General features: G+C 42.5%; 2 protein-coding genes across 2 annotated transcripts; both read left to right on the plus strand.

Moving 5' to 3' along the window:
* Positions 1–22610: 22610 nt before the first annotated feature.
* mylipa (myosin regulatory light chain interacting protein a) lies at positions 22611–41830 on the plus strand. The gene is made up of 7 exons (XM_008301070.1): positions 22611–22833; positions 24980–25170; positions 33812–33997; positions 35753–35950; positions 36080–36244; positions 37593–38016; positions 40129–41830. The coding sequence occupies exons 1-7, from the start codon at positions 22747–22749 to the stop codon at positions 40321–40323; spliced, it is 1446 nt and encodes a 481-aa protein (XP_008299292.1). The 5' UTR covers positions 22611–22746; the 3' UTR covers positions 40324–41830.
* A 10433-nt stretch (positions 41831–52263) lies between these two features.
* On the plus strand, positions 52264–59947 carry gmpr (guanosine monophosphate reductase). The gene is made up of 9 exons (XM_008301110.1): positions 52264–52525; positions 55295–55414; positions 55616–55699; positions 55787–55960; positions 56041–56122; positions 58220–58326; positions 58578–58620; positions 58707–58866; positions 59151–59947. Exons 1-9 carry the CDS (start codon positions 52439–52441, stop codon positions 59332–59334), a joined length of 1041 nt encoding a protein of 346 aa, XP_008299332.1. The 5' UTR covers positions 52264–52438; the 3' UTR covers positions 59335–59947.
* The last annotated feature ends 7763 nt before the right edge of the window (positions 59948–67710 follow it).

Below are 67710 nucleotides of genomic sequence, written 5' to 3' on the forward strand. Positions count from 1 at the left end.
AAAATGTATATGTTAATGATATGTTTGTTTTTAAGATTTATGGCATTACCACTGTTACACTTCACAAAAAGCAAGTTTTTCCAAGTTCTCCTTACTTCTAGTCATGGTTGTACTGTTTTCATAGAGGTAAAAATAGTACAAATATAACAAAACACTCAGAAACTGTTTGGGGTTCAGAGGGTTAAACTATGATATATTGAGCTAAATAACAGATGTGCAACAGAGCAAAGAAATATTCTAAGCAGCATTTCTACCTGGTGTACATGTCTGATTAAAACCTTATTGTGACAAGAGGTCAAAACACCATTTCTAAAAGCAGACGTGGACCTACACAATATGTCAATCCTACATGTAGAGAAAGACACTGCAATAAGTTAGCAGTGAAACAAAGAACTTATTGATATTATAATACCCACATTATTTTTACACAAAGAAGTCAAACAGTTGCTTTCCGAGGGATTAACTAACAGCAGAGAATCACCCTTTCCTTCCTGTTAGGTCATCCACCACATCAAGCTGCGGCAGCCTTAGTTCACTTCACTCCCCCTCAAGATGTGCAGAGTTTAGATCAAAAGATTTCATATAGAAAGCTTTGTCTCTACTCAACAAGCTTTATAAATCAAATACTCTGATTACTAATCAGTCAGTCAGTCCCAACTCCAAATATGAGAATTCACCCTTATTCCCTGATGAGGGCAGCAAAGCCCAGTTAAAAATGTTCTCTTCAGCGTCACAGCTTTGCTTTCTTTATCGCTCTCCCTTTCATGTGTAGTTGAGGTTGTTTTCATAGCTGTGCCCGGATCAATTATTATTTTTTTAGTTGATAGAAGTCAGTAATAACGGGCTGAGGAGTCCACTGGTTTGGTGCTGGAAAGCAGAAAACAAACTCTTCACATACTTGAGAATAGTGAAACCATCATCTGTGGTTAATGTGTGTCAATGCAGCCTTAATAATAATTTTAAAATAAACTAAATACATCCTAAAGGGACACCTCAATTGGTAGGATATCTGATGCATTTAATATTTTTGCGTGCACGCCAGTAGAATGTTCCATCCTACGGACTATTTATTCACACTCATCACTCAAATGAACCACATAAAGAGAAGCAATAAGTGTTGAAATAACCTTACGCCATTAAATAACATTAATTGGGTGACAGCAAATTTTGGTGACAGCTAATTTACAGTGTGGCGACTTGCACCATTTTAAATCCACATTAAATACTCCTCTCACAACTGGACACGCATATTTAAGCGTACGCTGGTTTGGCTAAAAATAGAGTTTCTCATTTAAAGAATTAATCATTTACCACTGGCATGTTGGTTTAGTCATGAATAAGAGATTAAACATGAAACAAGGGACAAGTTTGCTCCAATGAGCCGACGGATAACCGAGCTAAATAAAGCATACCACACGCTCTGCATCTCTGAGAGAGGGGGGTGAAATCTACAGTACCGTCTGAAATACATACTGCTACTTGTCTGTTTCACTGACCTAGAAATATCCTCCTGACTCAGTGAACTCAGATCTGAAGTGAAGCTTACTCCATATGTGTCAGAAGGGACTTGTGTTTGCTGTTCATCCTGGGGAATGTGGGGCGGGTGCCTACTCAAATGCATTACTCAGGTTTTGAAGAGGAACACATTCCAGAGTGATCGTGAGGATGAGAGGTCCAGTACATGGGACAGCTGCCTTATACTGCATACTAAGCAAGTAGAGACAGGAGAGGTTTTGGACTACTGCTGCTTGCTAGTAGTCACATGTAGTTCTGAACTGCTGTCTTAGATTTTCATCTTAAAGTGTGTGAATGGCAAACGAAAGGATTTTGGGGTTTGTTTTCTCTTTTGCATGTAATAAACGAAAGAGACGCAAATTCCAGTGACGCATTAAAGACATGTCGGTTGGTTCTGCATCTTCAAACTGAATTTTAATTTACCTTTACAGTAACATATCAGATGCATGAAATACATATGCTGGTTCTACAAGACAGCTAAAGTAATTTCTGAAGAATACAGAGCTTGGTACAACCTTCTAGTGGCCCGAAAGAGTCAAAATTATGTTAGGAATGAATGTGTGTATGAGCAGCTCAGTACAGCATGACGACCTTTGAAACGTCTCATAACTGTGTGATATAAATGTTTGATGGGGATACAAATATCAGAACTGATTTGGCTGCTTTGATGCTGCCAGTCATGAAATACTTTAACAAGTTAAAGGGCATTTGGTAATTACGCCTAATCACTTGAAATTAAACATGAAAAAAAAAACCAAACACATCCATTCTTTCGCTAACCGTTGGCGTGAAGAATGCAACCATTCCCCACCCACTATTAGCGAGATGCAAATTAATGTATTCTTTGATGTGAAAGTCGATAAAACTAGAGAGCTCTGTAAATCTGTGATCAAAGTCGTGCTGAATTTGTCCTTGCCAGGTGGAAACAGTGCTGATTAAATTAAATGCAAATTGAATTGGCAAATTGGTGCAAATGGTTCTCTTCCATCTTTTTATTTATTTATTTATTTTCAGCAAAAATGTTTTCACTACACATTGAAGTGGAAAAATGGACTTCCAGTGACTTACTGAAGGTATTTACAGTGTGAATTCACAATGAGTTGTGTTTGTGTGCTCGCCCTGTGATGGACTGACCTATAGAGATGTTTTCTGCCTTCGTACCCACAACATTTAAGGACAGACCACCTGCGTCGGTGACTGAGATGGATCACAGGAAGGAACCGTGCTTTTCGTGATCGATGTGTTTCCCATCTTTAAACAGAATGCGCTGAAGTGTTGGTTCATTATCTAACATTCTGTACAAGACTTTGTGTCTTAGCAGATTGATACGAGAACAAGCAAGTAGAATGTCCACCTCTGTGTGATGTCACTCAAATATTAAATGATTCAAAATTGGAACAATTTAGAATTGCATCACTTTTCAGTTGTTATTTGCTTTGTGGGTTATTTGCTGTTAAATTAAACCAGTTTAGATTTTCTATGTATTAAAAATAAAGTTCCTACAGTAGAAACTCAATGCAACAAAAGTCAGTGCCCTTTTCATTACCGAGATTCAGTAGTTTGTTTGACTGCTTACAATGACAGACTCAGTCCTCCTCAGCATGGAGGATAGCAGGTTTCTAGAGATGTTCTGACAGTCCTATGTTTTCCAGCTGCTCTTTGCTGGAGGGGCTGTTCTGGTTTACATTTCCCTTTGAATCATTCCAGAGGTGTTAAAGTGATCTCAAGTCAGGCGACACGTGTGGCCGGGTCATAGTTTTTACTCTTCTTTGGGAAATCTTGTGACTTTGACAGTGTAATTTGGATTGTTATCGAGCTGGTATATCAATCCTCTGCTTAGGTTCTGCAGACTGGGAGTCATCTTGTCAGCCAGTATTTTTGGTCTATCCACAGGCATTAATGGTGTCATCTATAAACGTCATCTCTCCAACACCTTTTGCACCCATGCAGCCCAATATCATCACACTCCCTGTGCTTCGTTGTCAGGACTATGCATTAACGGTGGGAGTCCTGGCCAGAATCACACAGAACATGCTTGACTCATCTGAGCTTGATCACAAATGATCAAAGAATGTGCTCCCAGTATTTAGCAAAGTATATTCTTGCAGTTTTTTTTCCCCTTGGATGCCTCCATAGCAGTTGACATTACGCAGTGTCCTTCAGACTATCTGAGCTGTCACAGAAACTTTGATTTTCCTTGATAACCCCTGTGCCAAGTCTGAAGCACTTACCTGATTTCTGTTTGTCAGAGCTAGATAGTGCAAAGTGCGCTGTCCGTGAAGTCATTTAAGGAGGACGACCCCTGCGGCTCTGATTAGTGGAACTATGATTCATTCCGTTTTTCCGGGTTATTGCTGCAATGCAAAGTTTTTTAGTTGGCACCGATCTTCTTGACATTTTGTTGTTCATAGGTAACTTTATAAGCACGTTCATGCAATGACGCTTTTCTAACTTTTGTGGTCACAAGTATAATCACTTTCACTTCAGTTTTCTACTGTCTGCCTGTATTTTCAATAGTCTTTCTAAAGAATTTCTTTTTTTTATGGTTCATATAAGAAAATATTCTTAGAGATAAAGACTTTATGAGAGGTGATGCAGTTTTGAATCCTGTGACATTTAAGTGATATTCAACAGTAGTCTTCTCACTGCTGCTATATATATTTTATTATGTACACAGCAGCAAAAAAAAAAACTCTGTGCACTTTACCTAGTGTCTTTGTTACACACTCGTGATCTTTTATCAGTTACTCCATGGTCTATTTACACATCAGATCTGTATTATTTCCTTGGAATCTTGGGGGCTATCGTAGGAAGCAGGGGTCATGGCAAGTAAAACAGCTCACCAGTCCACTGCAAGGCTTCTAAAAATCTAAACATTATCAGTTACACAGCTATCAGTCTGAAAATACAGCAGTTAATTATCGAATGCATTCAGATTCTTTCATTCTTTAATTGCCAGTGATTCCCATTTTAATTTGTAGCTGGCCCACGCCAAACAATAGTGGCCCTTAGTGGGAGATGTGCTTTGGGATTTTAACACAATGTGAAAAGATTGATATGTGGCCTTATGCTTTGTTTGAAGTCCACACTGCATATCACTGCGTATCCCTGTAGGCAGCAGTTTTGGCAGCTGTCATAGTCACGAGGCTTTGTGCCAGTTTGGACCTGAACCAGCACAAAACGTCAGACAGGCACAGCACAGCTACCGTTTCATCTTCTAACCACAAGGTGACCAAGTTGTTACACACATACATCATCAATACATCCGTCGGGAAACGTGGAATATAAACAATGAACATATGTGCTGTTTAATTATCAAACAATGTCTTTCTCCAGGAGCATATTTCATGTATATCATCAGACATGTCCCTCCTCACAGAGATGTGGTAATACTGTGAGCAGCATGGACTCCATGAGCGATTTTAATTCCTCGTTCAAAATGATAATGGAGAAGCAAGACGACATCATGTCTGTTAAGGGCACAGGCGCAACCCAACTACTCTCAATTTTGAGACATTCCCACCTTGTGCTTAGCCCTACCAACAAAACTTTGCTTATTGAGGCAAGTGATTTAAACTTTAGATAGCTCAGACTGACAAATTTGCATTGTTGACTGATTCCAAACTATCGACACGGTGCTGACTTTTAGAAAAAGGGATGAATCAAAGTTTCCAAAATGGAAAAAACCTGTCACGTTAAAGGTCCAGTGTGGGATTTAGTAGCATGTATTGGTGAGATTGCAGATTGCAACCAACTGAAAACCCCTCATCTGATCATGCCAATAGATCACCCTCAATCCAACCCCTTGACTGAACCTTTAAGCTCTGCTGTACCATCCAAATGTGTACATCACTCCTGTGCTGGAGTATGAAGAGCTTTATAGAAGAAATTTACAAATCTGTTTCCATGAATTCACTATACTGTCATTTACGATGACTGTTTTTGATGATTTACTTTATGGTTTCTAAAACATAAATTAGTTTTTGTAAGGTGTACCAAAAGTACAATAATCCTTACTAGTCAAACATTTCAAAAAATATGTTTTACACAAGTGTATAGGCCATCTACTGCCTCTATCACCCATTTTCTAATTCCTGCTCCATTTCTCCCTGATGCTCATCCAGTCATGAATATTTCTCCCCCTCTTTCACCCTCTCTCTCTGTGTCCTAAGGCAAGGAGATGTAGAAAGCACTGAATAAGCTTTAATGTGTATCCAGACACAGCTTGTCAGCTTTGAACTATACTTGTCTGGCCATCTTTTCCATGCCTATCAGCCAGCGCTAGAGAACTCTTATCCTAAATTGATTCTGCGCAGCAACGATCTATGAAGAAGGCCCTCTACAACAAAGCAGGGACTGACAGAGGACTCGAGAAGTACTTAGGGCATGTGAAAAGAGGCTAGAGAGGGGTGGGAGATAAAATGGGTGCGATATGACAGTGATGTCTTGTTTAGCTGCAGGGCACGGGTTCACCTCATAGATTTTCCAATGTGTCTTTGCACCTAACCCAGTGTCGAGGCAGTGCTTATGCTGATGCGTGCCTGTCTCCTGATCTTGTAGCTGAAAAGGGAAGTGATGACTCTGCTTTGGTTGAAACCTGTGACTGAAAGCTCTCAGGTTTAATCCTGACTTCTGCTAATGTGATTTGACAAGGTCCTTGGGCAAAGCACTGACCTGTTACCTGCTAAAACACCGAACTAGCAGTGTCAGGTAAACTGCTAAAAATGTCAAATTCAAAACTTTTACAATTTGCAAGAGTGTGCTTTAACAACACAATAATATCAGATTAGTTTATGTTATTTTTCTATTTAAAAATGCTTACATTTATCCTTTTATTTTCTTCTACAGTCTTTATAGTCCGTAAATATACGCCTGTATGAACCGTATGTACAGTAAGCAGGCTGTCCTTGAAATAGCAGTGTGAACGGGGATTGTTTCAAACACACACATACAGAGAGCTTACATGTTTGGATTCTGCAACACTGCTGTCCCAAGATTTTAGACATTAGCTGTTTTAACGTCGTAATAATCCACACTTGGCTTCAGCTATCCCAGCATTAGCTAATGTGTTTCTCTGGATTTCTGCTAATCAATAAGTCTCTTTTTAAAAGCAGCTTACGGGGATTTCTGTCTGGAGAGAGATGGAGATGATAGCAGCACAAAACACCCACGAACACAGAGAATAAAGCATCATCTGAACTATTCAAGTAAAAAGAAATAGTTTTGCTTGCAGAAACCATACACTGTTAGTTGGTGGGCTGGCTGCATGATTGGCTAATATTTGACATCACATTATGTCATGATTACTTGCTGGGTTCAAGGCAAAATGTCACATATTTCTATGATAAATACACAACATATCACATGTTTATTCACTGCAATCTCTTGCTCAAGCAATGAATGTAGGTATACAGATCACATGCACATAAAAGAAGCTACGGTGGACATGCATGCATTTATCAGAGACTTGGCTGCTCCCCAGATGTTGTTATATAAGTCAATAGTGATACGTAAAGTGCCAGTAGGTTACTGATAGCACTTTATCTATCCAGGCTATGTGCACATGGCCGTTACACACACACACACACACACACACACACGTGTAAGAATAGCCGAGTAAGAGAAGACTTTGCATTTGATCATCATGTTAATACGATATTTTATTTTATTTTTTTATCCCCCATGCAAAGAGCTAGGGATGTCCAAATCAAGGTTGTTTTGCTCCCAATCCTATCACAGTCATTTAATATGTAGTATCTGCAGATTCCCTAAACCATTTTCCTACAAATGACTCACTTTAAGTTTTGTAGATAAGCTATAGTACCTAGTTGTATTTATGGACGCTTAGCAAGGGACTTGCATGAGACTTGCTGACATCAGGCCAGCACACAAGTGTTAAAATAAGCTGAGACCAAGTAGAACAATTATTGTGTGCGTCAGTAGAACAAGTAAAAGCTGTTCTGGCTGCTGTGAGTCACATTTCTATGTGAGAACAGACACAAACAATGGATCGAGTGGCGATTCAAGGCAATACCGATAAGGTCAAAAGTGCCATGATGATTAACTCCACCACCACCAACCGATTGAGGATTAAGTTCGAAACATTCCTACCAGAACCCTGTAAAAATAAGAGCTACTGCTACACGGTGGATATTTATTAAATTTGAACAAAACATCAGAATACACGTTGGTACAGCGGAACAGGTGTAGCACAGAACGCATCAGATCTTAAAATTCCCATCTTGCTCACAGACATGACAGCTCTGCGGGGTAAAGAAGTAATTAACAGGGAAAATGATTAGCGTGATTGAAGCCAGAGAGAGGCAGAGCACGTCAGAGATAGGAGGAAGAAAACTTCCGACAATGACTTTGTGACACAGACTTTGCGCACACGCTCACGAGGGACTGATTTCCCTCAGAGCCTTCGGGCCTGGACCATAGCTGCCTTTAGAGATAAACCAGCCTTCTATCATTTAGAGATTTACTTTCTTATAAGTTCCATGAAAGCCGTCGCGTGGGATTTTTTGAAGTCAGCATGCCTAAAGTGTGCCTTACTTCACTTGCATGTTTGAATCTATCTTTGTAGTTCACAGAGTTCACCCTTTCCTCCTGTAACAACCAATTTGCTGTTTTTCCTAAAAGTTTTCTGCAAGATTTTCAATCACCATGCACATAGGTTTGAAATGTTTTAGATATGTAGAAAAATATGCATGGAAAAACATGAAATATGGATTGATTTGCCTACCTCCTGCATTTCTCAGCCTTGAGCTACGCTGCTTAGCTGACAGTATCCAACCTGGTACAGTGACAGCCCATTTATTCTGGTGGCATGAAGGTATTTTTCAGATAGTGAATACAGCAGACATTTTAGACTGCACACCTGGGCGAGAGAACATATCCTAATAGACTGTATCAGCAAGAAAGTGTTTGTGCTGATTGTGTGATAGTGTGTGATAGTGTGTGTGTGTGTGTGTGTGTGTGTTGCGAGTGATATTTCAGCCAAATGCATCAATCTCTGCACTGAAAATGGAAATATCAAAGTTGCAATCGTAATAGGTGGAAATGTAGCAACCAAACTGTGCTACATAGAAACATGTTTATATTTTTATATATAGAGAAATATATATAAGTTGCTTTGGGCACACCTGCATTATTTTAGGCATTAGATGCAACGTGTTGTGCATGAGTCACTATGCACAAGGTTTTAGCCTTGTGAATTGTAACAAGTCTCTTCACGACATGTCAACAAAATCAACAAGCACATAAAATATACAGTTTCTTCACTAAAACACAAGGCACTTTGGCCTTGTGAATGCTCTCCCTGCAGTGAGATTTACTGGGGATCCACATTCACAGCAAGATGTGAGTGGTGGGTACCTGCTGCTGAAGCGTTTGATCCGTTCAATCCAGACAGACTTTGACCTCCTTTTGGTGTGTCTGTCCACAGAACCACTTGTCTGTCTGTCAGCATTTCTTAAGGGGCTGAAAGAAGAGCAGCCACACAAACATTCAACAAGGCAAGAAATTTGGGGGACTTGAAAGGTAAGCAATAGGCTAAGAAAAAAAAAAAAAACAGACAAAAAAAGCACAAACTGTCTTCTAAATGCGCGTTGGCCTTTACAGGATAACTTGTCCTACTTCACTTAAACTGATCAAGACACAACACGTGGGTCATCTCTGGATAAAGAGAGTGGGACTTTTTGTGTCAGCAAACTATAACTGCGTAACATGACAAGATCAGCCATGACATTTGATCAGTTAATTAATCAACACAATTAAGAAATTCATTGTGCAACATTAAGTTTTTGTAAGAGTTTGTAGGCAGTTTTTGTAAACAGCTTAGAAAACTGTAACAATGACATATTTGCCAGATCTTCCTTTCTACGTAACGGTTGCTAGCGTAAAATAAATATATTACATGAAATAGGCCAATTTATAATTGACAAATGGAACCTACATATGTGTATTTAGGATTACACCAGTATTTTGTTGTTGCATCATAAAGTGAAACACTACAAACCATTTGTATGATAATGTAAGACTGTATTATTGAGGATACAAAGAAAGGTGATAAATGAAAGGAAAAATCACCAGAGTGCGTTAAGTTGAGCCACTATGTTCCACCAGAATAGCATCAATGCACCTTGGCAATGATTCTGAGTGTCTAGAACACTACAGGAGGGATGGAACAACATTTTTCTTAAAGATATTCCTTCATTTAGTCCTACATGCCACTTCTATCAGGAGAGAAATGTTTCATCAGACAACAAAAGTCACTGAGAACAGCTTTGTACTGATTTGCAGTAATTTCACACTCCGCTACAGACCTAAACTAAAATGCCCCCCCATGCAACAGAGCCAGTGGATCCCTGCAATGTAATGGTTAAAGGTTCAGGTTTTACCTTTGAGTTGTCACCTGTCTGTACACGGTTCAAATTTTGGTTTAAACCTACTTTTCCGGTCCTAGCCGGTTTTGTGAAGATCACACCTTTGTCTGTCTTGAGAAAGACAGCCCGTGAAATGAGACAGAACATGTCGGCCTCAGGTTATTTGGCCCCATCTGGTCTCTTTCCCCCCTCTTCACTTGAGGATATCCACATGTTCCATCACTCTAGCCCTCCTCTGCCATTTGATCCTTGATGTCCTAATGAGAAAGACAAGGCATTACACAACTCTGACTAAAAATAATATCCACCCCCTCCCGCACAAGTAACAGTCATGTTTCTCCTTACGTAATCAGGCGAAATATATTGTATGTTTTTAATGCTTGTAAAGAGAAGAATTATCCCAAAATGTTCATAAAATTGTGCACGGTGAATAGACACTGAACAGTTTATTAGCTCTTTCTTCTTACTATAAGAATACATGTCTTCACTGCATTGAATTTTATTGTCATTGAAAGTGTTCAACATGTGTGTCAGAATCTTCCTTGTGCAGCACATAATAGTCCCGTACTTTGAACTAAGCAATGTTTATAGCAAGCAAAATAAGTACAGTGGGGAATACAAGGTGTGTCAGAAAAGTTTCAGGACTGGCGTCATAAAAGATAAAATTCAACTACTGTATTTTTTAAAGCACTTTCCCAGCCTTCTCCACCACGCCAATCCTGGAAGGATTCTTCCGGGATCCTCCGCAGCTCCGTCGTCACAGCCATCTTGATGTCGTCCACGTCTTCAAAACGGGTCCCCTTGATGACACCCTTGAGCTTGCAGAAGAGGAAAAAAATCCCATGGAGCCAGGTGGGGTGAGTAGGGAGGTTGCTCCAGCACGGCGATGTTCTTCTCAGCCAGGAACTGTCACATGCTCAGGGCGTTGTGAGCAGGCGTGTTGTCATGGTGAAGCAGCCATGACTTGTCCTGCAACAACTCTTGGGAAGAAAACGCCGCAGGATCTCTTTGTAGACGTGCTGGTTGATCGTCTGAAGGGGAAAACTCATAGTTTGTGTTTGAAATATATCTTTTTTGCCACCAGTCCTGGAACTTCTCTGACACACCTCGTATGTGAATGTCATGTATCTAAAGAAGCACACAAACATGGGCACCAAGGGGAAAGTAAAGGCATATGCATGTACTGTAGATGTGATACGTGTTCTGTGTTTGAGAACCTACAGACTCATATGAGCATATTGTTTGGAGCAGGGAGGGTTAAGCTGAACACTGCGGTTCAGAAACACCCTGACCTTGTGATTCTCTCACATGTAACCTGCTACAGGCTTACACATGACCAGTAAGACCTGAGGCCATAAAGGCACCCACAAAACTCTCCTACAAAGACAGAACGGTGTGTGTGCCTGCAGATCTGTATACTTTCTGAAGTGACTCTTCAAACGCCTCCTCTTTCACCTTGTCAGTAGTTCAACAATTTACAGCACTTGATGATGTGCCTGAGTGTGCTTTATGTGAGGAAAAGATACTATAGTGAGAACATGGCTGACACCTAAATCACTGCAAGGGTTGCTATGACAGCAAATTTTCATTTGATTAGCTCTGGCTGCAAAACCTGTTTGTGCTCATCTCACTGGTGTTCTGTCCAAGCTAACACATAGATACACGGTAAACATCAGCAAGGTCCTCACCGTGTCTCATAGATATTTGCAGCATTCTTCCAAAGGGCAGTGATGTCTGGCGTTATATTTCCCTTTCAAAACGTGCAATATCACAAGGCGGACTTTTCACCAGAGCTGCTTGTGCAACTAGAAACCGTCTAGAGGCGATTCTGAGAAGACGTGTCCAAGAGCAACCTCTGTAAAAAGATCCCAATCTGTTCAAAAAAAAGAATCCTTTGAGCTGCTAACCAGAATTGATTATCATGTTTTGACCTCCGAACACTGAACCATAAAATAGGATTTCTACAACATGTTTTTGACCTTTAAATGAATCACGGCTGACTTTGTTGAGCTTTTCTGTTACATCACAGTGTTTCTCTAAAATACAGCAGAAAAGAGCAAAAGAAAACATTTCTTATCTTCAGGTTATCTTCAGAAAACATCCATGAAACTTGCCAAACTGTACACTTCACATATTAAATCAAAAATATTTAAGTCAGAAAACCATTTATATATAAATCCTTATACTGCTTTCCCACATAGTCTTCACTGATGGTTTCACAGTGGAGTATTAGAGTCTGACGTTTCCCTCCACACCCTCTATTTAGTGGCTCTTGTTTTCTATTGACTGTAATCACAGACTTAGATGAGTGATGGGTATTTAAGTCCGACTTTCTCATAGCTCTAGCTTCCAGCTCTTTGTGGTGACATTAACAATTATTACCCCTGTCTAGGTGTGGATTCCAGTGACTTTTTACACCTTGAAACTGAGACAATCACCTGCAGGAGAGAGACAAAATGAATCTTAATGTAACAGCACTGACCACTTATACAAGCAGTCAGACAAGGTATTAAACAAGCTACATTCAACCAGTATTACTCAATTACTTCAAAGTCAGAATGAAGCCATTCTTTATTATCTAGGCCATGGAGTATATCACAACTCATCTAAAATGTTTTATTAGTTCTGATGAGGAAAGTATGGTGAAGTTTTGCAGATGAGAGGGGGAATTTCTGACTATACAGCAAACCCAGCTGCCTCAGGCTTACTGGATTTTCTGAACTAGAATGGAGGAAGAGTAATATTAATGGGAATTATTAGTAAAAATTAGTCATGCCCATCCCTCTCTGTGCAGCAATGTCCGGTGTGGCTTTGAGGCATATAATCCCCAGCTGAGGCTTATTTCTGACAATGTGAATAAAGTTCTGGTGATGACTGCAGCTCAGTAATATTAACCACCCAAGAAAGACCCTTCCAACATTATATGAGAAAAGAAAAAAAAAGAAACAAAACCCTACGACACTACTGTCGATAAGAAAAGATGCAGTCTACTCTGTTATTATGGTGTCACAGGAGAGTGTGGGTACATGTGCAGCTGATAGCAGGAGGTAATACTGAGGAGTCTCATGATAGCGATCTATCATATAGTCAGCCAGCCCTGTGCGGTAGCATAATGCCACCTTGGTATTCCATTCACATGCATGGACACGCACACACCTAGAGTCAGCACACGCCAGGCTATGAAACCCACAAGGACAAACGCTTCTCACAAGAATCCCAAAAAGCCAGGGATGCCACCAAAGCACTTGTGGCCATCTGCAAAGCCTGCGTGCATGTGTGTGTCCACAGCTGACTAATCTTCATCCCAAATGCCCTGCTGGAATCATCCATCACACTCTCCTTTGTCCTCCACAGACACCCACCACACAGGTAAACACACACACACCATCAAGTTCCAAGTACAATTCATCATCCTGAGTCAAGCGTTCATTTTGCAAGTGTCCCTTGTGCCTCCCCCCTGTGCCACGATTGGTATTATTTTACTTCAGCAAAAACTCACATCTGAGGCCGAGTCACAGTTGCATCCTTTCTATCACGTGCAGTAAATACAAAAGCAGAACAATAGGATACATCTATAATACATAGAAGATGTGAAGCAAACTGGAATGAAGTGGATTCACCTCGCTTTACCTTAGTTAAAGATTTACACACAAGTGCAAATAAGGATTTATCTGTTGACTTTGTACCAAGCTAAATCTATACAAATTGACCTGCAGAATCCACACAACCATGCAATACATGGGCTTAAACTACACGCAGAAAAGTGTGCATGTATACTTGTGTCTGTTGTTCCCACAATTAAAAAATGTCTTCATTTTAACTACATCCTCAACTTAACATTTTTGTTTCCTTCCTGCTTTGAGACTATTAACATTGTATGAATGCAGTAGAGTTGTAAAAGTCAACCTAATACTGCCCATTTCAATGAAAACTCAAAAACTGTTAAACTTGACAACATCTTGCCTGTGATTGGCAATATTTTGTTATTTTTAACCATAATATTTGTTTTATTCTCATCTCGTCTTGTCTATACCAGACGTTCATTCTGCAAAACTTGCAGCCGGGAGACTTTGCTGGGCGTCAGGACAGTGAACAGCGCTGGAATTGCGGCAATCGGTTGTGATGTGGACAAACTACACCAACACAGAGTCCGATCGGAGACTCCGCCGGCAGTTGCCCGAGAGAGAAGGAAGCACAAATGGTACAAACGTGAACAAAGGACGAGGAAGACAGCCGGGATCCATGCTAGGCTAAAGGCTAACCCCTCCAGACCAGCAGGACCGTCCTCCTACTCTCCAATATCCGCTCCCTCGACAACAAGCGGGACGAGCTACGTTTGCTGAGAGAAACCCACAGAGAGAGGAAAGACTGTTGTGTGTTTGCTTTAACAGAAACATGGCTCCATGACAACATCCCAGACAGCCATGCAGCTGGAAGGGACGACAATATTCCGGGCGGACAGACAGACAGCTAGCTCTGGGCAGCATCTGCGGCTTCACCATCGTCACACCATCGTCCCTGAAGACCTACCAGGACCTGAAGAGGTTCGCCATGTTCAACGAATAGCGGCGTGCATGGACGCTGCACCCCCTTCAGGAGGCAGTGACAGCGAACGTTTAGTGTCTTATCCCAGACGTGCATTCCACAAAACTTGCTGGTTGAATAATCCTGAAGAAACACTCTCTCATCTTGCCTGTACTACTGTGTATGTACAGCAAGATGACAATAAACTTTATTTGATTTGATCTATATGCTTATTCCTATTGAAGACATCAAAACTAAGTCCATTTTATATTGAATGGAAAGAGGACACAACCTGAGTGATATCATCTGCCAAAGACACCCTCCATCTGACTAGCATGTCTGGGAGGAACTCACAGCAAACCCATATGAACACAAACTCAGTACAGAGCAAACACAGGCTGGAAATTCAACTTGTGGCCTAATGTTTACTGGTGACCGTGCCAGCCGCTGAGTCACAATCATGGCTCCCAAAGAATTGCTTCCACAACATACTGTAATACGATCTGATTTTTTAGGACTGCCAAGAGGGACAGATGTTTTTTTCCCACTCTACGTTGCTAAAGAAGGTAGGATTTCAACAGAGTCCCAGACAAATATTGCAGCATGCATGTCAGACAGTTTTTTTTTGCTTTTCGTACCCATTCATGCTATGATTTAATATGCATTTTGAGATAAACATTTTGGTCTCTTGATAATCTTCAACAGTCTTAATGTAGCAGCAAATCAGCAATGGTGTTACATTTGGGAGTGAGGCCTAGTGGCTTTTCGGCGAAGCTTTACATCTAATAGAATATAACTAAAAGGCTGCAGAGATAAAGCAATTACTGGCTGGCTGCCTTCCTAAGACCTCAAAATTCCATGAAGTCACATTTGTCCTTAGGCAACTGGAACGTGTGTCCTCTGCTGGGATTTGCGTTCCATCACACTTATGTAACTATCTTTGAGGACCATTCCTTCCAGCACAGTTTACAAACACACTTGCATGTCTGTGAAAATGAACCAGGAAAGAGGAACTCCGTGTTCTGCACTTTGTCTCTCTTTCAAAGACAGATGAGAGGCTCTTTTTTTTTACTCAAGCTTGTGTCATTACAATGTTGAATGCCTTCTGCCAGCAAAGGCCAAGTTGTTAATAGTTTCTGGAATAGCTGTGACAATGACAGACTTGATGGGGAACAGTTGGTGAGTGGCTGCATAGGAAAATGTCATTTCTGGCGCTGTAAAAACTCTGCTCTGCTGATTGACTTCACATTGTACGGCAACAATCTGTTAGATGGTGATGGTACGGAGATCATAAAAGTCACTTACATTGATTGTGAAGACTCAGAAATATTTAGTTTTATCATATATGACACTATTGATCACATACAGAATATAAAACATATGTCTCTTTTGGATTTTTGCAGCCAAAACCATCAAGACACGCAACTTTAAAATCTGATTTCATTACCTACTTTATCAAGGATGTTTTCCAGCATAATGTCCTGCAGCAAGAAGCTTAAAACATTTTCAGTTGTGACATTTTTAGGGCTTTGGTGATTCATAGCAAAACTAAAACTATGCTAAAGGCTTATATTTTCTTCCTACATTATTAGAAAGAGAAAAAAATGCAACATTTTCTCTAAGGGACTAAAAGTATCACTTAAACTGTAAATAATATGTGAGACGTGGATTCCAAGGAAGTACTCGATGTAAGAAGACATAAAAGTAGGAAAATAACAAAATGAGTGAATGCATATATATCAACTGAATAATTTGCACAAACATAGTTATCTAGTAACCTTAAAAGACCCACTAAAGTGCTAATTGGTTTGTTTTTGTCACGGTTATTTATCAGTCCTATTTTTTCCTCTTTCATCTCAGCACCGCCTAATGACTCAGAGAGTCGTTGGAAGAGAGTCGCGTTAAATTCTGCATTTAATCCTACTTTACCCGAGAGGAATCGAGATATCGCTGAATACTCGCTACTAGACTCTGTCATCATCTGCGGTACATGTATCATTTGCCTAATGAGGCAGTCATTACTGATGGGTTGCCAGTTATGTGACTTCAGGGATGAAACTCCTGGCTCACAACAGATGAGGCGAATTTCTTTCTTTTTTTTTTCCATCCCTTTCACATATTGCACATATTCCCTATACAGACACTTTCTCACTCCCCTCCTTGTGTTTATTTTTATATATAAACACACAAAAAGAATGCAGCTTCACTGAAAATAACTAAACATATTTTAGAAATGTGCAAATCTCCATGCTTTGGCTTACAGATGCATAAATGCAGGTGTCCTTTTTCTGTGGGCTAAAAAGGTTTGCCATACAAATGTGACTCTGAGAGGCACTAAAGAATAAGCAAAAGTCACACTGAGCAGAATATCCACAACACATCCACATCATGAGTTAAACACCCAAAGTGATGGTGTTTGGTGGGTCCTGCTGCAAGACACATATATTCAAAGTATGGCAAAACATGCATTTAGGGTTGACTAGTTGGTTGACAGCACTAGCTTACTGCCCTCAAATAGGCCAGTGCATTTAAACCTCTAACTCTTATGTGGATATATTTATTCCCTTCCCATTTACCCAGCACTCCTCCTTAAAGCGATGAGGGTAACTGGCGCTGGCAGCCGCTGCCAAGTAACCATCACACACCATGCCAGCTCCTCAATTCAAATATGCTCCAATTCCATACAGTTACGATAATCAGTCACAAGAATGAGAAAACAGAAGAACTAGTCCGGCAATCAAGCAATTTGTTGTAGGCCATATATTACAAGCTGTCATTTGCATGATGCACTGTCAGCATTGAACAGGAAGTAAAACGTAAACATGGCAAGAAAGCCATACAATTTGATGAATAACAGAGAGGCTACAGGCTTAAAAGCCTCAGAAAATGAAAAGAAAAAGCATACATACAAACCTGCATACTTGCCTGTAGCAACCAAGTGAAATGTGACACTGCTACACTGTGCCCAAGCTGTATAGAGCACTATTCATAACCTTTGTCAAAGCATATCACTGTTAATTAAAAAGGGCTAAGCAGTGTGCATGCATGTTGAAAATAGCTGCCCTCTATGCACAGTAACAGCCTCTGCTCTGGAAAAAGCAGCAATAACAACATAGCCACACATTTTCATATCACAAGTGATGGCTTTGACAGTAAGAATTTGAGGGAAACTGCATAATTTTATTTCTTTTGTCTCACAATGTTGTAATGGAAGCTTTGATAAACCCCTCACTCTCTAATTCTCTTCAGCTGCGAGACTGGTAAAAAGCACTTAGGGAATGAGGTTACTCCGACAGACGTCTTGAACTAAATTTAAATAATTCCCGTCATGTTCTTACTCCGTACTCACGCAACTAAGACATCAAAGAGAGTCAGCTCATTCCCGGAGACCTTTAAAATACAAATCAATTAAAACCTCTGTGGGATTTACTAAACACTGCTGGCACATACTGACCATGAAAACTGCATTTGGGTTTAGACTGTAATCTGGGCTCAATTTTGTTGGTATCTTAATACAAACATATTGCTTCACCATTCTGATCTACACTTTAAATCCTATTTTCAAAATCGTAGCATGACTAACAATGTACTCTGTTTTCATTACACATAATTTACATGTATTTATGACAGATTTGTCAAAAAATAAAATCCATGTCACAAAAAAAGGCTTTTATTCATAAATGCACAACATATTCTATTAGATCTCTCTTGCCTCCCACGCATGGAGCCAGCCATGTGTAAAATGTACTCTGAGAGACCCAGAAAGGCGGAAAAATAAACATTAACACTAACTGTGCAGCGCTGCGTTTCTGAAAATAGCATCTCTAATTAGTTAGCTACAGCCACTGCATTTGTATCAGCACAGTTTGTATCAGCACACAGTGGTTTACACAGCCATCATGCAAAACCAATCCTGCTGATTATTCACTGATATCTAGGCCATTTCTAATCAGCAGTCACGTCACAGATTAGATGATGATAATGGCCAACCTACTGACGCTTGCAACAACCAACCTAACTTGATGGGTGCATGGTAAAAAGTCTACCCCATCCACGGCAACCAAACCTCTAACTTAACGGCTCAATCCATCGTTTTTTGGCTCCGAGAGAGCCACACTCCCTCTGCCAGTTCCTTAGTTCTCTCTGACAACTTCCATTCTGCTCGGTAGCGTAAATCATCCCTCTCCTCGCCTGAATCTACCAGCTCAATCCTCAGGAACATCTCTTTCTCCAGTAGCATTGAAGCTAGCACCGAGTCTGTAACTTGTCTGGTTCTCGGTAACCTGGGGGAAGAGCAAGAAACCCCTCGACGAGTGAGTGGACGACTTTTAACCCCTTTGCTTCTGACTTTCTCTTCCTCATGTTTCACCAGTGACGCATCTTTATCTTCTGAGGTAGATGTGCTTGAAGAACTCTCATTGGTTGAGTCAGAGCTGACAGATGACTGAGTGTCCTCCGATTGGTCAAGGTCCACTTGGTAGGCTAATTTCCTGTTACTTTGTCTGTTAATGGATAGACAGGGAGGCCATCGGAGAGAGAGACATCGCGTCATTGCCAGCCATAATTCCTGGGGCCTGAATAGACCTGACCTTGGTTGAGTTGTGTCACAAAAAGTGTCCTTTTTCTCCATTCGCATGCATTCTGCTGCTAATTCTGCCTCCACCGCCTCCGTGACGGATACTCCATTAGAGTTCTTTGGTGACAGCTCTTCTTCTCTGCCCTCATTATTTGACTGTAGCTGCTCATCTTCCTCAAAGCTGAAGGAGCTGCTGAATCTCTGACTCCTCTTCATTGCACTTTCTGCCTCCACATCCGAAACTGACAGAGAATCTTCATCGGACGAGCATCTACTTGGCGACGACGGCTCCTTTGAATCCGTTGACCATGGCCGGTGATTCTCTTCAGACTCAGAGGAGCTGCTCGCCCTCTGGCCTCTCCTCATACTTTGCCAAACAATTCCACTCCTTTTCCTTAATCTGTCAGCTGCCCGGCGCTGCTCTCTTCTCAGCGTTAACACCGATAGATTGGAATAAATGAAGGGACGTAATCAAGGCTATCAAAACAACAACAGCCGCAGCAGCTCTGCTAGCATGGCACTTTCTGACATAATCTCTGCTTCACACAGCTTGGGCTACGGAGTTGGGCAGTGATGACGCCGTGATGTCACATGCCCACATGCACACACACACCACTCGCAGTCGCACACACACAGAAACCCTTGCATGGCTATGTGTTTACGCTCCAGTCGAGTGAGCGGTGACTTGCCTCAGAGGGAAGTGATGTCACATTGCATGATGTCATACCTAGCCGCGAACCACGACGCTGCAAATGGTCTGTGTTTGTGCAACAGCCCAGATGGCAAAAAAAAAAAAAAAAAAGCAATGCCCTTCCCTCAAAATTGACCTAGATGTGCAAAATAGGAGACTTAATAAATTAAACTGTTGCCCTGTGTGTTACTGTTGTATTGATGTGCATTGGAGAATAGTGTTTATTTACTAGTTTGTACAAATAATGTCATTTATTTTTTAGTACCATGATGCACCAAGTACAAATCCCCAAATCTGTAAGAACAACATACATCTGAAAACAGCAGTGTTTCTATTAGCTAATAAATAAGATACAAAAAAAGGAAACAGGAGAATATAGTGACTAAAACCACTGTTGGCTGCAGCAGATGCTTTTCAGTTTACCACAAATAGGTCTTTATGTGCCAAACTGCTTTCACTTGCATTTGCTTCATTTTGAAGGGCTATGGGATGGAGAGAGAAAATTTGAAAGACAAACTCCCACAGAGACTGGCGCTGACTCCACGCTGTGTACCTGCTGGTGACTTTATGTGTGGTAATAGGGTACATGAGTGTATGTCTGTGTGTGCGCTGCCTGCTCAGCGTGTGCCTCGAATCCCACGTCGACAGTGGATGTTATGTCACTCACTATCTTGCTCCATTTATGGTCGCGGTGGCTGCTCGGACTTCACGTCTCATTCACTGTACACTTTCTTACATCACTCGGGGGCAAAAGGACACTGGGCAGTGTCCTCGCCCGGCTGGCCGACCTAATCACACACAGAGAGACACACACACACATGTGGTACAACTGTGTGTAGGAAGCTGCATAGCTATGTGGCGGAGGGAAACTGAATCATGTCTGATACGAGAATATCTACTCACATTTCACATTCTGATACGAGTGGTGATCCACAATTTAGCACACAACCCAACTAATACACGATAACCTAGAAAGCGTAGTCTGTGGTACACCTGCAATGTAACGCTGTTCTTTTTATAGCTCTTCAAGTACAACACTATAATCTAATACTGTTTCTAGTTTCGTAACTTCTCAAGTGCAATACTAAGTTATCTTTATGACATCTATGTACAATTCTACACCCAATGTCCGTCCTACAATTTGGGTCTAACTGTCCATCATGCCAAATCAGCACATGTAAAATTTGTACATAGTCTAATATTATCCATATTTTTATCTCAAATTCTACTTTTGCATTTTTTGTCTTGTTCATGATGCTTAGTTCTTCATCTGGCTGCTATAACTTATGAATTTCTCCAGAGGGGCATCAATTGGGTTAATCTTACCTTAAATTAAATGTCAACTGTTTCAGTAATTTTGGTTGGTAGCACTGTTGCCTCGCAGCTAGAACGTTGCTGGTTCGCGTCCTGGTGAGGACACCCGGGATCTTTCTGCGTGGAGTCTCCATGTTCTCCAGGTTCTCCAGCTTCCTCCCACAAGGTCCAAAAACATGTTGAGGTTAATTGGTGATTCTAAATTGTCCATAGGTGTGAATGTGAGTGTGCTTGGTTGTCTGTCTCTAAGGTAGCCCTGTGATAGACTGGTGACCTGTCCAGGGTGTCCCCTGCCTTCACCCTAAGTCAGCTGGGATAGACTCCAGCCCCCATGACCATAGTGAGGATTAAGCGGTGTATAGATGATGGATGTTTCAGTAATCTAATTTGTCTCATTTAAATCAAAGAGTTTTTAAAGCTCTTATCACCATTCTGTTTCATCTCGATCAGGAAATCCAGATAAAGAGTGAAGCAGGTGCAAGGTGTCCTGTAAAACAGAATCTTATTGTCACATTTATTGTTAGTAAATGCTTCACTGGACAATGGGAGTGAGTTAATGTGTTTAGGAGCTCCTCCTGGATCTCCTCCAGCTGCATCTGAGTCACTGATGGTACATCAGGAATGCAGTTGTGGGAGAGAACAGAACTACGGAGAGTCACGCTGCCTCGACTCTGAAATGTCCCCTGGCAAGACAAACACAGAGCCTGGCCCGACATCATGCCTCCCTGGTTTAGGTGTAAGCTGCAGTTAGTTCTCTGCTGTGTCTTTTTGGTCTGGCCTGTCTCCCACTGTGGAAATCACCACACTTTGCTGCTGAATAATATATCATAAAGTAGTAGGTGTTGTGAAGGTGATGAGGCAGAATAAATATTGAATTATTAAGACTCTCTGGTTGGGAGAAGGGGTCACGAAAAGACACCAGCAAGCATAGACTGTAGCTGTATAAATTGTATATCCAGTCTACGCTAGCGAGGCAGGAAACACGCCATAAGGCACTACTTTAGGTGTCTGCGTAAAAATGATTGTAAATAGGGTTATATGCTCCAGAAATGTGCCCCCACTTTGACATGAAATAAAAGGTTTATCAAAAACTCAACTGTTACGCAAGCAACATTGTTATACCTCACAAACAAAAAAGTGGAAGTGAGTTGAAAACAACGAAGGTCCCGAAGATGAAAAATTCATGAAAGCTTTGGACAGAGAACTAGCGAGGCGGAACGTTTCCCCGTTATAGCAGCTATTTTTGGACTGTATTCCCATACATTATTCACCCAAAAAAGAAGAAAAAACCTTATACAAGCCATTAAACTCACCCTGAGATGTGCTGGAGTTGGGAATGTCTAATTCATTAGGAGCAGGTGAGTTTTTTTTCTCCTCCATGCGTGCAACAGGCGAGCCAGACGAGGGCGCAGCGGACTTCTCACACTTCAAGGCACGAGGAGGTGAGCTCGAGCCAGAACAGTGCGCGCATGTAACGCGACTTCTGATTGGTTAAAAGAAATCGCTGCGGGGATATTAAAGCGCGTGTGATTGGTCTGCTGCAGATAGGCGGTGCTGTGCATGGCATTTCATTGATATACCCTACAGCTGGTGGCTACAGATTCGCCACACGGAGTGAAAGGAGGATAAGAAAGTGATGAAGGCTTGAGTGTGTTTTTTTGTTTTTCTCCCAGGAAGGCTCGAGAACTGTTTTTGGTTGTATTTACAGAGTGGCACACCAAAGATTCACAGCAGCCAAAATGCTTTGCCACGTTACCCGTCCAGATTCGGTGGTGATGGAAGTGGAAGTTGATGCGAAGGCGAACGGTGAAGACTGTCTCAATAAGGTAGGATCAGCGCGCATCACGTTTTTTTTTTATTATTGTACTTTAGAAACGCAGCGAGAAACTTTCAAATCTCTCAGATATTGTACCAAATAAGAAGCCGGTTTGGTTGCATTTTATCAAGCGATGTTTGATGTGAGCGTCTTTCGTGAGCAGCAGCAACTAAAGTACCATTTTACAGTTGCACATTAAAAAAAACTGAGGAAACAAAATGTTCTGCTCGCAGAAAAGAAACGGACCCGGATTCACGGTGGGAATCTGACTTGATATTCACGCAGCAAAGTTTGGTAGAAAAACTGCCGACGGCCACCTCTACCTGCACGGCTCACTGAGAGGCAGATGGCTTTGTCCAGGTTACTAGAGTTCATTCTGGTGCGCTCAACCAGCTGCTCCACTCAAACAGAAACTTCACTAACTTGTGATCTCCCCCCTCTTTCCCCTCCACATGGCAGCAAAGGAACTTTTTCTTGTATTTTTTTCTTTTAATATAAGGCTAATTCGTATGCATTGCATATATTCTCGACTTGCCGCGGGTATGAATGAGTTTTATCTCAGCCTCCGGGCTCCCTGCAGACCAGCGGTTATGTAAGAACCCATGGCCGCTGCCGCTGAGGGGGCGTGGGATTGCGGGGTTGATGAGCCCCCTTTACCCCTGGAGAGCCTCCCAAGTTCACTTCCAAGCGATCGTGAGCTTTAGAATATTAATGGGTTTCGCGTATGCGTGTGGAGGAACCACTGGATGAGCAGCAGAAGTAGTCTGTCTCTCTCTTATCACCGTGAAAACTATAAAGCGACTAAGACGAGGCTGTGATGTGCAGTAGTCACATGGCAGGGAGTGCATTAAGTCAACACACCGTGCTGCAATAAGGAAACCCTTCTCTTTCTCCATTACTAATCTACAAGAAAAGCCCATTTACTTTAATGGGTTCTTGGAAGCACAAATATTTTTTTCAGTATACAAAAGACAGAGTTTGTTGACATGCAGGCACCACGTGTGTGCAGCAGAATGAGTGAGGAACACAAGAAAAGAAAGATCAGGTTGCAAAAAGAAACATCAGTGTGTATGGAAATATTTCAGCCAGAGAAATTGCAAAAAAAAAAAAGAAGCTACTGTCTTGCACATGTTGTCATCACATCAGACAACAAGACTAATTTGTTTGCTCATTTAAATGGGCACCACAAAGCTCCTTATGATGACTGCACAGCCAGATCTGAATGCTATCCAAAGCAGAACACTGTTTTCCTCTTTGTCACCATATGAGAAAGGTTCCAATTAGCTATTTTTTAAAGTTAATTTGTTGTTTTCTATGCTGAGGCCCTCCCCTACAAAATCCAGCTAATTGCTTTAGCACAATTGTTTTTCTTCCCCCAATAATTATTCAATGTATGTTCCTGTATTTTCTTTTTCTCACACTGCACTATGTATGACAGAAAAAAACAAAATGTGGCAATGTCAGTCTTTTTCAATATATGTAAAGTCACTGCAGCAAACACTGCACACAATATTAAACAAATGAAATATAATTATCATTTACACCTCTTGGACTATGTGCAAAACAAGGTTATATTGGGGCCTTGTGTCTTTCCTCTGCGCCCATGTTGGCTCTGACTCATTATGCCATGCTGTGAACCAAACTCTTGTCACATTGCATTAAAATAAAACTGTACCTAAAGAGTATTACATTAAACCAATTCAACTGTTTTTTTGTTTGTTTTTTTAATCAGTGCAGCACCTTAATAATCTTATTTATTACATTTTAATTACTTTAATGGCTGCATGAACTGAAACAATTGTGAATTTATGACCGCATAAAGTAAACATCTAAATGAAACATGTCTCTGAGGTGGTTAAAAATAGAATAAACACTCTTCACTGTGCAGAAAGTCTTGTGAAAGCCTCCTAGTAGGGAATTCCTTTATTAAAGTTTGTCTCATTAAAGCACATCTTGACTTGCTGCCAGTCACGTGGCCGTTCTTACTGCTTTTTAAAAAAAAAAAGTCACGTTTTGCAGGCAGCTTTTATAATAACTGTCCAAATGATTTGATGTGTCTCTTAATATGCTTTTCCGCACGGTTAGTTTAGAATCCTTTTTAAATTGCTTTGTCTAAATTCCACTTTTGGTGACCCATTTCTTTCATCTCTCTCCAGGTTTGCAGAAAGTTGGGTGTAATTGAAGTGGACTACTTTGGGCTGCAGTTCACAGGCAGCAAAGGCGAGAACCTGTGGCTGAATCTGAGGAATCGCATCTGCCAGCAGATGGATAATGTGACGCCCTGTCGGCTGAGGCTGCGGGTCAAGTTCTTTGTGGAGCCCCATCTCATTCTGCAGGAACAGACGAGGTGTGTTTACCAGCTCACGTGCTGCACAGACGATGCATGCGCCGCTGACATTTGTTCATGTGAACAGATATCATTATATTTAACTACTTCCTTTATGACACCTTCTCTATCTTGAAATTGGCCTCTCACCCTCGCCGCAAAATAACATCTAGTCTTGTTTTTATACTGATACACTGATATTTACTTACGACTCCATGTGACGAGTGATAGGCAACATGTGCGTGAAAGAATGAAGCCATCAGTAATGAGTGAGCAGATCATAATCTGATCACTTTGTTTCCAAGGCAGTGAGAATGCCCTGTAGTAACCTCTTCCCCAAACCCTTCCGGGGTTACTACAGGTCATTCTGGTGGAGCGCCAGGCAGGAAATGTGATCCAGCAGCTCTGGGGCTATGTGTCGCTCTGAGGCCTGCCCCCACGGACCCTCTGTGCGACAGCCAGGACCTCTTGTCACTGCTCCCATTCAACTGAAAATAACTTTTTGTTCCAATTGTTTGTGGCCATTTTTGTTTGAACAAAAGCCCCGCGTTTGACATTTCTGCAGATGCGGTTTGGAAACAGGCCAGCGCAAGGGTGTTCTTTTTTCTCGCAGGTTTTTGTTTCCACGGAAATATGGCATCATTGTGAGTCACGATTGCAGCTGTTTCATAGTGATTGCGATAGTCTCCGGATATAGATTTAGTGGGCATTTTTGTTTATCCGACATATGATGACTTTCATTTTGGATGCACGGTAGCAAGCAGAAAACCTGCCACAGTAAATAACATGTTGGATCGCCATCTCAACCAACTATCTGTCCAGTCTGCCAGATTCACTTCAACAAGACTCCTAGTCAGAACAAAGCAGCAAGCCCTGACAAGTCTAGATCCTGACTCAGTATTCATCTGCCCCAATTCTGTTTGAACTTATAAATAGAAACTGCATTTGCGGCCCTTGGAACCAGTCCCAAACGCTAGACAAAGTGCGATCCCGTGGATGTGATATTCACCTCAGGCGGGGTCTCCATTGTTTAATATTGCAGGACTGGAAGCGTGGATGTGGATCAAGGGCACACGTTGAGTGGGAAACCTGTTTGGTGTCTTTTTAAAGATCCACCACGCTGCTCTCGTCCTCGCTCACACACTCACACGTCCAGCAGCACGTAACTAGAACTGTAAATTAAACTCAGATGTATTTGCCTTGGCCAAATTTCCTGGCAGACCAGCACGCTCTCAGCTGCTACCCACTGACCCACCTTCAGCTGTCCCCTCCTTCCTCCCCTCTTCACTGTGCTCCATCCAGCATGAAGATATCAACTTTGCTCTTTTGTTGTCTGTTAGATATAAACTGTGCCTTCTCACACTTCCTCTCTGTCTGCTTCTCACCCGCCACCTCCCTCCTATTCTCAACCTCCCCCGACTGTGGCCCATATTTGGTGGCAACCTTTGAAGAGGAAAGTGAAAGGAGTGGGGGCAGAGACAGAGAGCGAGAGAGATAGCATGGAGGACACTTGGCTGCCTGCGCTCTGACCTCCACTTAATTAGCAGGGGTTATCAGCAGATGGCTGGCGTCGGGTGTGTGGAAGGTGGGGGGCCACGGGGTTGTGAGGGGGGGAAAAAAAAAGTTGAGATAAAGATGTGTGATGGCAGGCGATGGTATGTGGGGTTGCTGGTAATACTGACACGTGGCACACACACACACTGTGCTGTCAAGCTATGTGTTTAATTTTGGCTCATCCATCTGCTCAGATGTGATATAATTAGAGCGGTGAGGGTGCAAACACCGGCATCAACTTCAGAGGTGAGGAGAAGATGTTGATGGCACAGCAGCAACAAAGAGCTCTGAAATTCCTCCATTGGGAGGCATGCCATGTCTTTGAAATACTATCCTGGTTTGTTTTTATGAATAAAGGTAGCAGTAAAGAGGGGTTTTTTGTTTGATTTTAAGCTTGGATTTAAAACGTCTGCCTTGACTTTTACGGAATATGTTCAGAATTTCAGCAAATTAGTGATTTAAAGACTTGCTGGGGCCTAATTTCAGTCATTTCTCATGCTGTCACCTTTGACCTAGTTAAGCTAACACAGCCTCCACGCTCTACTGCAGACACAGATCAGCAAGTAGACACACCTCATCATGCCTCGAAACCTTCTTCTACTGCACATTTGCATCATTCACCCGTCTGCGGGCCACTTTCATAATCTGTCTGGGGAACAGAGATGGCCAGTTCTGCAGAAAATGTACAGCCTGTCTTCATTTGTTCCATAACTCGGTACGTAGCAGGCGCACATGTGAGCTGGAGCGAATGTTCTCTGCTAGGTTTGGATTCCCTCAGATGAGCCGAGGGGTTGGCCCCTGCCTCTACGCCCCTTCTTATAGGCCTTATTACGTAACCTGCTGAACCCGCACAGAGCTGCTTAAATAAGCCGCTGTGTACTCTGCTGCCACGCAAAGCCGAGCAGGTCACTCCAGTGTTCACGCTCACATGCAGCCGACTGTTTGGCTACATTACTGTGGTCTTCTTGTGCTGGGAAGAGTGATACCCAGATGGGAAAACCACATTTTTGTAGTATTTAAACCAAAGAATCGACTGCTCCTATACAGCTCTACAGTTGTATGGTCTGCAATTTTTTTTTTTTTTTTTTTTTTTTTAAAGAGTTATATAACCTTTTGGACGGTTCTTTTTAATGCTCACAACCAAAAGGGCAGCCATATCCATTTGAGCTGCAAGGCTTAAGTTTAGCTTGCATCTGTGGTGAAAAAAACGCCTGTTTAATCTCATTGCTTTGAGATTTTCCATTTGCCCTTCTCTCACAGGCTTGTTTTTTTATAAATCTGTTTTTTCCCCAGCTTGCCTAGGACACATTTTTTTGCAAATGCATAAAATTGGCTCTGAGAATAGCTTTCTCTCCCCTCTCAGCTTTTGTTTTTTGGGCAGCTTTGAAGGCGCCACAAGACTGAAGCAGGGCTTTTTCCAACCTTTTGTGGTTTGGGATAGTTTTGCACTGCGAGGTGCTTCCAATAATTTAGTTGTAGTTGCTTTTATAACATCTAACATATCAGCTTATCTGTTTGTTTTTTTGCTGCTTTACTACAGGAAGAACAGTGTTTTTATTGGTTAGGGGGATACTGACCCAAGGGCCTCAACAACAGCATGCATTACCCGCATCATTAAGCACCACTTGCTTGGGGGTGTTTCTGGTTTAAATATGTGAATGTTTCCCCTTCATTAGCCCTCGTAGTTAGCATTCTGATCAGGCAAATGCTGGATACCCTCAAAGGGCACAACTATTAGCACAGGCTGTGTCAGAGGTCCCGATTGTCAACCTGTTTACCTCTTTGGGGTTAAGTTTATCTTTAACTTAAATCCAAACGAGATTCAACTAAAGAAGACTTATTTTAGTCATTACACCTCTGAACGTCAGTAGTTTTCACCAGACAACGTATTCACAAGGCCGCTGCGATTACATATTAAAACATTTCTAACACTCTGAGACGGTGACAAAAGAAAAAAGACAGACACTCAAAGACAAACATGCCAGGTTTTTGCTAAACAATCTGCTCTGTGATGAAACGCAGCGCTGGAAACAATTGCAGACTAAAAATGATAAACATCTAACCTTAAGGACTCTGCTCTATCGATCACTCTCACAGGACAGCGTTTCTCCTTTCTTATATAATACCATCGATTACATAACAACCCATCGATCCGAGTGTTTCCTTGTCTCACCCGCAGTGCAAGGTCTTGTAGGCTCCAACCTTATGCAATGTGGCAGAACTCAGGGTAAAAATGTCAAAACGTACTTGACTTTGCACGAGCGTATCCGTGTTCTTTCCATTAATTAGCACCGATTAACTGCAGCAGCCTCACGGTTCTTGTGCATTGGCTTAACTCGACTCTCATTTCCTGCACAATTCAGCTTTGTCTTTTCTCCGACGTGAAACTGCAGCAGTAGGTCTCCCATGGAAACTAGAAAGGGAGCATCATCTCTGACAAAATTCATGCGCTTTCTCGTCGACCAAATGTTCTACAAAAACAATTTGAGGTAATTTATTCAGGTCACACACCAAGTTCTCATTTTCAGCTCGCTGTGTGTGGCAAGCTACACGGATGATCAAACCCAAGATCACATAAGACGCCTGTGGGTCTCCTAGTGTTCGAAAGCACAGCAAAGTTTTTATCAGCACGCTCCACCGACAGTAATTATTCACTTGTAGCTTCCCTGTGAGTTTTTATATCCTCTGCATTTGTTGTGCACTTGAGTAACCTGGGTCTGGTTTGTCTTGGGTGAATTCATAACATTAGCCTTTGTCCAGGAATGACAGAGCTGCTATATTTGTTTGGCGCCAGAACTGAGGATTGATGCTGGACTATAATCGCCGTTTTACCATCCAGTGCAGAGCGCCAGTCTGTAGCCCAAGGAATTTAGCACACAAACAGCTTCTTTGTTTTGTTGCTGTATGGCTTTTCAGTGCAACTTGCCACAGTGCAAAGGCACATGTGTTATATTTAGTGCAATCGCTCTGTGACTTTGTGCTAAACAACACAATTGCCACTGTTCTTTTCATTCAGCCGACAACGTGGGAGAAGATGCTGGGCAAAGTTAACTACAGTTCATTGACAGATAGTAACCTCGCAGCACATAGCTTCTGGCAGTGTGTTATTTGACTAGCTTACAAACCGCATTGTTGAGAGTCCAACCGATGAGGTCTGAAACTCTACTGATGATTGGCTGGATGAGGCGCAGTCTCTAGGCAGAGGTGTTAGGTTTCAGTTTGTGGGAACGTTTTGTTCTGCTGTGTACTGAACCGGCTGACATTCTGCATGCTGCTGAAAACGGACACTGGGTTGGGGTAGAAAACATTAAAATGAGACAATAGTTTTTATAGCTGGGTGGAACAGACTGGAGGGAGTTTAGTTGACTTGGTAATGAGTCTCTTACTCGAAAAAGCACGCCCTGCTTTTTCTGTGGCAGCAGAGTGCGTTTAAAAGTTGATTTTTAAGGGTCCACACTGAGCAGCTAAAGAGCACACAAACGCTGCATCTTGGGGTATTTTAGTTTTTATTTAAGCGGTTCACAGAATGGGCAGGAGAAATCAGCTGAAAGGCATGAATTATTTCATCCCCTTAGCACAGCTCCGTAACCAGTGGCCTATTTTTAAATATTCTCTCTCTGGGTTCAGGCCCGCTTTAATTGAATTATTCCAGCCAGGCAATCAAGGATTCAAACATTCCTGCAGCCCCCCCACATGACCTCTCCCTCCTCCACAGTCGCTGTTTCGGATAGCTTTTATTTTACCTGTTAGCATTCACAGCAGGGTTATGACTGCAAATAAGTAAGCCCCTTAAGACTTTGATTATGGGGTATATGTCTGTGAAGGACAAAGCATTGTGGTGTATTACAGTAAAAGTAGGCCAGGAGACTTTGGTCTCAGCCCAGACTTCCTGGTATTCAGTCTGTGTGTCGGAGCGTTAGTAAGGGTCAGCTCGGAGCGGAGGCAGCGTTGCGACAGAAGTACACTACACTCTGTTGTGATGCAGTTGCACATATGTCTGAATAGGATCATGCGCCCGTTCTTTATGTGGTGAATCAAAAAGGACTGAGTCATGCAGAGGAGAGGCTTGGCAGCTGATAAACGGTTTCATGAGTCTGCTGTATGCAATCCTCACGATGCCAAGAGACGGATTTAGGTCCTGTGATTCAGTGTACACTCAAAAGGAGTCACAGTGACTCAATTTCTCTATCATCTGCCTGGAAACCCATTTACTTGCGCGTGAGGGTCGTTTATTCATTCTGTTGTCTCGTGTCGCCTTGGTTACTGGTGTGCAAACGTGACGGGTTTGTAAAAGACTAAGATCTTTTTGGAGATGTGTCTTAACGCTGTTGATTTATGGACCCTTGCATCTCCCACACCCCGAGTGGAGGATGGACCTTGACAGGTGCTGAGGCAGCACTAAGGCCTGGTCCTGGCACAGCGGCCTGAAAAGCTATCTGCTTAATGTAAAGGTCAGGCAAGTACAAGCAGAAGTGCATGTGTTTTGTAATTAATTGGAGCAAACGTGACCGACAGTTTTTTGGACAACCTGAGCAACATATTTGTTATCATGGCAGGAGTTGTGTAGGGAGTTCTCATTGTGCAAAGCTGGTGTTTTAAGACTCACAAGGATCTCAGTGGGAGAATTCTCTACCGTCTACACGTGAAGCGGCTGCATGTTGTCGCTCGTCTCAAGTTGTTTTGCTGGTGGCCGAGTGTGCATCTGATACCTCTCGGCCCCGGAGCAGTCAGACAGGAACAGCTACTCTTGATCCATAGTTACCTCTGTGGCAGGGCCTGTTAACCTGCCCTACTGTACGGCTTGTAATAGATGTTTTCTTCTCAATCGTAATTGCAGTTTTGGCCCTGAGCTCAGCAAAGCAGGCACACCTGTTTACATGCATGTGGGTGCCCACAACACGGGAAATGCCGCAGTCTGATTTCTTGCTCAGCAGCTCTGAGGCAAAAAGCGCATACCATGGCCCACATTGTCACAGATCTCACAGACAAAGCGGAGGTTGAACTCAATACATCTCCTCGTGTTTCCGATTTCGTCAGAACCAAAACCAACAACAAGCCGGGACTTGTGCTCAAGGAAGCTGTGAAGGTATAAACTGCACCTCAAGCACAGCGATGCCGTGACCGATCTTAACCTCTTGCCAATCCCTGTCTGAACTACAGTAACCTCCGCGGCTTGCCCTATAATAACCCTTCGTCGGCAACCTGTAGTAAACTCCCAGTCAAGTCAGCCCTATTGTTTGCGTCAGGCAGGTAGCTAACTAGCAGCGCTCCATCACATGATGCCTGCTGGGCCTGACACAATGGAGCGCAGTGTTTGTGTGTGTGTTGGAGGGAATGGGATGTTTAACACCATATCAAAGCACTGTTTGTTATGCCTGAGGCTAGTCAGCTATGGGGCTTCGTTGTTACAGTCTGGCTTTAACAGGGGCGGTGTAGACCGACTTTGTTTGTGTGCAATACAGCTGCTTTTGCCGTTGTTGATACTCCTTGGAAGAAGTGTGTGTGTGTGTTTCGGATGAGGTGTGTCTGTTGTTGCATTGTGAAGCAGCTGCATTACACGTGTGTGAGTGTATTCTGTCGTCAGGTGGCGGGCTGCTCCTGCAAGAGGCTGGGTTTTTTGTTGTTGTTGTTTTTTTATTTCCAGTCCCATAGGATGACACAGGAAACGTCACCTCCAGATCATTCCTGTGTAGCTCCCACGAGGCACCTCACGCATTTACTGCATAAACAAAACAGCGGATTCATATAGGGGAAGGAGTGCTGTGTGCTATCTTCCTCCTCCACTGTAAGTGTCCCTCTAAACCCTCTCAAATATCCTCAAGTCACGGTATGACCTGATTTGCGCAAATGTAAAATGTCTCCCTTAGCCTCACGCTTCAAAGAGAACTGTAGCCCAAGGGAGATTTCCTTTAGTTGAAATAACAAGCAGTTTCAGGCGCAGCGTGCTTTTTAGTCTACCGCATCATGTGGATGGCAAAAAATATTTGGTGAAAGGAGAGAAAATGGGGTAAGAAGTCGCTTTGCATGTGGAGGGATGTGTTGGGAGAAAAGTGACGCGCAGCAAAACGAAGACGGTAATAGAAGAAAGCTGTCCAACTGGTTTAACCCTAACAGGACCAGGTGACTTAAAGCAGGCCGGTTTACAATCTCCTTAAGGTTACTGTGCCATAGGTCACCTCAAGGAAGGCTCCGCGGAGGTTACTGTAGTTCAGCGTCGGCCCTGATGTAAGGATCGTCTCAGTCAGGGTGTTACTGCTGTTGACGTCTTGTGTCCCGCTGCGAGAAGGAAAGAATTCCTCACATCTTCTGGTCAAAACAATGGAAAGACCTGCCACGGCTTATTTTTTCGAGATTTTAGCTGTTTTCCTTGGCCACACCAGAACTCCATGTTCCCTTTTTAATCATGCAGCCCAAACAATAACAACTGTTGTTTATAACCGCCATTAATCTTTTGAACTATTTTCCCGACTGTCACTTCATAAAAACCCGCCCCAGTCTGAGCAAGAATGGTTCATATCAGGCAAAGCACAAGTAGAAGGGAACTGCCTTTATGTGGGCATTATGGTCGCATTGTTTTGGGTGAAAAAGTCACGTATAAAGAGACTCTAAGTCAACAGGAGGACTGAACACGTGACACTCGTACAGTTGGCTCTGACCGCTGAGTCACAGGTTAAAAGTCCAAGTACATTATACACTGGAGAAAGCGGCCATTCAGTCCTGTAATTTCTTTCCCTTCCTCTATTTCCACTTTTACAGCGTCCGGTGAGGTCATTTAAAGGAAGTTCTAATAGTGGCTGTGGCGGAAGAGGCTGCAATAGAGTCATTGTAGCTGCTGAACAAATGTCAGTTGCTTCTCCTTCTGCTGCACACAAACACCTGCTGTGTGAAATTCAAGCCTTGCAGTGACCACCTGCTGTAGGTCCAAACTCCATCACACATGGAAGTGTTTTGTGCCTCGAAAGTTGCTCATTTGTTGCTTTTTTTTTTTTTTTTAATCAGGGAAGACAAATGTAAACAAAGAATCTGTCTTCGTTTGTTACTTTAAACACAGGTCCACTAGATGAGAATGTCAGATTTTCATCCCTTGTTTCCTCGTTCTTTCCAACAGACACATCTTCTTCATGCACGTGAAGGAGGACCTCCACAACGGTCACCTGCGTATGGGCTCGGAGCAAGCAGAGGAGCTGAGTGCACTCCTGGCACAGGCAGAGTTTGGTGACTACAACCAAAACACAGCCCAGTACTGGTATTCAGAGCTGTGTGGAGAGGAGCCCAGCACTGCCACGATCAACAGGTACAACACTCACACACACCACAGCAGGCTTCAAGAACAGCTTTAAGTCAAAATGCTGCACCCTCTGGGGAAATGTATTCACTGCTTTAGCATTCCTAAGTAGTTGGCATTACTCTCACCTGAAATTATGACTATGGATGTCAAGAAAACTGGAATCGAATAGCCTTGAAGCATGCAAATTACCACAAACGATCTAATTGGACAGTCACAGAAACCCGCTGACCTTTCTCTGTGTCAGCCCTCCTCAACTTCTGCCCTCTCACTATTTAGAGGGAGGTAAGAATCCACCTCAAACGACTTGATGAAAAGTAAATATTAGCTCATGGCAACTAGCCAAGGATGACATAATGCAGCCGCCGGTCTTCAAGGAAAATAATAAAAAGTATTTTAGGAAACTCAAAATGCTGTTTTAAGCAAAAACTGCGACACACAGTTGGACTGATGTGCTGTCTTTTTTTTTATTATTATTTTACAGCAGTTTGCTTCTCAGTTGGAGTAACTTTTTAGATAAGAGTGCATCACACACAGCCACGTAGCAGTGTGAGAGCTAATACACCCACGCTTATCAGGAGATTAGATAGCTTGTGTTTGCAGAGTTCCTCTGACATAACCTCCCACTGTACATCTCCCCAAACACAACCAGGGTGACAGAATTTTACTACTACAGCAACTTTTAAAGGCTGTGACTCCTGGCATTACCATACATCTGACAGTTTGACAAGCAAGTGTGAACGCCACGTCCCTTCCCTCTTGCCTCCGTTACTTGTGCAGTCTTTCATGTTGCTACCAGTTGTTGAGCGTATGAAACTGTATCTTACCGAGGAATGGATTTCTTTAACAATTTAACGGTTCTATCGCTTTGACCAATGCTGCTTATCGGTCGGGTACTTCAGCAGTATTGTTATCAGTGCTTTTTTGTTTTTGCTTTTTAAAGAGAAAAAAACAGAACAAGTTAAGAACAGAATAATAAATGCTTTATTTTCTCATACGTACTGTCTACTAATTATGTCTTGATGAATGATCAGAGCACTGTGGACAAGGTCAGGGTTGTACTCACAAAATCAAATATTCCACCATGTGTCATTAGACTATCCAACATTATATCAGAATTAAAAGCTCCACCTTGAACAGATATTAAGTAAATGTCAGCACATTGTGTCGATAAAACCGGTTTCCCTCTTTGCTTTTGAGTATTAAATTAGCGCAGGACTTTGAGAGTATTTTTATTGTGTGATTTTAAATAATTTAGTAAAGAAAACTGTTGGAAGTACTTCTTCAACCACCAACATTCAGAAACGGTGAAAATCAAATAAGACAGAGTTTGTCTGCAGCCTCCAAATCACTAAATCCTGCTGCTCTGAGCTACGATAGGATTTCTAACCGCAGACAGTTAAACAAATGTCTGGCATTTTTGCAAGTCCATGCATTTCCCAGTATTTGCTCTCTATAAATTTCACAGAACATTCTTCCAACTGTGGATCAACACAGTGTACATGTGTCATTATGCATTTCCAACCACAGTCTGCAGAAGCATCCCTCTATGCTGCCTAAGCACTGGTCTCATAAGGAAAGCTGTCAGAAAAGCTGCGTTTCACTTTGACAGATAAAACACACTCTAGTCTTGCACGGCTTGTGTAATACACCCATCGATGTAGGCGGTTCTTCATGTAAGATCATCTGCGTGATAACCTTTGCGTCATTTCCAATCTGAGCCTGGTTAAACTACAGCCGTCTTCCTCTCCATTTCCTCTACAGCATCATTTCCAGGCACAAAGCTCTGGATGGTATGAGCCAGGGCTCAGTGGAGTATCAGGCGCTGCAGCTGGTCTCCTCTCTGGAGCACTACGGCGTGGAGTGGCACTGGGCCCGCGATGCAGGCGGTCAGCGCTTGGCCATCGGAGTCGGCCCTGAGGGCATCGCCATTTGCAAGGAGGACTTCAGCTTAGTAAACAGGTACGCTCCACCTAGATGTAGTAATAGGTGTGTTTGCTTCTTGAAAGTAACACCAAGAGGTGTCGAGAACTTTTTGCATGTCTCTCTTTAACAGTATTCAGTATGTAACATATTTTTCTGTCATTTTAGGATAAGCTACCCCATCATCCAGATTGCCACCCAGTCGGGGAAGAGTGTCTACCTGACAGTCACCAAGGACACAAATGATAGCGTGGTTCTTTTGTTCAAGCTAATCAGTAACCGAGCAGCCAACGGGCTGTACCGGGCCATCACAGAGACCCACGCTTTCTACAGGTGAGCGCTAAAGACGTCATTTAATCCCAGCTCAGTGGCTCAAATAAAGCACACTCCGATGCCATACACTGCGACTATGTAATCACATTTTAATAGAAGTGAATTCAGGCTTTCTGATAACTTTGCACTGTTCCACAAAGTGAATACCTCTAAATCATGAGAGGCAAGCACCAGACTAAAGACTGCAGCTCGCCTCATGTGGTGAGCCAAGATAAGTTGAAATTAATTTTAAGCACTGCTGCACATAGTTCTGTGTTTCTATATGGAGCTTTTCAAGGTTTTTTCCTGACTCAGAAGAGTTTTTTTTTTAATTCTGCACCAAGGTAACTGTGATCGGTCCGCATACAGTAAAAATCTGTTCATTTTCCTGTTAATTCTGACTGTCTGATAAATAAAAGCTTCAGTAAATAAAACCCCAAATTAACAAAACAAATTGAAAGCTTTTTTTTCTTCTCTGTTATTTTTTGATTGCGTGATTTTCCTTTGGCCCTGGTAAAAAAAAAATCTCTATGCAGGAGTCTTCTTTCCAGGAAAAACCCGGTCTTCTAGTCATTCATCAATCTGACCTGGCTCAGAATGTGTTTCCCAACCTCTGGAGCTTGTTGTAGTCATGTAATGCAGTTTATCGTTCACTGTCCTTCCCTTAACACTAGTAGCTTATGAGAGAGGTGGAGGACAACGTGACCTGAAATGTGTTCTGTAAAAACACATTCTGCTCTATTTAGTGTTTGGTGCTGACAGAGGCTACACATTAACCAAGTGTTCATCTGTCCCTTTTATAGGCATTTTTATATTAAAAACACACGTGATGTGGCACAGACAATAATAAACAAACATGTCCTTGACCTGAATGAGTGTTGATGGACATACAGATTGCTCAGGACAATCTTTTATTGGGTTAAAAAGGCATTTTCTTTTCCCATAGACAATATGTGTTCGCACTCAAAAAAAAAAAAAAATCGCTGTGAGCAGGGACAATTCAAATGGCTGAGCTATGAAATTGTTCTCAATCACAATAGTACAAAGGTACAAAAGACGGCCCTGTCGCTTTTGTTTCAGGGATGGGTTTTAGCTCAGAGTCTGCAGATTTTTGTAGCAGCCATGTCTTCATCGTGCTCGCTCCGAAGCAAGTGTTTATCTTACAGTGGTGACTGTGGCATCAGAGCACGATGAACTTTAAGGGTTCTCTGAATACACAGTGCAAAGGGAATATAAATAAACACAGACGTGCCCAGAGCAGCGTTACTACAGAAATCATTATTTACACACATGTTTAGATCAATATTGGACAGTTTGCTCTATTTTTATTGACATTGGTAGTCAAGTCTAATCTCCTTTTCCTTTCCAGGTGCGACACAGTTACCAACGCAGTGATGATGCAGTACAGCAGAGACTTTAAAGGCCACCTAGCTTCACTCTTCCTCAACGAAAACATCAACCTGGGCAAGAAATACGTTTTCGACATCCGACGCACCTCCAAGGAAGTGTACGACCACGCTCGCCGCGCGCTCTACAACTCCGGCGTCGTGGACCTGGTGTCCCGCTCGGAAAGCGGCGAGCGCTCCTCTCCTTCACGCTCCCCAAGCAGGGACGAGCAGCAGGACGAGGGGCTGGACTGTGGCAGCTGCCAGCAGAGCCGGGCCCTGCAGGAGCGGCTGCAGAAGCTCAGGGAGGCTCTGTTGTGCATGCTGTGCTGCGAGGAGGAGATAGATGCTGCGTTCTGCCCATGCGGCCATATGGTGTGCTGCCAGACCTGCGCGAGTCAGCTTCAGGTGAGACTCTTCTCCACAGAATTATCCATGGAAGACAAATGAGTTTGTTTATGAGCCACAGCAGGTGGGCTTTTCATTAGCATGGTTAGCATTTGCAAAGTCATGTATACTGTTGTGCAAATGCTGAGGTCAGCACTACCCTATAACCAGTACTTCATAAAGATGAATTAGACAGCAAGTCAGAAGCCTGAAAATCAAAGTTTTGTTTTGTTTGGTCCTCAACTCAAAAGAACCTCATCTTACTTTGAGTCTGCAGTTTTACCGAAAGCTCTTTAATTACACTTTAGTTCCAACTTCCTATCCTTTTATGGTCCTTTAAACAACGTCCAAAGCCTTGCTTACACTCTACTGACCTGATTGTCCCCACACTTAATCAGCTAAATGTTGCCCATCTTGCGGAAGCAGATGGTGTGTGTGTGTGTGTGTGTGTGAGTGAGTTTGTCTTATGAAGGGATTATGGCAGCCAGGCAAATCTCCCTTCCATTAACTCAACTAGGAAACGTGACCCAGCTAATAGACGTGCGAATGAGTCAGTAGAAACTTGAGAAAAGGAAAGAAAGCTCGCTGCTTTCAGAAAGACAAAAAACAATGTGAAAACTGTTCCCATAATCTGATCGACTTTTGTAAAAGATATTTGTCACAAGGTCTATTTTAATACTGATGTGAGATATAACGGCGTTAAAGTTGCCTAAACAAGACATTCTGTGCGACTCTCAGTGTTGTAGGATGTTATATTGTCTTAACGTGCAGTTCATCTTCACTGGCTTAGATGCCTCCTGCTTTTATGTCCCGTCTAGATACTGTTAACTGTGTGATTGTAGCACATCCAGGTGTGAGCCTTTGGGAATCATTATTGTATTATATATGATAACTCAACTTGTCATGCAGTACAAGGCTGATGCATTTGTGAGCTTGGTTATCATTTCAGAAAGCGAGATGTCGTCCATGTAGATTCTCAGTAATTCAGTTCATGGGAATGAGTGCGTCAGTAGAAAGTACATGGGCTTCGTTTCTTGTTTCTTGATGTTTCACACCTTGTCCAAGAGGCTACTTCAGTTCTGACTGATGAGGACTCTCAGATGTATACTATCACCCCCAAATCACACGGCTAATGGGCCACGAATGACTCAACTCTCACATGCCTTAAAGTCGGGGGATGACTCAAGGTGTTAATGGTGGTGAAATGTTCTAGAAGAGATCTCAGACTGCGTTATAAGTGGTGTCGTAGACCCCCTCGGCTGTCTGAGTGATTCCTGTTGGTTCAAAAAGAAGCCAGATTGTAAATGATTCTGCTTCTCGCTTGTTTGGTGACCTCGGTAGAACTTTTCCTGACGAGTTTATGGTCTCAACAACTCAGTTTCAGTATCCTTTGGTACAGAAAGATGTAAATTTCAAAATAAAATTAAAAAAATAAGCCAGACTCTACCTTTTAAGACGAGGTTACCCAGTGATTGATCAGTCACTTTTGAATGGACGTGTATCATGTCCTTGAATGGAGATCCACTTTTTGCTTGTCGCACCTTAAAGACCAAGATAAGGGCTAAATGGCAAACATAAGGCTTTAAAATGGTAGTCTGCAAATGACGCTAGCCATGTCTATCTTTTATATATAGTGTATGCATCCAACCCAAACAAGTGTGTCAACTCCCCATTTTACAATTTATTGTCAATTGACAGTTAATAGGCCAAGACTTGAAAAAAGGTCTAACTTTAAAGAAGTTTTGAAAAGTCTGTAGTAATCAGCAGGGATGTTACTGTAAATTAGTAATTTGGGATTTCATTTGCTCAAGCTTTTGTTTATCAGATGGTCAGAAGAATTCGAGCTGCTAGCTAGCTACTGCTACAGCAAGCTAACATAGCATAATGTTATTAGCGTAACCAAAAGTCAGCTAGTTAGCCGTTCGGACACGTAATAATACTTCTTGTTATCTATTTTATTACTGTGTTGGACGATAGAGTGCATAACTGATCAGAAATCCAACATTAGCGAGGCTACAAATCATTGATGAAGCCATGACAAAATTCTTAGGCTCACATTTTCCAGGAAAAGTGTCACATTTTTTGTCCAACCTAGGACTCTGTGCTAAACACTGTTTCTCTCTATGCCCTCAGCTGTGTCCCGTGTGTCGGTCCGAGGTGGAACACGTGCAGCACGTCTACCTGCCGACCTGCACCAGCCTGCTGAGCCTGACGCTGACCAGCAACCACCAGCACCGCAGCAGCATTCCTGCACCCATCCACAGAGACATGGCGTCTCCTCACACCTGCTCCACCACCGAGTATGAACACAAGCTCTACCACACATAAAGACGGCTCCAGTCAACCTACCAAACTCCACTATGAACACTTTGAAGCTATACCAGCCAGATTTCATGCGTTTTTCCTGCCTGGACTTCACCAACTACCAAACATATAGAAACTCCTGAGCATAATCAAAGACCGGCACACTCAGCTTTGGTGTGTTTTTATTGTTATTTCACTTTTGGACTGTCAGTTTGTCTGATTTGGTTTCTTAGTGTTGTTGTTGTTGGTTTGTGTATCATTCTGTCCAAGTCGTCTTTGTTTTAAACACCCACCACATCGTGATTTTTAGATTAGGCTCTTATTGTCCTTGTTAATTAAGTTATTGCATCAGTTGATCTGATACAGAATTTTGCTTTTGAGCTTCTTTTTTTTTTTGGTTGTTTGCTCCATATCAGGCTCCTAGCCCCAGAACCCGATCCATATGACGAACCTATGTGTTTTAGAATAGCTGAACACTGTGCATATTGATTGAGTCTTTTTTTGTTTTTTTTTTCATTTTTAAAACTTTTTAAAAGTTGTGTTTTGATTTGAGAACTGAATTTCATGGTGTAATGGAGTGAAATGCATTATTTTTTTTAATATTATATTGTTTTTCATGTTCCATGTTTTCCATGCCAATGATGGGGTGTTCAGAGGCTAAGCAGTCCTGCTCCTCGATGTACTAATTGGACTCAAAAGGAAGACTACCATGGTCTTATTCTGATCTCGGAGTCAAACTAGAGTCTTGGGGGGTCTTTTAGTCCATCTGAACTGTATCTCGCTGACACTCCTTCAACCTCTCACCTCAAAACAAGGTCTTGATGATTAACTGCCATTTCCAAAACAACAGGCCTGGTTTCATAGACTGCTCCGCTCTCACACGTTCATCTCCATCCAAACAGAAAAGCAGATATTAAGAGGACTAAAAGACTCCTAGTAAACAAAGAACCACAATTCTCTGCAAAAATAGGAATCTGTCCAACAGCAGCTGCTTCCTCTGAAAACCCCAGCTATAAATTTCTTCTCTGGGGTGTACTAGTGAGCTCTTTTTGATATTTTAAAGGGTACTAGGAGATCTGTACGTGCAATACTTGCTTGCTTTTGTTTTTTTTTGGGTTTTTTTTGCCAAGCTTTTTGTTTTTTTATTTAATTTCAAAGACTGTATTTAAATTTTTAAAAACAGCGATATTGTCACTTTACCAAGGAAGTTTTCCACATGTCTGTAGGGGGTTTTGGCCTTAATGTAGCAGCAACACGTGTTTATTATTATTACAAACTTTCCACAGACTTTTTTTTTTTCCTGTTAAGAAAAGGAAAACATTGTTTGTTTAATGCTGACACAGTTATGCTCAGTCACTGCAGGGGAAGGACTTTTAATTTTCACATCGTACAAGTAGCGATTTGTTTCTGTTTTCTGAAGCAAATGCCACTATGCTCTGTAAAATAACTCTTAGAATTAAATCCTTTTTATATATATATTCTGCTTTTAACAGAAGAGAAAGTATTAATAAAGTTGTTTTTTTTAAAAACACCCTGACGTTGTGGAGCATCTGTTACAGTTTTGCGGTCTTCTCCGAGCACTCGAGAGTAGAACAAGCAGAACGCCACTGAAACCAGAAATCATAATACGATAATTGTAGCGTGTTAAATTATTAAAGGACGTACTATGTTTGGGTGAACCGATGCTTTCTGTCGGGTATTAGGCTGAAGGAACCACTGTGCCAAATGTTCCCACTGAAGGTTGGTACCTCCTTAAAAGGTCTCAAAATAAATCTGAAGAACAGTTGGTAGAATCTTTACTTCTTCTTCAGGAATCAAACAGTCCTCATAGGACATATCAGAAAAGAGGAAGCCCTCTTTGTTCAGTTAAACGAGTTACAAATCATGTCAGCTAAGGTCATAACCTTTTGGTGAAGCGATTGTAGGAGGGAACTAACCCCAGTAAACTGAGAGAGACTACATTCAGAGGATTGGACCTTTTGTTTAAAGAGGCAGATTTACCGTTAGATAACTGAAGGGAATATTTAGCATAATAAAACCACGTGGAAGTCCTTTTAATTCAAACAGACTGGTTTTGTTAAGGCTGTTTGGTGTACTTACCGTGACTTTCCTCCTCACTTCTCCCATGTGTGTTGTACACTGAAAGGTCAACCCATCATTGGAAGAGAGCTGGAAAGTTGTCTCGGCAGCCGGTGGGAGAAAGAGGCTCTCTGCGCTGATTAGAACTGACAGGCACCACCGGACTGTGATTATAAAGTTTGGAAGTACAAGTTAAAAGTAGAAAAGTTATTGATTAGTCTGACTTACCTCTCTGAAGCCTCCTGTCTGTCCATGTTCTTCTGCGTGAGAACACTTCACTCTTTCTCTCTCTCTTTTTTTTAAATCAGTTTTTTTTTTGTTCGCTCTCAGGCACCACTGCTTTAACTCCAAGGACACTGATGACAGCAGGGAGGGAGAGACACGTGAGAAAGAGTGCTGTGATTTGTTATTCGTCAGCCATGCAGAAATCTTGTACAGCTGCAGGTTAAAAACAAAAAAACAAAATAAGTAGCATCACATAAGAACACCACCTTAAACGTGTATATGGGAAGATCATAGACTGTATAAGGAAGATTGGACGTAGCAACCGGCCCTGAAAAGTAAACCTGGAAGTGTCATAAACTTGCAGTAGCACTACAGCAAAACAGGTGCTGGCTCCAACCATGTAGCCCGGTTCTAAACAGGATAACACAAATCATGAAAGACAGCTTTAATACAGCTCAGGACGGTTTTTTTTCATTAGTTTTCATGGTCAAACCCAGAGATCAGGTGGCCAATCTGAAAATAATTCAATACTGAGTTTTATATAAATCGTCAAAGTTTCGGTCATATGGGGGGCGTGGCTGTTTGATTGACAGTCAGCTCTAGAATGATTGACAGGTCATAGGGAGCCTCATTCACCATAAACTCAGGTGTCATCCTCGTTTGGTTTTATTGGTGCCGGGTGTCCTCACCGGCACGCAAACCGGACACCTTCTAGTTCACCTTCTAGCTTACCTTGCAGCCCTTATTGCACATTTAAAAACATTATTTAACAACTGTGAAAGATGAGTCAAAGTATGAAATAAATTGATGAAATAAATGTGTTGCCCAGCTTACAGTGGAGTGTAAATACTTGACAGTCACAAGATAAGTGTGCTTTATGAAAAGAAGGAGCTGAATCTGCAACATTACTGTTATTACTGTACCGGATGGGGACGACATCAGTGCTGCTCTTCCTCACAGGGATGAAGAAGGAGAGAAGACTCTTCACCTCAGACAACTTCAGCTAAATGTTCATGTTCTGTGTAGCTTATAGAGCACATCAGATGTAAATGTTCCCAATGATCCACATCATGGCTGGAAGGAAAAGACACAAACAGTAAGAAAAAGGTTCGTTCATTCCAACAGCTGGAACATTAAATATGAGCATGAACACAGCAGGATGTGACTGTTGCACAATAGAAAGTGTGATGTTTTTAACATGTTTTTTAATCTTAAGGAAATGTTTGTTTCCCTGGATGAAGCCAAAGAACATTTCACTGCCTTAGAAGAACAATAAAGGTTGTTGTTTTTATTCCAAAGTATGATAATGTGATTAACAGAGAAAAAGGAAAACAGCCCTCTGATTACATGAGCTCCTCGGTTATCTGATAAAACACTGCTGTAGAGAAAACAGTCTGCTGGACCGATTGACTTTAGATAACAGAAAGTAACTATGACTGACCTGAGGTTCAGTGTGATGCTCATGTCATGGTGATCAGACCTCAGTAGCTTCACTGTTTCTCAGTGAAATGGACAGAAGCTGTTAAAAACCAGAGAACAGAGACATGAACTGAGCTTTATTCATTGAACTGAGAGATTAACATTCATCAGAATTCTGTGGTGTAACGTTAGCTTGGTTTAGCTTCTAGCTGTCTGCCATGAGACGGCAGCAGATAACAGACTGTAATAACGTTATTGATCCGTTATGATTGATCAGATGTGACCTATAGGAAGTTAGTCACAGACAACAGGTAACTCATTTATGACACTGACAAATCTGATGAAGCATCAGTGTTAACTAGTCAGGAAACCTAACCTGGGATTTACTTTAACTTAAAAACAAGATGTTAGATCCTGTTTCACCATCAGAGGCTCCACAGTCTGATGTTAACTTACAGTAACTTCAGTAACGCAGGTCACTGTTGTGGACGTGAAAACAACCAGTTACTAAGACGACTTTAACACTACCTGTAGAGTTTAGCTCCACTTTTGGAGGCTAACATTGTTAGAAATAGCGTCGGTAAACACAACAGCAGCAGGTAAATGTGGACGGACAGAGAGTCCTCGGCTCTCAGTCAGTCTGACCAATCACTGCTCTCCAGCTCCGCCCTTGTTTTCATCTCTGGCTCCAAAAATCCAAGATGTCAACCAGGAAGTCGCAAAGCCCTGGCTTCATTTTCTTGGTGCAGAAACCAACAGGTGACGTCCAACCTTCCTTATACAGTCTATGGGGAAGATACAGTATATAAAAACTCTAGTCATTTCCCTGTAATATGGAGTTTCCACAAAAAAATTCTATTTCATAGTTAGAATTCTTCACCAGGTCTGTTCATGGGAATATATTTTAAACTGCATCAATATCAAATCAGTCTTTTAACCTCAAACTCTTCATTTTTCCCAGAGAATTTCAATTATTTCAAAACTACAATCTGTAAATGGGACAAGAAGACAGAGCTTCAAAACGGCTACACATGTGGACACTGTTGACATCAAAATGACCTGCTTTTATCTCAACCATGATACAAATTAACCTGTATCCAAACGTGTCCCCACAAACTGGGCCAAGCCTGCCAAGTTGTGTTTGCCTGACCTGACCCAGTGACATGTGGTTACTGAGTAGCTGTTGTTGTTAGAACAGGAAATCCATTGTGTCTGTTAAAAGGTGGATAAGCTGCTGGTAATATGACATATTACGCACAGAGAAAAGCGCGGAATAACTACGGAGACGTTAAGCTCTGAAAAGTGAAAATCGGAGAACACATTCTTTTGTCGCACTAATCCGAAATGTATCCAATACCACATACAGCTGCATTAAGCTCTTGTTGAGAAATTTACCTTAAAATATGGATTTTGAAAGAAGAAAACTGAAATGGCTTAGCGATTCATTGGAGACTTCGGAGCCTGGATTTGCCTAATCTGCTGCATATTTATGTTCTACTCAAATGATGTTTCAATGAAAGGCCTCTGGTATGTTCAGCATCAAAAACTATAAAACAAAGAACTCACAGTAGATTAAAAGAATAACGTATCTGCAACTTGTTTTGTACCAGGTTGTATTTACCTTATTTTAAAATCGTGCTTTTGTTCGTGTAGACAAGGCAACAAAACAAGATGAAGGTGTGGACTGTGACCCATTTCTTTATCAGTGGAATTTATGGACCTGTCTGGCTATATGCTATATAGTAAAACACTGTGCATTTTGCTACCGGTGAGTAAAAAGCTGCCGCAGAATTCAGAGTGTCCCAAAACCGTTATGAAGGTTGTGGGTAGAATTCATAAAGCATGATTTGTAGCTGGGAGAAAAACTTAGAACTGACGCAGGCGTTTATTTCCTGTAAATAAATTTCCTGCCTTAAACGCTATAATTTACGAAATCCCATTTTACTCTTGATGTCACAACAGATCCTTATCTGTCCATTTATCCTCTGCTGGCCCTCTGTGTGTGTTTATTGGCTTGTACTGTACTTTTCCTTTGCATGCAGAGTCAGAGATGTTTTCCACCGACCTGCGCCGCTGCCATCGGTGTTAAATTACTGAGCAGTCGCACGCTGAAACAGCAAATGTCACGTTACTGTGTGCCTCTCACGGAAACATCTGCTTCGCTGATGACTGATTTGGCTACTTGGTCGGTATTTGTGCCTGAACGCAGCGACAAAGAATGAAAAAACACAACTGGTGGCTGACCGGGCCATCGGCTTTTGCTTTTATATCTAACTTAAAAGGCTACTGTTAGGTATTTGGTGACACAGACCGACAACACTGACTGCCAGGAGTCTGTTCATGACTTATGAGATAGACTTTTGTATTAAATCACAAATGTCCGGTTATGTAATATTTAATTCAATAGATAAGATAATGCTGCAATTATGATGCGCCCAGGAGAGGAGTCGAAGTAGGAAAATAGCAACACAAGTAAACAAGCACTCAGTTCCTCTGCATGTCTGACTGTGGCTTTGATGATTTTCCCTCCTCTCTCGTTAAACCAGAATAGTCTTTGACATGCTTTTCTTTTCTTTTTCTTTTTTTATTTTAGGCCATTTATGTGTAAACCATGTACAAACCACGGCCTGCTGAGAGAGAAGTCACGCAGCACTTTCAGCGGCACTCGTTGACCTGGATGCAAATTCTAGTTCACAACTTTGAAACTCACAAACACAAAGCCCAGGTCCTCCCTCGTGGAGAAGGTTCATCCTCGTTACCCGAGCCGCTCAGGTGGAAAACAAATGGAATTTTTAAGTTGGTATCATTTCATGTCATGCCTGGAAAAGAACATCAAAGATGTTCACCAACTTCACCCTCCCACTGACATGTGGTTTGCCCATCTGCTTGGCCCAGTGACACACTGCCAAGGGGAAACACAGTTCGTCTGCATGTGTTTCAGATACGTTTCCTCTGGGCAAACAGAGCCCCACGTCTTGGTGGCATCGTCAGCTGGTGACAGAATACAGGGAGAGACAGTCCGGCCTCTGTGTGCATGTATGCGTGAGCGCAGGCCTCCGTGTTCTCTCAGAAGTTGGAGACAGCATGCCAGCGCCGGGCTACACAATGTTCTCCATGCAGGGAATTTACACATCGTCATTTGCATGTCCACTACACAATGTTGGGAAGTGTGGTGTTTACTGCAACAGGCCCCGTATTCATCCTCTATCTGCAAAGCTGTAAAAATGCTACCATGTTAAGACGAGCTATTTCAAAATGATGTTGCTACTTTTGAAGTTTCAAAATAAGAAACAAGAAAACTGCTACAGCAAAATGAGTGATGCTGAAAAGAGCATGTACAGCTAAAGCATTAATACTTGGTATAATTCACTTAAAAGTGGGACGAAAACAGCCACCAAAATGTTTGTTGAGATACCATTTTTAGATACATACTGTATACATATACTGCTTAAAAAAAATAAGGGAACACTTAATCATCACAGTATAACATCAATTAAACGAAACTTTTGAGATATCATATCCATAGCCTTATCAAATATGAACAACTTAAATAGGTATTTATGATGCTGTTTATGATGTGGTTTATTATGTTCGGATGTTTTGTTTAGTTTTCTCTCCCTCTTTTATATTGAACTGCTCAGTGTGCTTTTAATTGCCCCTACAGGGGATGAATAAAGTTATTTGAATTGAATTGAATTGAATTGAATTGAATTGAATTGAATTTCAATCTGTCTTGTTAGGAAGCTTAAGTGGGTTAATCATTTGGTTTCCCACTGCCCAATCATTGCTATCCACTGTGTAACTTATTGAGAACAAAAAATGGAAAGTGCCTATAAAAGTACATGAAAAGAACCCACTTTCCTTGGAAATGTCCTCGTTTATTGTTTTTCAACATATGTGTATCATGGCCGATATAATCTGGCTTTTTTTTTTTTTTGGCAAGAAATGACCAAAAAGACTCTTTCATGTCAAAGTGAAAACAGATTTCTACAAAGCAATGTCAATTAACTATAAACGTAAAATAAGTATACACCGCCTTCAAGTTAGTGTTTAGCTGATGCACCTTTAGTACAGCATTGAGCCTGTACGGGAGGGTGTTTAAAAGCAATACAAGGGGAGGGATGATGAATCGGTTCTCTGCCTGCCATCCAGCTTGCAGTTGTTTGACATGAAATAACACACATTGGTTTAAACAGAGGCGCTGACCCTTGCTGTACAAGCAGTAAAAGCTGCATTTACGCAGACACTCGGCTGAACTTTCACCTACTTCCTGCATCGACCTGCAGCTCAGACGAACACCTGAAAATCCAGCTGTGACCACGACGAGCTGACACAGGAGACATGAAGTACGCAGAGTTAACCAAACCGTTCTCTCCTTATCAGCTTTTGTTATCATGAAAGGGCTTGAAAGGGCTGACCTTATTCAGCACGTCTTGCCAATAGAGTTCAGTGTGACGTGCACCAGGGGTTAAAGAGCAGTGGGTTTATAGCCGCTGCAACTGCGTTATCTCAGAGCTGTGGGTTATTCGGCTCTTATCAGCTATGTAGTAATGAGCCACGAGGTCGACGTCTGCGGGTCCAGCGCCAGTTGTAGTTATAGTATGAGGCTATTTCATTTAAAAAAATATATCAGACATACGTTGATAGTATATTAACTGGTGGTTCACTTCTATCCAACTGATTCTCTCAGTTCATGGATATGCAGAGTTTAAAACGTTGTGCTGAATGAACCCCATTTACTGCAGTTCTTTATAAGAGGCTTCCAAAGCAGACGATGACAGTGTCTTTGTCGGAAAAAAAAGTACATTTTTACAGTTGTCATGCTTTCAAGACAAGCTGCCACTTGCATAGACTAAATACAAAGAGACCACACTCTGAAACAATGCAACGCTACAGGAAAATAGAAATAGTTGATTCTGGTCGCCTGTCAATGCCGTCATATCCCTTATAGCAGCTGTAGCCAAGGAAACATGGTAAGCCCCGGATAATACATCAGTGTGTGGGGTAAGAAAGGAAAAACAAGTTGGCAAACTAGCAAGCTCACTATTTTGTTCCCTTTTGTTTTCCCATTTTATTGTTTGTATTGTTCACTCATGATGGATTGCAGTTATTTTAGAATGGTGGTTTTGACCACAAAAAAAAACAGCCCGATGATTAAATTCACCATGCTGACCCTAGCTATGGAGTCCACTCGTTAGAAATATGTTCACTGAAGTAAAAGACCAAAGGAGAAAATGATTATCTCATTAACTTTTATACATTTGAAGTGGTTTTTGCAAACTGAGGAGTCGCCTCCTGCTGGTTGTTAGTAAGAAAGCAGACTTAAGTCACATCTGTGTTAGTTTTTCATTGTCAGACCATTCTTCACTGCTGACACAACACTGTGCAGAATGGTCATAATTGTGTTGGGGGGCTGCAAGGTGGAGCAGTGGTTGGTATCATTGCCTCGCAGCAAGAAGGTCGCCGGTTCACGTCCCAGTGAGGACACCCAGGATCTTTCTGCGTGGAGTTTGCATGTTCTCTCCGTGCAGCATGGGTCCAAAAACATGTTGAGGTGAATCGGTGATTCTAAATTGACCGTAGGTGTGAATGTGAGTGTGCTTGGTTGTCTGTCTCTAAGTGTAGCCCTGTGATAGACTGATGACCTGTCCAGGTGTCCCCTGCCTTCACCCTGAGTCAGCTGGGATAGACTCCAGCCTCCCATGACCCTAGTAAGGATTAAGTGGTGTACAGATAATGGATGGATGGATGGATAATTGTGTTGGGTTGAGCTAAGCCCATGATATAGTTTTCTCAAAATAGTGACAGAAAAATGCAGGCAGGGAGGCACTGTCATTAAAATGGGTAACTCACAGTAAAAATAAATACATATATATATATATATATATATGCCAGCAGGCTGGTTTACTGTACAAGCCAAACCGTCTGCAAAACAAGAACTTTGAGTGTGGTTGGCTGCTGCTCTGAGGTTTTCGTTGTTGTTTCCGGAAATCAAGAGGATGTTGAAACTGTAACACGCTGACAGTGGAAAGAGAAGAGAACCTACGTAAAATGAGCAGCTAATGGCTGGATTATATCCGCTTTTCAGAAACAGAGGCTACAACCATATTTTACAAACAGTCTGTGGTTTTAGTGACTAATCACCTGTGAAACAACATCAGCAAAGCTGCTGACTATTACCCAACATGATTTTGAAATTATTAGGCCACAGCTAACTAACTTATCTGGACATGTTTGGATTCTAAGTTTTAGTGAGTCGCTATCTCCACATTGTTCGCAAAACAAATCAAACGTTGCTGAACAGCTCGGAGTCCTGTCTTGTGTTTGAACTGGATTTTCTTAATGTTCAGACTTCACTGAATGTGAGTGTGATTCAGGAGCTTTATCTGGATTTAGGGTCGTTTTCTGTGTCCATTTCTTTTTTTTTTACCTCAAAAGAAACATACTTGAGTAAACATAAAAATGCAGAAATGTACAAAAGTCCACAAAAGAACTACTTCATTACAGTAATGAGAGTACATTTGGTACTTTTTCTCCTTACACTGATGCTCTTCGTACATTTAGAGTTCAGGCCATTTACTTGAAACAGAGCATTTCCTCACTGCTGCACTGGTACTCGTACTGAAATGAAAGCTCGGAGTACTTCTTCCAACACTGCACATAAATACCACAAAGGAACGTCTTGTTGCCAGGAAACACTTTAACAAGGGCTTTGACCCTGCTGCCTATTCTGCTCTCTATTTAGCAGCTGTTTTCTTGAACTGTGCTGACATCTACTGGTCTGACTTTGAACAGTTCGAGCCGCTTGGACACTCATAAGCAATACCGTGGGGCTTTTTCTATGATCAGTTGTATGAAAAAGACAGCATATATCGTGCCAAATGGGTCTAATTAAATGGATTTAATATAAATAAAAGCACTTAGTAAATAACCTAAATTCACTGACTCAAACTCAGTAACCTCAGATTCAGTGACATCATAGCTGTTGCACTTCCGCCATAGCAAGAAGTTTTTGACAGATCTTTTTGTGATCATTTTTTGTACTTAATGCAGAACAATTCTGTATTTGCTTAATTTTTGAGCATTTAGGCCCATTTAGAAGTTTCTGATATTACGGTACAACAACATTAGTTTTTAGGGCTTAATGCTACTTTGGTAAAGGTCCTGTTTATTAGGTGAATTTTTAAAATTTCCTTTATTCCTTCTCCATCCTCAGTTCTTGCTAAAGTCCCTTCTCCGTGTGTGTGCATTTTCTAATTTCATACAAAACCAGGACTGGCTTGTGTGTAAGTTTTGGGTGCATAAAAATGCATCATTCTGTATGATCCATCCATTATCTACACACTGCTTAATCCTCACTAGGTTAGGGCGAAGGCAGGGGACACCCTGGACAGGTCACCAGTCTGTCACAGGGCTACACTTAGAGACAGACAACCAAACATGGGGAGAACATGCAAACTCCACGCAGAAAGATCCCAGATGCTCTAACCGGGATGCGAACTGGGGATCGTCTAGCTGCGAGGCGGCGGTGCTAACCACTGAGCCACCTTGCAGCCTATTCTGTACCATGAAGGTCAAAAAGAAACGGTACTGTGGAGTAGAGGGAGTCTCAAACACTAACAAAATGCAATAATTGACCGTATGATGCATTTTTAAAACTTTATCCAAAAGAATGTTTATCAAAAGGTCAAACTGGTGAACTAGACTGGACAAGTGTTCCAAGACCAGTGAACATGGAGCTAAAAAAAGCACATCAACAGAAGCATCAGCAACTGAAAAGAAACAGAAAAGGTGAAGAAAAGAAAAGGACAAAACATAATGTTCCTGAATCCACATGACCTTCTTCTTGTTCTATCAATGCACAACCTCTTTTTTTCCCTGTGTGGTCTGTCCTCCTGTGTTTCCATCCCTCTCTCTCTCTCTCTTTCATGTTGTCACTCCCTTGGTCTCTCTTCCTGTCCCGTCTGCCAACAGTGAAGGGAGCAATGCCCCGACTGGACAGCAGGTGTGCTCGGTAGCACTGCAGCACACAAGCCTCTGCAGTGCTTCCATGTCTGTGTGTGTGTGGATGCGTCAGCAGATGGGACAGCCTGCCAGCTCAGCCACCGCTGCTGCTGCCACTCTGCTGAAGGAGAGGGGGGAGAGAGAGACCAGGCTGGAGGAGTGGAGGGAGAAAGAGAGAGAGAGAGGGAGGGAGAGAGAGAGAAAGAAAGAGTCCAGGCCCAAATAAAGTCATGGGGGCCAGGGCTGGGCTGGGCCCCCTTTTCATATAAATACGCTGGCCGCCTGGAGGTTCGGGTTTGGTGGTTGGGGCTTGGGACCAGCGACCACCACTGCTGCTGCTGTCTTCCTCAGGGGAGTCTCCTCCGCATACTCACCATCCTCATCCTGGTCATCACTGTTCTGGGTTTCCAAGATGCCTCGAGTGGATGCAGACCTCAAGCTGGACTTTAAGGATGTCCTTTTCAGACCCAAGAGGAGCAGCCTGAAGAGCCGCTCAGAGGTCGGTGCTTTTGATTAGATTGTGTGATTCAAGTGTTGCAGCCACAGTTCAGCCAGAGCAGGACAATTCTCAGGAGCAGTGTTGCTGTTGCATTCAGGAAGTATGCCGGCACTCATGTCTCTGTGGCTGGTGACGCAACAGAATTATGTTAACTATTTATACTTGGAGGTGGATGGTGGCTCTGTTTTCTTATCATCTTGATTAAAGCTGAAGAGTGGAGATAATGTACCTGTGCAGCAGCAGCAGCAGCGATGACATTCATTAACCCCATAATCTTGAGAGGATGTCTCACCTCACTGAAGCTGAAAAGTGCACATTTCAGTGTAATTCTATATTTCTTCCTCTCCTCATGGCCTGGTATTAGGTGAGCCATCAGGTGTACACTGCCTTTATACCTCGGTGAGCAAGAAAACACACAAACTAGCCGGAATGTCCATGTAACAGAGCAGTGACCTTCTTAAAGGTGACAGAAAACAAGACGAGGCTGCCAGACAGAAGCCACAAACAATACCTGACTGTAAACAAAGGAAACAGCAAAAAAAGATAACATAGCACGACGTATAAAGTCACATTTTAATCCTTTTGGGCTTGATTTTGGTTAATAATTATCATTTAAAGCAGGTTAAACCGGCTACTGTGTCTCCACCGGCGACTGATTAGATGCTCTGAGACATCCCGACCCTGTGCTTGTTGTTTATGCTTCCTTATAACTTCCTCAGATGTGTCACTAGATCCAGAACTGATACCGACCCAAGATCATGATACTGGCATGGCGGCACCAGATCCAGACAGGGAAGTGGAAGTGGGTGGGAGCCGGCCTCTGAGAGGTGGCGAGCAACATGAGACGCAGGAGACTTCTCAGAAAAGCTGTTTAAAAATAGGACTGTGTGTGTTACAAGCATCCAGAGCACATTCCGTATGCCACAGTGATATCAGTATAACATCACATGCATATGTTCGTGTATATATAGTTGTAGTTGTAGAAGAGGATAAACTGCATCAATAATGTGTCCTTTTTGCTCCTTAACTGTGAATTTTCTCAACAAAACACCTGCTACAGCCCAGCAAATAGAAGATGATGGTAAATGCAGATGAGCCCTTTAAAAAATTGTGTTACACATCTGTATGAGCTTAGCCAGATGTTTGGAGAATTCAACCCAACGCATATAAAACTGAAGTCATCACAACACTTCACAGTTCTCTGCTTTAATCTGTGGGATTTGTGGAGCAACACCTGATGAATGTCATTTGTTTTTTTTAGTGGTTTCGTTGCTCCAGATCTTCAAATATAGTGTAAATCTTCACAATATGTTCTAACTGAGTCCACTGGATTCATACTTTGTCACTAGTTACAGGTAAATATAACAGAACTCCAAACCCTGAGTCAGCCTGCTGTAGTAAAAAAAGAAAAAAAACCGTCTTTCTCTATATTGATGTGCTGCAGCAAGAAAAAGGATACGCACCACTGGATCCTGCTCCCTCCTCACGTTTTCCACCACCTTCCTTCATTTCACCATTATGAGTTATAGCACAATTTTTTTGCTGTGGCTCTGAAATTGATTCCCCGAGTGCAAGTCATGGAGCAATTTATACTGTTACTCTATTCCGTAGCTTTGCATAATAAATGTCTTAATCGAGAAAAGCATTCAGCACTAAGTAAAGGGAGTCATTTTACAATATGTTTTAAACTGTTAACAAGTTTTTCTCCCCCTTTTTTTTTAACATCCTAACTCACCTTCTCAACATGTGTTTCTACAGTTTGATATAGTTTTACAGTTTGGCAAACTAGAAAAAAAAAGCATGTTTACTTTGAAATTATCTATATGTCTGCAAGGTGGAGCGGTGGTTAGCACCGTTGCCTCACAGCAAGAAGGTTGCCGGTTCGCATCCCGGTGAAGAGACCCGGGATCTGTCTGTGTGGAGTTTGCATGTTCTCCCCGTGCAGCGTGGGTTCTCTCCAGGTTCTCCAGCTTCCTTCCACACAGTCCAAAAACATGATGAGGTTAATCGGTGATTCTAAATTGTCCGTAGGTGTGAATGTGAGTGTGCTTGGTTGTCTGTCTCTAAGTGTAGCCCTGTGATAGACTGGTGACCTGTCCAGGGTCCCCTGCCTTCACCCTGAGTCAGCTGGGATAGACTCCAGCCCCCCACGACCCTAGTGAGGATTAAGCGGTGCATAGATGATGGATGGATGGATCATCTATATGTGTAGAACAAGCAGAAAATATAAAACTAAAATACAAATTGTAGCGTTCATCTACACCAGAACAAGAAAGCTTCTTCCCGCAAACACTGCTGAGTGTACTGCACTGAACAAGCGTGTGATTTATTATGAGTTCAATATTCAATTTGTAAGAAGAGGATGCATTACTTTATTAAAGTCCCAAACGCTGCATATGTCACCTCCACTCTCTCATATACTGAGCAGCTAACAGTCCAGTGCTCCAGACCCTCTACGATAAGATTGATTTGTAACGCTGACGACCTTCTTGAAACAAATCATCGCTATGATCTACATCGAGAGTTTAGACCAACGCCTTCCTGTAAAGGGAGCAGCTCCACAATGAGCTCTGCTTGCTTCACGTAGCTGATCACATTACAGGCAGCAGCACTAGAAGCTCAGCATTAGATCTAAATGATTCAGTGCATCCCCATTATGGCTGCACACGCTCCGAACATGAGCCACACGAGCTGCTCCCGTGTTCACAGAAAATCTGGAATGACCCTCAGTCAGCTGTACAGAAAACTAAACATGTCTTCTGCCTTTAGGTGGATCTTCAGAGGACCTTTACATTCCGCAACTCCAAACAGACCTACACTGGCATCCCCATCATCGCTGCCAACATGGACACCACGGGGACGTTTGAGATGGCACAAGTCCTCAGCAAAGTGAGTGAATAGGAGAAATAAAGGAGCATCACTTCTGAAAATCATGAACCCTTTTTGGTTTTCTGTCACAGTTTTTCATGGCCCATGATTAAAGCCATGATTTGTTGTTAAAGATTCTGACACTGAGTTGCTCCTAAAATCTAAAGCAGTCCTGTATTCCCTCACCTTGTCTGTTGTGTCCTCGGCTGCTTCCCTCTTTAGCACACCCTGTTCACAGCTATTCATAAACACTACTCTGTAGAAGACTGGAAAAACTTTGCTGCTAGTCATCCAGAATGTTTAGAGGTAAGATATTTGCATCGTCACTCATGACAGGAGCATTCTTATTTCTAAAAGCCTCCCCACTAAATGAACTGTCACTTTTCCTCTCAGCATGTAGCGGCTAGCTCAGGAAGCAGCAATGCAGATCTGGAGAGGCTGTGTGCCATCCTGGAGGCCGTGCCTGCCCTCAAGTACATCTGTCTGGACGTGGCCAACGGCTACTCCGAGTACTTTGTGGAGTTTGTCAAGACGGTCAGAGGAAAGTTCCCCAAACACACCATCATGGTAAGACAGTGTTCCTGGTGGCTGATGGGATGTCGTGCATCTGAGACAATGTGTTGATGTTAATGCTGTCTGCCCTGCAGGCCGGTAACGTGGTAACAGGGGAGATGGTGGAGGAACTCATCCTGTCTGGGGCTGACATCATCAAAGTGGGCATCGGGCCAGGTGGGTGGCTCCACTGTCCTGAGGGTGTCTGTGAATAGTGTGAGAGGTGTGTGTGTTCGCTCTAAGGCAACACAAAACTACACATAGAGGACAATAGACAGGCAGTTAAATACACACGAGCCACAAAGAAAGAGACACAGCGCTCCAATCAAGATCAATTTGACTGCTTTTCACTTTATAGAGTCAATTGACTGGTAAAGCCAAAGTGTTTCCAGCAGAGAAATAAAACTGGTAGTGCAAAGTTATCCATCCATCCATCCATCCATTATCTATACACCTCTTAATCCTCATTAGGGTCACAGGGGGCTGGAGTCTATCCCAGCTGATTAGGGTGAAGGCAGTGGACACCCTGGACAGGTCACCAGTCTATCACAAGGCTACACTTAGAGACAGACAACCAAGCACACTCACATTCACACCTACGGACAATTTAGAATCACCAATTAACCTCAACATGTTTCTGGACTGTGGGAGGAAACCAGAGAACCCGGAGAGAACCCACGCTGCACGGGGAGAACATGCAAACTCCACACAGAAAGATCCCGGGTGTCCTCACCGGGACGCAAACCAGCGACCTTCTTGCTGCGAGGCCACGGTGCTAACCACTGCTCCACCTTGCAGCCCTGCAAAGCTATCAAGAAGTTTAAATATTACAAGTTACACCTGTTTCATCTGTAATGTCAATGTACCTCAGTTATTTACATTTATGGGTCAAAACTGACAATATTCCATAGAATGCAAATTTAAATTGAGGTTAAGACCCTAGAGTGTTGTTAATTTAGGGAGATTTACTTGAATAATTTTAAACTAAAGGTAAAACCTTAAAAAAATGAAATAAACAGAAAACTCAAGCAATCTGTGGATTCCCTTTGAGCAAGCCTATTTGTGACAGACCTCCTTTTTAATTTTGCAAACTGACCTGACTAATTTAAATATTCAGGTCAGACCCTACAATATTATATATAACACAATTTAACCTTAAGCTGAAGAACCTACAATATTGTTGACTCACCAATTTGAAAATCAAAGTTAGTTTAATAAAAAAATCCAACAAACCCAGCAACAGTGTAGAAGAAGAACTCCCCTCCCAGCAGGACCAGGCTCAGGGAGGACAGTTCTCTGCCTCCACTGATTGGGTTGAGCATAAAAGGTAGAGAAAACAGGACAACAACAAGAGAACACTGGACAGATTGATGGAAGCTGTAGCTGCAGATCGGAAACATGCAGCTCCAGAGCCAAAAATACCTGCAGAGAGGTGAGAGAGAGGACAGACAGGACAAACTACAGCAGAGAGAAGACAAAATGTTAGTGACATGACAAGGACGAGCACGTGTGAAGACAGCCGTGTGATCAGGACAGCTGAGGTGAAGCATAATGGCTGGATGAAAGGAAAGAGTTGAACTATAATAGCGACAGGGCAGAAGAGAGAACTGATGGAAATCAAAACTGTAGCTTCAGAGGAAGGACTGAGAGTAGACATGAAAAATGCAGCTTTAGGAAAAACTAAAAGCTTTGGAAGAAAGGTTAGTCTTTAATTTTGATTGGAATTTGCCAATGATGGAACACGATTTAATGTAAGATGGGGGATTGTTACAGAGAATGGTTCCAGTAACTGAAAAAAGCCTGTTGCTTTTGGTTTTTGAAGTTGGGGACTGAGAAGAGTAACTAAGAGGTGACCCAGGAGCAGAAAATGCTAACATATTGGTAATGTGCTGTGGAGCTAAACCGTTAACAGACTTTTGTTTTTATGTTTTGTGTAGAGTGAACAGCATGTAGCGTACGTACCAAACATTATACAGCATCAAGTCACTCCCTCCTCATCCTGCAGGATCCAACTGTCAGCTGGCTGTAGATAAACAGAACATGGTTTCTCTGGTATAATAGATACACCGAAGAACAAACCAGAACTTAAAAGCCAATTCTTTAGATTTCTTTTAACTGCTTGTTCTACACGAGGCCGACGCTGCTTCACCTCGTCTGTTGCTATTTACCGTCTGGTGCCACATTCAACAGTCTGCAGGCGCTTGTTGTTACAACAGCAGCAATTCAATCTGGATGGGATCTTCTCTTGTTTGCTCTGTGAATGGTCTGTTGCAGGTTCTGTGTGCACGACAAGAATCAAGACGGGAGTGGGCTACCCACAGCTCAGTGCTGTGATAGAGTGTGCAGACTCAGCCCATGGACTCAAAGGACACATCATCTCTGTAAGTTCAGCGCACAGAAATAACTCCATACGAGGTGAAGGACAGTCAGAGTTATCATGTAGAGGACAGAAGTAGTACTATTACATGCTTAGTAAAGTTATCTTCTCCTGCTTGGAGTCACAGGACATATTAGCCAGTAGAGGGCATCATCAGTCTTTAAAGGCTGGTAGAACAAACACTGAAGAACCTTTACTTAATTCTGCTGACTCAATCTGGGCCCATAAAACTCATTTGTATTCTTCTCTATTCAGGACGGCGGCTGTAGTTGCCCAGGAGATGTAGCCAAAGCCTTTGGTAAGTGATCAACCCACAGTTGGTTTTTCAATCTCTTCACATCTCTCTGCTGCTCCACACATCCAACCACTGCTCTGGCCCTTCAGGTGCTGGGGCAGATTTTGTAATGATGGGAGGGATGCTGGCGGGCCACGACCAGTGCTCTGGGGAGGTGATTGAGAAGAACGGGAAGAAATACAAACTCTTCTACGGCATGAGCTCTGACACGGCCATGAAGAAGTACGTCGGTGGGGTTGCTGAGTACAGGTGAGAGATCCTGAGGCGCATCGTGGCTGTGAGTCACGAGTGGAGGCTCAAAATGTGCTGCTGGGATCCCTTCTCGATATGACTAATATTATACACATAACTCACATGTATTTGAGTCAAACGCGCCACGTGATCCCTCTGATGATTCACTGTGTGTGTAGGATACTGGAAAATCATGACAGATCCTCTTTGAGCTTTCAGAGTAGTTTCTTACTCTCAAGAGGCACAAGAGGTGAATAAGTAACAACAACCCCTACTTCTTCCCGTCTTTCCTCGGCTCTCAGGGCGTCCGAGGGGAGGACGGTGGAGGTTCCCTACAGAGGAGACGTGGAAAACACCATCCGCGACGTGCTGGGAGGACTCCGCTCCACCTGCACCTACGTGGGCGCCGCCAAACTCAAAGAGCTGAGCAGGAGAACCACCTTCATCCGAGTCACGCAACAGTCCAGCCAAATGTTCACCCAGTAGGAGGGAAAACACCCCTCAAACATGTCTCATGCAGAGTCCTCATGTGCAGCAGTAGGACTGTGTCCTAACACATACATGCACTTCACCTTCATGATCACACAACCTGTTTCTCTCAGGATATCTGCTCTCACAAAGCCCGCAACTAAATTAAACCCAAAGTTCAACTTGAAGTCCCCCAGAGGGGTCGCAGCACTCAGCATTCAACTTATTCTTACAGCGAGTGCGTTTACATGCTTACCAAAATGTACCGTTGTAATATACAGGTATCATGTTTTTGGATGTGCAAAAAATAATAATCATTTATAACCACCTGGATGCTTCCTAGTTTTGGGACAGAAGAACACAGATGTATCAGAAGTCTTCACAGCAGTTGGGGTGTTTCTATATCAACAGCATATCAGAACGTGTTGATGTGAGATGCATGTAAACACACTCAGCATGAGGAAGCTGAAACCAGTGCTAAGATCATTATGGGGAAACTACTGTACTGAGCTGTATTTTGAAATGAATGTGCAAATGCAATATGCAAGATCCAGAGACTCCTCCCTTTAAGCGTCACTGGAGGACTCATGTCGCAATAAACTGCATGCAGAACCCTCTGCTGACTTCCTCAGTGTGTGTCGGTCATTCTGTGAAGCTTCACCGAGTCCATTCCTAAAGACTTTCTGTCTGTTTGCATGTGTGTTGGACAAGTTGGGACACTTCCACGATGACGATGAAGACTTTATGTCTTGCAAACATTTGGAATATTTGAGATGAAAGTTGGTTTAAAGTAGTCACATCCTCACTGACTGACCCTGACAGTTTAAATCAAGGGCTGTCTCAAGCTTTGCTCGAGTTGCTCTCTTGAACTTTGAGGAAGAAGCCGTTCACACAAAGTAATGATACACTTAAACCAGAACTCCAAACTGAAATATATATCGGACTTTTAGCACCACAGTTTCCCCATTTACTGGAATAAAGACTGAACATAGAAGTAGCTGATTGGAGAGTGGTTCATCTGTTTCCTCTTTGTGGGTAATAAACTGTACATCGAGCTTTGATTTTACATCAGAACTTTTTAATCTTAGATTGTTAATGCTGGGCAAAGTTGATAAAAACCAATGAAGAAGAACAAACAAACTTCTCCCACATGTTTCTGATAGCCAGCATCTTCTTAGAGACAGACAACCGAGCACACTCACATTCACACCTACGGACAATTTAGAATCACCAATTAATCTCAACATGTTTTTGGACTGTGTGGGAGGAAGCCGGAGAACCCGGAGAGAACCCACGCTGCACGGGGAGAACATGGAGACTCCAAGCAGAAAGATCCCGGGGGTCCTCACTGGGACACGAACAAGCGACCTTCTAGCTCTGAAGCAACAATGCTAACCACCGCTCCACCTTGCAGCCTGTGACGAGACATATTGAGAGTAAATAAAACTTAAATCACAGCTTGTTTCTACTGTGTTGCTGGCTACCTGCTGTGTGGACATGACCAATCAACTGAAACTAATTTGACATCATCAACTTGCAGTCAAAATACCAACCAAACTTCATGCCCACGCAGTTTCATACACAACATAATAAGTAGCATCTATGAGCTCAGAGCAGAAAACCTTCAAAGATAACTGAAGCGTGTGGATGATTGAAAAGGCTGCAGTTTCCACCACATTTGAACTTTTTCCACGAGTTTCTTTTAGTGTCATCCTGTAATGCTGTGTATGATTCACTAGAGGGGGCTGCTGTCAGCTCAGTTTCAGTGCTCAGTCGAGTCATCCAGCCATCCATTTGTCAGCTATACTCACTTTATCCTGTAGAGGGTCGTAGGACGGCCTGTCCCAGCTGAGGCCGGACGAGAGGCGGGACACGCAGGGTTAACACAAAAGCCCAGACAGGCGCTCACACCTACGGCCAGTTTAGAAACAACAATCCACCTACCGTAGATTACGGGAGGAAGTTGGAGAAACCCAGAGAAAACCCCACACAGAGAACATGGAAACTCCACAAGGGAAGGCAGCAGGTCTTACCGGGAACCTGTGCTAAACACTTCAGGGAAACCAACAGTGGGAGAAAAAAAACCCATCACAGCTAATGCTAATGGTGGCTTTAAATGTAGTGGACGGACACCTCGCTTCGAAGGTACATCAGGTGCATTGCTATTCAAATAAAGACACAAATTGTCGTTTTATTCCAGATATGTCAAGGTTTCATTTTCTTTTTCAAAGAGGTGCATTTGTACAGATGTCAAATACATACACCAACAGGGTTTCTCCATTGCTATAGAGGAAAAGGGGTGGTGAGACACAGGGACTTGGTGAGTACAATATAGTACAAACAAGTTGGCTGGGAACTGCTCTGGCTCCTCCCCCTCCTCCCCCACCCGCCTCCCCCCACTGCAGGCCAGACTGTCCGTGCAGGTCTGATGTCCAAGTTCTCTGCCACCGTCTCAGAGGCCACAAAGTTTCAGTTTGGTGTCACAGGTTAGCAGAGAAACATCTCGACAGACTGGTTGCGAGCCTCGGGGCTGAGTGTTCAGAACATTCGAGGGGGGTGGGGGGGGAGAAAGGATGGACTGAGCCACAGCTGACAGATAAAGCTCCACCTCCTCCGTGGCAGTGGGCAGGGTCAGAGGTCAGGAACCAAACAGCCTGTCCCCTGCTGAAAGTGTTTGTCGCCTTGCACAGAGAGGCGGACCAGAGACGTTCAGTACGCTGAGGAGTAATCCGAAGCCACCTCCAGCATAATACACATAATATCATAATAATAATTTATAGTTAATCGTCAATAATGACATTTGTTAATCATCGATCAAATATCAAATTATATGTAATAAATTTACATATTTTATAACCCATATCAAACAGCCCACTATGCAAATTGATTGGGGTGAAACTAAACTGTTAAGTGGGCCTCTACATGTTGTTGTTTTTTTTTTTTTCTTTTTTTCTTTTTCTTTCTGCCTGAGTTGGTTATCCAGCGCTATGGACATTGACGAGACATCATACAAAAAAAAGAAAAAAAAAGAAAAGAAAACAAAATTAATGAAAACAAAAAAAAAACAAGTGGAATCCTGATCGAATTCTGTTCACTTTTAAAACACGACAAAGTGCCAAAAAAAACAACACATCCTTTTTGCAAAAAAAAAAAAATGAAAGTACAAACATCAAGAAACAAAGAGCACACATGCCTTTTTTTTCTGATCAAAAAGTCAAAGCTCACACACCAACATTCATTTTATTTGTCAAGTTGTGCAAGAAGCCAATTAAAAAAAAAAAAAAAAGAAAAGAAAGAAAAAAAAAGTCGACATTAGCAGTGCTCCTCCAGCGAGGAAGCTTGTCATAAAAACTCAACAATGACACATTCTCTACATACTGTAGTTTTAAGTCCCCTGACATAATATTGAGTGCTACAAGGAGACCGAAAACAAGAAAAAAAAAAAAAAAAGCTCCTGCACCAAAGATAATGCAAACAAAGCGAAGGTTTGCCATTTTTGCACCTCGCAGCCGAACCGAGCCGCGCCGACTCCTGACATCAGCCCAATTAGAACTCAGAATGTGACCATAACGAATGAACAGCGCGGCCCGGTGGGTGTGGGGCGGAAAAGATTTCAAACAAACCTTAACACAACAAAAAGAAGGGATGCTTTCCATGAGAAAGGGGTTTTTTTCCCAGTAGAAAAGAACCAAGGAATCACCTAACACCTCGGCCCGTTGGACCCAAGAACGCGCCGGGCGCCAAGTGAGATGGAGCACAGACAGATAAACACAAGGTTACGGCAAGGTGATGTGCAAAAACTTGAGCCATCTCTCTTAGTCATCAATATTCACCCCCTGTTTTTTTTTCTTTTTTCATTCTCATTCTCTCTGTCTGTTTTTGAATGAATGTTACCCCCAGGACGGGCGTCGGTCTGAGACAGAGGGGTTAGACCGAGCCCGTCCTAGGATTAGAAAGTGCTGAAACATTATCAAGTCTTTTACATCTACTTACATGTGCATCTCTGTTGGTTGGTTGTCTTTTTTCTTTTTTTTTTTTTTTACTCTTTTTTTCTTTTTCTTTATTACAAAAAAAAAAGTGGTCCCCACTAGCAATGAGGTTTTGTTTTTTCCTGTGGGTCTCACCGTGAACCGTTGAGGGTCAGGGTTTATGATCTCACAGACGATTAGAGGAGAAAACACTCCGCTACACACACACACACACATCACACACATTTCACTTAAACCCTAACACACTCACACACGTTTGAACACCAGGTGCACATGAGCACACGTACGACACACGTGGTGCAGACTCGCGCGAAAAATTTAGGAAGGCCGCAAGGACAAAAAAAGGGAAAGAGAGTTACAGGAAAAAAACTCTTTGTTTCTCTTCACAAACATCCTGACTCTTGTTTTACAGATGTGACACACATCAGACAATAAAATACACAAGCCATTAACGAGGATGAGACACTGGAGTCGGACTATGCTACATACACTTGGCACGGTAAAGGGATGGGTGGGAGAGGGGGAACAAGATGTAAGTATTGCACATTGTGGTACGTTTTAAGGGGATGGAAAGGTTAAACTTGGGATCATTTAACAGAATCACAACTACACTGAACCCTCTAAAAAATGTTGAAACCTTGCTGTGACGTGCCACCCGCTCTTCCTGCATTCAGGATGTGTCGACATGTCAGATTGATTTGTGTCGTAATCTATAATTAAGCATGCACTTCTCACTAAAATAGAACCAAAACGGCCTGCAGAAGCTAGTTGGTGAATAGGAGACCGAATGTCAAAAGATGACGCTACTAAGGGGAACAGGCAGTAACAGGCCGGTCCTGCGATATCCAGGTCAGGCCACACTGAAAGGTAGCTAACGGTTGTTAAGGGTTGACTGATTGCTTCGCCTCAGGAGGAGGTGCTTGCGAGGCTGGCTGGCTATGATTGGGTACCTGAAACGAAGTTAACGAGGTCACTACGGGAGTCGTGGCAACGAGGCAGAGCTGGGCGGAAGTCGAAACGTCTGCTGGTCACCTCGGGTGCGTGTTCACCGTCAGCGCGGCAGCAGCAGCGTTCACGACCGACCAGCAGGGACGAAAGGAGGTTTTGTGGGGTTATCTTCAGTTACTGCATATATGAGATACTTCCCTGAAAACTAGCAACTGGTGTTGCAACTGCAATCGTTTTAAAGATTTAAACGTACTTCATGATGTGAGGGAATAGTGGTAATAAAAGCAACTTCAGGTATTTTAGCGTCTAAAAACATGTTCCAGTCGATGACAGAATTCTAGTTTTTCTATGGGCAGAAAGTGTTGTTTTGGTTGCAATGCTGGAGGATCATTATTAAAATGTTTATTGCAAAGAATTTGAGTGGAATCGCTGTGATTGAGATCCACTCAAACACAAGGAGAGAGCCTGAATATTGTCGTACTATTGCTATGACCAAAGCAACAACAGCATCACTTGGCTTTGGCTTTTTTTTTATTATACGTTTTACCTGATCAACGATAAAAGTTTGGATGGTCTGAGTGGCTGACAGGTCTGTTTAGATGTTGTGGTTCTGCTTTTTCATTTGTCGGTAAGGGGGCTGGACAAACACTTAAAAAAAAAAAGGACATACATTTACAAAACACAGGCACACACACACACACACACACACAGACCGCAAAACATGCACACACTGCTGCTATTTCAACTACATGATGTTTCAATAGGAAAAGGAAGAAATGAAATGCACTACTGTGGTGGCGTTGATCTGAGAACCCTGTTTTTATTATAAAAAATAAAGCATTTTCAAATCTCATGCGGGGTCTTCTCATTCACTCACCATCGCCGTCTGCCCCCTTACTCAACCAGCAATCATCAAATTCATCCGTCTTAGTACACATCCGTCCTGCCATCACCCTGGTAAACTCCCACCACCTGAAACACTGTCGCCCCGCAGTTAAACCTTACTGTGTATATATATCTATATATATATTATCAGTGGGATGAGACTGATTCACTTCTTAGCGGCGAGCAATGCCAGCCATAAAACAACACCTAGATATAGAGGCTGAGCACAGACAGATATTCTCAACAGATGTGCCTGCAGGTGGACGGTGCCGTCGTGCCAGGAACATGCACATGCTAAGCTATGCATGATGATGTCATGCTTTTAGATGAGCAACATGATTCGAAGGCCACCCTCATTGACATTACATTGGGTAGATTTAAAAACTAGCCTCCCAATTTCGTTTTGTTTGTCTTTTATATTTCTTTCTTTCACAAATCGTTGAATGCAAATTGTGACCAAGAAGTTCAAATCCTATAAAAATCAAAAAGCAAACCTAATTTAAACTTGGCAGCTATCCCCTTTGACATAGTCTTCTTGTGCAGCGACACACTGCTTCTAGCGCTCCGGCCACATTCGGAGAGCTCCCTGGAAATCCTGTTCTGACCACTTGCAGGTTTGCAGATGTGGTTTCACCATCAATCACAACATTGTGTAGAGAACAGATTCTGCATCAACCTGACCAAACCTCATCAAGGATCAAGAGTTGGATCTACGGCTACAACCCAGACACCAAAGAGGAGCCTTCAGTGGTCGTCTCCAAGACTGAAGACAGCGCATCAGACCAGTGGCACTCTTCTAATTTTCTTCGACATTGACGGGGTTGTGCACAGAGACATCTTTCGTCAATGTAACACCTTGTGACGCCTGACAGAGAACATTCGGTATCGACATCCTGAACTGTGGCATACTCCACTGTGCCAATGCGTACCCGGTCACAGCAGGTTAAAACTGCATCACCAACGCAATTATCGCTCGACACCTGCCAGATTTGGCTTCCTGTGACTACTTCCTTTTCCTTGAAGTGAAACTTAAATTAAGCTTGTGTCGCATACGAGCCTGTAGAGATGTACAGGACTTCTAGACAGTGTTCAAGTAGGACCTGAAGCACTATCTTTAGTCTTCAGGATTTCCAGAGAGCGCTCTAAACGTAGCAGGAGCACTGGGAGCAGTGTATGGCTGAAAAGGGTGGCTACTTCAAAGGGAATAGTGGCAAAATTTAAATAATGTTTTTTGCCATTTATAGGGGCAGTCTTGGAACTTCTTGATCACACCTTGTATGCAGTACAATCAATAGGATCAACACTTCACATTGCATCTCAATAGCCAAGAGCAGAAAGAGGACAGAACCTGGGCTTTAATGAAACAACCTCGCCTCCTTAAAGATTTAAACGTCAGGCCAACCAAGCAGGCACATCTGTTGGGGTAACTGCTATATCTTAGCGACGTAGGGGTTTTGGCTGGCTAAGCACAGGCCGAGTCCGAAACTGAACGCCCCCGGACACCCCGGTTTCAACAGCAGGGAGAGAGTCTCCTTGAACAACAACAGAAATGGTTCATCTTTAATTAAATTCAGTAGGCAGGCACGTGTTAAAATTCTGCTCTATAGCTCAGCGTGTGTTCATCAAAACTCAATGTAATTTGACCTTAACTGTGCTGATGTAGAAACGTTTCCTCTACAACGTGGTAAGTGCCTGTTGAGGAACAAAAAACAAAAAACCCTGCACTCCTCCAGTGTGTTGTGTGGTCTAGGGCTTGTTTCAGGACAGGGTCGTCAAAAAAAAAATCCAACTACAACTCCCTCCTCCTGATGTGCAAATTGCAAGATTCTCTTAAGTAAAGACTCCAAGTAGAAACACTGGACATTTAGCATCGTCTATGTATCAAATGAGTATATCCTTTTTCCTATACACAGTACACATACGCTCCTATACAAACTCCCGCCTATACACAAACACACCACAGAGCACTTTCTGTACAACTGTACTGTTAGCAGTGTGCATTGATCCAATATGAAGTCCGCTAGTGTCTTTGCAGTAGGGACGGGATATGCACCTAATTGTTTGCATCTGCAGTCATCTAAATACAAATACAGTACATATTATAGGTCATTCAGTTTTTTAGGGATCATCTGTACAATTTTGTGTCTGTGTAAGCATGTGTGTGTGTGTATACGGACAGACACAGACCAGCATCACACACACAGACACACACACACGTTACAAATATATGATGACCTTCACAATTCTGTGGCGTGAGCTTCTAATCGTTGCTCTCAGTCTCAGTACAGAACATCACTGGGATATTTCAAAGCCCTTTTCTTTGTTAGTCTTTATGCCAAACTTTCCAAACACATTCCAACACTTTTCCCTACGTTTTGCATGGCTGACCGACGTCATGTAGTGCACGTGCTGAAAACCACCGGAATTCTAACTAATTTTGTCTCCTTTTTTGTTTTTTTTTTGTTTCTCCTCCAATACCTGTCACATTCATCCCTTGCTTTGTGATTCCATGGCACATCTGCTCCCACGTTACCAAATGACCCCTTCACTTTTTCCAAAAAAAAAAAAAAAA

The sequence above is a fragment of the Stegastes partitus genome, unplaced genomic scaffold (assembly GCF_000690725.1).
Source record: "Stegastes partitus isolate 25-593 unplaced genomic scaffold, Stegastes_partitus-1.0.2 Scaffold34, whole genome shotgun sequence".
Classification (NCBI taxonomy): Eukaryota; Metazoa; Chordata; class Actinopteri; family Pomacentridae; genus Stegastes; species Stegastes partitus.

Bases quoted from the DNA above. Each gene is read 5' to 3' on its own strand.
- mylipa (XM_008301070.1), top strand. From the start codon at position 22,747: ATGCTTTGCCACGTTACCCGTCCAGATTCGGTGGTGATGGAAGTGGAA. The intron at 36,245-37,592 runs GTGAGCGCTAAA...TTTCCTTTCCAG, and splicing joins GAGACCCACGCTTTCTACAG to GTGCGACACAGTTACCAACG. The intron at 38,017-40,128 runs GTGAGACTCTTC...CTATGCCCTCAG, and splicing joins CCTGCGCGAGTCAGCTTCAG to CTGTGTCCCGTGTGTCGGTC.
- gmpr (XM_008301110.1), top strand. From the start codon at position 52,439: ATGCCTCGAGTGGATGCAGACCTCAAGCTGGACTTTAAGGATGTCCTT. The intron at 56,123-58,219 runs GTGGGTGGCTCC...GGTCTGTTGCAG, and splicing joins CAAAGTGGGCATCGGGCCAG to GTTCTGTGTGCACGACAAGA. The intron at 58,867-59,150 runs GTGAGAGATCCT...CTCGGCTCTCAG, and splicing joins GGTGGGGTTGCTGAGTACAG to GGCGTCCGAGGGGAGGACGG.